The following is a 72089-nucleotide window of genomic DNA, read 5'->3' on the forward strand; positions in this document are numbered from 1 at the left end:
GTTCTAGTGTGAGGGTGCATATCAGCATCAGGACTTGGTAGTTTGTAATTTTTTGATGAAATAATGAATCATGCCGTTCCTTTAAATATTTTAAAAACCATTTTTAACTCTTAGCCAAAAATTTGGTTATTGGAAACAACTTTGTTTTTTTATCAAGATAACGAAAATGTGCACACGGTTTTCAACGTTTGCGTCTAGTACCTCGAAAATTATCTTAAAGTTTAGAAAATACCCCCTCAATCTCTAGATTTTAACTTAATGTAACGTATTTAGAGATATTTGGAGGCTAGATTACAAAAATACGACTTTAAAACGAAAATAGAGCTGGAGACAGTAAGACTCGAAGTGTGGTTTAACACTTACTAAGAAATTACGCAAAAAAAAGAAAGAAAAAGAATGAAATCTATTCCCAGACGTTTAAAAGGTGTTATGAATTACTGTATGATATTCTACTAAATTATAACTTAATCAAAAGTTAGATTATTCAATAATATATAGATATTTTATAAAGTGTACAAAGACTTTTGTGAGATAAAATTTCCGGCACTTTTTTGGTTTTTGATTTTTAAAAAATTAAGTTTTAATATTTTTTAAAAACTTTTCATGTAGTTTTGTTAAAAATGGATCATAGATCTTATAATTAAATACTTATTCCGAAATATTAATACTAACCAATGGAATGGGGCCTATTTCGTTGAAAGTCGTAGGTGTACGAAGACTTTTGGGAACCACTGTATAAGGCGATTACTTCTGACCTTTTTCTTGTTTAAAATCCATTAAATATTTAATAAGCACAAAGGAATTCCTAGTGCATACCAAATAAATAAGGAGTGAATTGGCTTAAAGTTTCGAACATTCCCCAGTCTCTACCAAAAAAGTAACTACAAAAATTTAATTATTTAAAATCTGGTAAAATCGGGGAAAAAATATCAATATATTATGAAAATAAAATATAAGTATGTATTGGGTAGCACATGCTAAAATAACTTTAAACTTTCAAGATAACTGAAATATTTTCAAGATGCAAAAGGATTGAAATCTGCTGCATTTTCTGCAAATAACGCGCTTCGTTGAACATGCAATGTGGAAAGCTTCCAAAAATTTTTTTTTACTACATGAGTTATTAATAGGAAAAATTCTTATTCCTTGACATTGGTTGACAAGAAAAGGAAGTCATGTATTGAGAAGGAAGTGAAATTTTTTAATGATTGACTGGAAAGACTGAAAAAACTGCAAAAACAGGAGAAAATCGTAAAAAGCGGGAAAATCGGGAGATGTAAGCAAAAAACGGGAGTCCTCCCGTTAAAAAACAGTAGAGTTGACAAGTATGCTAGTGGGAAAAGAAAAAGAAATCAGTCTGGTTATAATCTTACAAGCAGCAAACAAACAAAGCTGGCGTTATCATTTATCAGATTCATAAAAAAAAACCCTCCCGAAATTCAGTGGTCTTTTTCTTTAATTATTCTATTACACTATGCAGTCACAAATCATTACATAATTTCAAATCATGAATCGTACAAAATTAAAATATTATACAATATCAATAAAATTTGCAGCTACGAGATAATTCTGCGTTTCTAGAGCAATGCTTAATTTAGAAACTAATAAGCTGTGCGTGACATGGTGCAAGAAAAAGCATCGCATTTTATAACAATATCATTTAAGTGGTCTAAAATTACATGTTTTCGTTTATTATGACCTCTCATTTAAAACATTATCTTTATTTTTTTAGGAACCTGACGGCGCATTTTTACGCTATCTGGTATTTTGTAGAGTAAATCGGCGTTACGCATTCCGGTAAGTCATTTCATTTTTTTCAAGCTACGATATTTAAAAGAACTTTTCATTTAACTTTCTCAGCTATTAGCACAGTTTTAGCAAGTGATTACAGGCAAAAAGTTGACATTTTTCAGAAATTTGTTGCTGACTGTATGTTGTGGCCTGCACATTCTTAAAACGCTCTTGTTTCCTCTGCGATCTTTCTCAACTCTTATCCCATGAACCCTTTCGAACGCAATCTTTCCTTCAACGTAATCTCTACTCGCTTTACCTTACTTCGAGATTGTTTTTTTAAGCTTAGCATTAATATAATATTATTTATTCAAAGAAATTTTTGAAAGAAATAATTAGTATATTGATAAGGATGTGTGTTTATTGCATCGTTAGATCATTTATTTATTTTGTACTTCAGAACATGGCCTAATTTCTAATAAAAGACATGCGGAAATACTATAGTCCTTAGAACATATTTTAGAACGGTATTAGAACGCGACAACAGTCTGAATTTCGCACAAAAAGAAAAAAAAGCAGAACATTAAAAAGTAGCGCAGCAACTAAACTTCCCGAAGATCTTGCACAGATCCCATTGATCTTACTTCAGAACCAAATCACCAAGTTTTGTGAATTACGTTCATAATTACTTTTATGTAATTGTTTGAGAGATGTCGGGGTTTATTATTGTCTCTTTAGGCTTACACTACCGTGCTAAGCGCAAAGGTCATATATGCACCTTTTATCAAAACTGAGTTACGGTCACTATGCGGTTCTTTGTCACATATTTCACCCAACTACAATGTTTTATGGTCAATTGCCAATGGGAAATATTTTTCAAAAAAAAAAAAAAAAAATGAAAAAGTTGCATCTAAATCAAATACATGGAGACGCAAAACTTTAAACGGATATTTCTCATTTTACACTCTGTTGCAGATATGACTTTTGCACTTAACGCGGCAGCAGAGCCCCAGCAATATTCACAAAATATCTCATATTATCCCTACTCGTGGGAGGACCGCCCATGATGATGTTTCAGAATATTTTGGGTTTTTACTTTTATTTTTTTGCTTGTTGTGTTTTCTCGCTATCTATCTATCTATCTATCTATCTATCTATCTATCTATCTATATATATATATATATATATATATATATATATATATATATATAAGTTTTGTTAAGGACGTTAAAGAATAATTAATTCAAAAATGACTTAATTAATAATTAGTAATACTCAACGTTTCGGTTCACACTAATGTTCGGGATTGCGCGATTCCAGTTACATTTTCTAAAATTCCACTCAATAAAAAACTCATTTGCGATGCTGTCGAAGCTTATCACCGTTAGCGCACATTAAGTTAGAAAGACAGGAAAAGTCTCGGCTCGGATTTTCCTATTTTTTCATATATTTTTTTATGAAGATAGGAAATATAAATATAATAATAGTTTACAATAATTTTCAATTGCCATCCCTATTATGAATAAGCAAAAAAAACCGGAGATTTAGTCACAAAAAACAGGAATAAAAGCTTGAAAATAACTTTACTCTTTGGGTTTACTGAACGCTGAAACACCTCTTGAAATTTTGAGTCTATCTTCTGATATTAGTTGTATCACGCAAAACGTAATATTAACCCATTTTGCATCGAAGCTTCATCAAATTGCTTTCGTCCACAAAATCGAAATGTTTGGACTTTTTTTTTCCTTTTGAATCATGCATACATTTTTGTTACAATTAACATTATTTTAATAGCACACCATTGAGTAAATTATTAAACGAGTTGATGTGTGCATCGCATGACTTTCTTTCACTCCAATTTAATGTCATTTCCCCCATTATTGGCAATTTAAATGTGATTCAATAGTTTACTCTCTAAATATCACCAACAATGCGAAATTTAAACCATATTTTAAAAAAAAATCGCCAAATTTGTCACCAAGTTGGCGACAAAAGACTGGCGATATATTTCCAAGTGTCCACCAAATTATAGCACCACTTGAGTTTACATCCAAATTAACAATGATTTCCCCCTAAAAAGTGGCAATAGACCCTTTTAGAAAGACCCGAATGCAACCAAAAGGGGAGGTGCAAAAACTAGACCCTACCAGGAGTTTCACGTACCAAATTTTTACTTTCTAGGACTTTGCGTTCTTAAGTTATGCGACATACATACGCACATACGTCCATACAGACGTCACGAGAAATTTCGTTGTAATTAACTCGGAAATCGTCATTATGGCTATTTCGCGTGCCTATATGTTTTTAAGCACTTATCGACGTGTGGTCGAGTCGAAAAAAAATCAATATTCATTCGGGAGTGAGTAAAATAGAAATTAAGTTCGATTTTTGAGTGAAAATTTTTTTGCGAATACAATACTTCCTTTTTTTGTAAAAGAAAGTAAAAAAGTAATAGTTGAAATTACGTGATGTTTATATTATTTTTTTCAAAAACAAATTAGTCAATTTCTCCGAAATAATGAGGTGCACATTTATTCTAGCAAAAGGAACGGAACATTCTCTTTAAATGTTACGCTATGTTAGTTTAAAAAGTTTAGATCTACACGATATGCATATACAGTTGGCTCTTTGTTTAACGACTTTCAAGGGACCACGAAAAATCGTCCTTAAGTAGAAATCGTCCTTAAATAGAATGCTTTTAACACTATAGTGTACCATCTGGGACCGTGAAAAGCCGTCGTTAAATAGAGAAAGTCGTTAAATAGAGAAAGTCGTTAAATAGAGCGTCGTTAAACAGAGAGCCAACTGTACTTTGTTCAAAAAATTATTTATCTTTATTTTTCAAATAACAAAAATATATATCTGCTCCCAATTCAATTTTAAAAATCCCATTTAAAATTTTGGTCCCAGTGGGAGATCTTACCATACTTTTTTTCCCCTAATGTTAACTCTGCTAGGAAGTTTTTTTTTTTAAATATTTAATGTTTTATCGGTTGAGTGTCCATTACAAATTAGCTTTTTTAACATAAAAATGCTTTAATAAACAAAAATCAGTATTGAAGAATGTTTTTGAAAATCACGCTTCGAATGAGTATTCAAAACGTAATTGCTGCAATATTTCGAAGATCAAGAAACCGAAAGATCGACACTAATTACAAAATATATAATATTCGTTTCAGGCAATTTGTATTTTTGAAAGTAACAAGTAAAACCTTTTTACAGCGTACAGCTATTTTCAACAGTTATAGAGCATAAATTTCACCTTTTTTTTTTGTAACAGTATGCGCATGCTCTTTTAATAAGGTTAATACTAGAGTACAAAAGTAAAATTTAAAAAATAATAATAAAAAGGATTGCGATGCGTATAAAAGAACCTATACCTTATTAAAAATAATGAAAGCTTATTATATTAGGAGAAAGTCGAACTGCTCGGCAAAATAATATCCAATTAGTGAATTATTTTCGTGTCTCCGCTGAAGTGATTTTCTCGTTTGAAAGATCATGTTCAGGATTTTCTTTTTTTAAAGTTTTATTGAAGTTCTTTTCTTCAATTAATTCCATTCATTTTTTTCTTCCATTATTAAAAATGTGATCGCGTTTTTTTCATATGTTGTTCAAACTAGCTATTAGTAATGCATAATTTTTCTTTTTCGAAACAAAGTACAATAAGTTAATTATCAAAAATACTCTTTCAATTTATTGATCAAATATAAAAGATATACTTTTTTATGAAGGAAATCCTTTTATTATGCAACAGTCATAACAGTTTTGGTTCATTTTTAAACCGCAATTTTGTATGCAATACAAACGCATTTAATTAAAAGCATTTAATGAAAATAACTTTTATTTGATTGTTATTTCAAGAATCAAAATATTTCTGTAAACTCTGCAATTACTAACTGTAGTGCGGTATGAACTTGTTTTTTCTTGAAAATAATTGTAACATGGTTCTTTATATCTACACTAATATTATAAAGAGAAAGGATTGTGGATTTTTGTGTGTTTATTTGTTCGAGGTAATCTCCGGAACCATTGCAGCTATTTGAAAAATTCTATCACTATATGAAAGGTGCATTCGTACTGAGTGACATAGGCTATAAATTATGCATATATAAACTTATACTATTTTTTTAAACCAATGGTTTTTCTTCGCTACCCAGTTGATGTTTCGCACTGATCTATTGTTATATACGTAAACATAAGCGCAGCTTGACTCGCACTTGCATTGGTTAAATAGTTGAAGGTTCCCTATGAAATAAATGCTAAGGAATAGAAACAAGTGAAATAATTATAGCGATGATGGTTTAAAAACGCCATGACCTATACATGTCTTTGAAGCTGCAGAGGATAAGGTATGTAAAATTCTATTAGCCTTGGATATCGCGATACATAACGATGTATAATACGATAACATGTATACCATGATATTAAAAAAAAAAATCTGCAGAATATTTATTTAGGACAGATATTTTTTTCAACCCGAACAAGATCGAGACGGACCCCTAGTGTATATATATATATATATATATATATATATATATATATATATATATATATATATAATATATATATATATATATATATATATATATATATATATATACACTGGTGTGCAAAAATTAAGGACGAGACGGTTTTTTCAATATTACTTTGTACAAAAGTTTTCCAAATCAACACATTTAATACCGTAAGATCCCCAATACGTAAGGACATGTGTAATGTAAGCAACACTTACTAAAAGAGAAACCAGAGGGATAAAAAGAAGCTTTATTGAAAAAGTAGCATGGAGTGCAATGCGACTGAAGACCGAAACATCCCTCTGATGGGTGTCCAGCAAGAAACATCCGGTCTTTAGTAGAGGATATGATCTCCCTCGACTGCTAGGCAGGTTTCACAGCGTCTGCCCATGCTGAGAATGCGGGTGTCAATGAGTTGTTGAGGCATTGCTGCCCATTCGTCTTGCAGCGCCAATCGAAGCTCCCGAATCGTTACTGGTGGTAAGGTACGAGCTGCAAAGCGTCTGCCTAGAAAATCTCATACATGCTCTATGGGATTGAGATCCGGAGTTCGTGCCGGCCAATCCATACGTTCAATATCCTCACTCTCTAAGAGCTGTTCGGCAGCTACTGTGCGATGACATGGTGCATTGTCGTCCATGAAAAAGGAACTGCGGACCCATAGCGCCTCTAAAAAGACGCACATATGGAAGAAGAATCTCGTTACAATAACTGGTCCCATTGACTGAACATGCGTCGAAGATGTGAAGGTCTGTACGACTATCAAGCATGATGCCTCCCAAACGAGAACACCGCGACCTCCATACCTGTCCCTTTCAATGATGTTCGAGTGATGATTGCGGCTTCCCCGCTCTCTCCAGATGAGTATGCGATGAGAATCGCTACTCAGCCTGAATCTGCTCTCATCTGTAAAGAGTACTCGTCCCCATTCATTAACTATCCAATTCCGGTGTTCCCGGCACCACAGAGAACGCCTTCTCCGATGGGCAGGCGTTAGAGGTACACACCGTATAGGGAGTCGTGCAATCAGATCACCAACGTGCAGTCTTCTGGCCACGGTAAAACGCGATATCAGTCGTCCAGTCGCCTGTGTCGTGTGTCTAGCGATTTCTCCTGCTGTCTGCCGCCTATTTCTTCTGGCCTGTAAGACAATATACCGGTCATCTGCGGGTGTGGTTCTCCGTGGATGACCACTACTGAACCCCCGGATAACTGTTCCTGTAGTTTGAAATTGTGTCCAAAGTCGTGAAACGATGCTGTGAGCAATTCCGAACGCTGCAGTCACACTTGTCACACTGCGGCCTTCCTCCAACTTCCCAATGATTCAACCTCGGGTAAAAGCATCCAGATGTCGTCTAACAGATTGATTATTCGCCACTCTTTGCTGAGGCAGCAACTCGGTGTGATTTTAACTGCTATACGGCACGCAATCTCTTTGCCAGAAATACTGATCTTACACCGACAACATGCTTTATACTACTCAGACACTCCCCCATTAGTTTGCCTACATATCTGCGCATGTGCTACCGTACATCACCTTACTTAATCTCCTGATTGGTCTTTCTGTCCGCTCTGCCTCTTCGTTCAGCTGATATGCTAATTTTTGGACTTCGACTTTAATTTTTGCACACCAGTAGATATATATATATATATATATATATATATATATATATATATATATATATATATATATATATATATATATATATATATATATATATATATCGAGAACACAGAGTTCGATGGTGGAGGGGTAATTATTTTCTACAATTTCGCGCTTTTGAGATAGTATATGCAATTAAAATATAGCATAAAATGCTATGTTTTAAACCCGTCAGTCACAGCATTTTGGACAGAATCTGTAAAATTTTCATACACATTTAAAATATATTAGAACTACACTCAATTCATAAATGGACACCAAATTTAGTGTACGAATTAAAAATCAAAACGCTTCCCCCCCCCCCTTAAGAAAATGAACAAAGACTACCAGAGAGCGCTATTGAAATATACCATTATCAATCGCGTCAACCCTGAAAACGGGAATACTGCAAGATCTTAGATCCCTACGATACAGATTTTGCACCATCGATGTATTTAAAGAACATGCTTCAATTCAGGCAGTGAGAAGCAAAGGGATGTAAGTGACAAAATGAAAAAAATGGAGATAACCAGTACAAATGGGAGGTGGACCTCTCCTCTGTCTAGGGACAAGAGATAGAACTAGTAACCCTGGTAGTTGCTGCTTTACGGCATGATTTATAAAAAAAAAATCAATGAAAGTCTACCTAGGACGTTATCTTTGTACGCGTTTTACTCGAAACTTGAAAATGTCCACTTACATCCCTTTGCTTCTCACTGCCTCAATTGTTTTCTGTAAAAACAAACCTATACCACCTGATTGTAAGACTAAGTTATTACTTTAGAAAATACAAAACAAAATGCATTAAGAATTAATGGTTTTTAATAATGTTTATGACACAAAACTTTTTTAAGATTAAAAAAAAAATCACGACAATGGCATTTTTGCATTGAAAAAAAAAAAAAAAATAACAAACTTTATCTAATATCATCTTAAGAGTATTTTATATATAACTCAAACTGAAGTAGAAAATATTTTTAAAAAGAAAAAAAAATCATTGGGTTAAAAATTTAAAAAATAATAATAATAATAATGTAGTACTTTGCAGAGATATTCAGTTGCAAATCTTTTCGGAAATAAATATTCAAGTACTCACAAGTAGGAAAGTAAAAATATTTAGGTCCTGAGATTTTCTCTTTAGAATAGTAATCTGTAAATGTTCTAATATGATAATACTTTGGAACGACATGTTAAATCGTACGCGAAATAATTTTACAGCCCATAAAATATTGCAGTCAAATTGATGCACTGGCTCATTGTGCATTTTGTACGCACTAACTTACAAACTTAGGTTTTGAGGTCCGATTAACATGCTTGTTTTGTCGTAAAGGCAAATCTTTTGCTAGTATAAACTATACTTTAATATATATTTCACTTTTTTTTACTTCCTTTAACAAAAAAGAAAGTTTTGTATTCGCGAAAAAACTTTCAGTCAAAAATCGGCCATTTTGCTCAGTCCTGAATGTTTTTTTTTTTTTTTTTTTTTGTTTTCGACCCGACCACACGTGGATACATGCCTAGGAACGTACAAACACCCGAAATATCCATTTTGAAGATCCCCAAGTTTATTACGACGAGTTTTCCGTGACTTCTGTATGTACGTATGTATGTGCGTATGTGTGTATGTACGTATGTGCGTATGTATCTCGCCTAACTCAAAAACGGTATGTCCTAGAAAGTTGAAATTTTTTACGTAGACTCCTGGTTGGCTCTAGTTATGCACCTTCCCTTTTTTTGGATTCGGATGTTCGTAAGGGGGTCTTTTACACCTTTTTTTTTGGGGGGGATCATTGTTAATTTTAATGTTGACTCAAGTGGTGTTTTAATTTGGCAAACACTTGGCCATATCGCCAAGTTTTTGGCCGCCAAGTTTTGTCGCCAACTTGGCGGAAAATTTGGCAATTTTTTTTTCTTTAATTTTTAAATCTGGTTTTACTTCGGCCAATGTTGGTGATATTTAAAGAGTTAACCACTGAATTACATTAAAATTGACAATATTGTGGTAATCTGTGTAAAACTTTATTTAACAATCGCAGTCAGTTAAATCTTCAGTAATAATCGTAGGCATATAGCAAACGAGCTGATGTGTGCATCACATGATTTCCTTTTACTCCAATTTAATGATAATAGCTACTTGGAGTAAGAAAGGAAACAATAAATATTTTCATCCCTTGTTTCTCGGTTCGCAAGAAAAATCGTCTGAACATATCTTTATGTAGAAACATAAAGGACTTCGAGTTTATTCCACCGAAAACTGAATATATAAATTAAAACTTTAGCGTGAAAATAAAAATCATGTTGACAACAATTATTTTGCAGTTAAAATCATGGTTGCGGAGTCGGGGTCAATCTCATTTTGGGATACAAGAGTCAGATTCCGGAGCCGAAGGTATTTGATTCAAAGACTCGGAGTTGGAATTGGTCATTTCAATTCGAGTCCGCAAGTCTGCCAATGTTTGCAGAGTCGGAGTCGGACTTATTTTTAGATAAAGGAGTAGGAGTTGAATATCCAAGAACCGGAGTCAGTCATTTTTCCTCCGTGTAGAAATTTTTGCCAACGCTACAAAGTTAGAGTCGAAGTCGGTGAGTCGGAGTTCGATTAATTATCGGACACAGGAGTCGGAGTCAGGTGCTCGAAAATTATCGGAGTCGACGATGGGAGTTTGTCATCAAGAGCTATTTCCAGCAAAATTTGATTGAAGTAGTGATTGAAGCAAAATTTGATTCGCCTTCAAGCGCGAAATCATTGACCTTCACTTTCCTCGTAGGCGCAAATGTTAGGGGATTTGAACTGTTCTAAAATGAACGGAAAATTGTTCAAATCAAGAAAAATATTTTATATGCATGTTTTTCATCAAAAACTTTTTTCTACAAAGTTTGCTCGAAACAAATTCGCCTCTTAGTTCGGAATTGCCTTGAATTAAGATTTTTTGAACAGTTCAAAATTGAATGAAAAATAGTTCAAATCAAAAAGTGAAATATAGGAATGAGTTGACCTCGCCGATATCTTTCGAACAAAAAAAAAATTGCTCGAATTGAACTATTTACTCAAAAGTTATTAGAGGAGGGAGGCACACAGACAGACCGACGAACATTTTCCTCCATCTCAGTACCCTACTTTTCGGTTTTTAATTTTTCGATATTTATTTAATTATTACTATTTTATTCTTGACCTTTTTTTTCGTGAAATTTTCAAGATGCATTAAGCCTTCTTTCATGCTTTTTCTACTTTCTCTGACTTTTACTGTGAAAGTAGGCTAAAAACTGCTGGATTTTACTGTTCAAAATAATTTAGTCTATAATATCTTAAATGAAAAATGAATAAATCATTAAACATGTGTAGCAGCCAAAAACCGGGAATACCGAATTTCACATAGAATTTTTACTCCCGTGTTTTGCTCATTTGTCACAGGTCTTTTACAATATATCTTTCAAACTTTGTTACAGGAAATCGCAGTAAACAAAATCCATCTCTGTGACGTTGAATCATTTGTCTGTTTCCACACGCAGTTGCCCTCGAAGCAGAGATTGTATTTTGAGCAAAGTAAAATTTTGAAAGCAGAATAAATGTAGATCTAAGATACGAGTGATGCGTGGGAAGCACTCTTCAAGCAGAAACAATTTGAGGAAGAAAATATTTACGACCCACAAAACAATGGCCGGATTTAAAACTAAACAAATAAATTCTAAACCAGAGGATCATTTTTAAAAGTGGATTTGCGTTTTAAGTAATGGTCTTTTCGAATTATTTGAGCTTACGCTGTCCCATTATGCAGTTCGGAAAAAAAAAAAAACTTTTAATGCTTTTCTTTCTAAAGCCATTTGAATGGGATAGGTTTTACTTATAACGTCATTGTGAAAGTGGTTTACTGTAATTTTGAGTTGACAAATTGTTCGCTAATTAATCTTTTCAAATTTCGATTTTTTTCCCTTTTGCTGCGGATATTTCGTGATTGCAATTTATAGAAACAGCAAATTTTTTGATACATTCTAACTAGTTATTTCCACTTTCTTTTTTTTTTCCCAAAGGATTTATTCTAATCCTGATTGAACAATATGTCTCGGCAAGTTGAAGGGACATTAGTGCGCGGCAAAAATGGTCACAGTCACAAATCCAGTGGCATGCACAGAAATTTCGGGACTCGTCACAAATGACTTTTTTAGTCCCACCCCCATATTATTTACCCTTATCTCCCAACATATATTTCCCTCTCATTTTAAAAATCTTGGGCTTTCTCCTGGCTCTGTCGCGGGCCAACAGGTGTTCCTTCTCCCAACCCTGTGCACGTCACTGGTGACATCTAATATTACTTATACTGACAAAACTATTGCAATTGTCATGTAATTTCACTGAGCTGTTACTTTGACAACTCATTTGTGACGCTTTGTGACGTTACGATGACGTTACAGCAACGTCCATCCTATTGCGACGACTTCAAATAGCACTTGTAATGCCGTTGATTGATGCTCCCGTCTCCATGGCATTCCCACCACCACTGACACAGCGTCCTCTCCAAACAAAAGAGATCGAATATAGTAGAGGTCGATAGATCGTCAATGAAGTTATTATATGCAAGATGGATATTACCCACCCAGTATATAATATTTTTATTCACACATTTTTGGCCAAATTTTCTTTGAAAAATCTGCCATGAGCGTTTTTTTACCTAGCGTTGTATTACACGTCTGGACGGTCTAGCTTATTCAATAGCCGCCTTGAACTTCAGTGTATGTGATTTTGTAACTGATGAAATGTATTTTTTGTCACTTCCTGAATCCCTTCCTTAACTAAAATCCAAGAAACACTACTGCAATTAACTTGATCGCCGGAAACATGCCCACTTATCTGTGGCAAGAGTTGATTTGCCAATGGGACATGCAGATTAATGAAAGGAAGTCTTACTGAACAATGAACATTCATGTAGGATTTACAATGCGTTGTTCCATATATTCCATATATCTGTATAAATACAGATTGCTCAAAAAATACTTCGTCAAAGTTCAAATTTGGATAGGCTAAATATAAAAGCATTCACAGCATAATAAGAGTCTGGGTATGCCATTTGAAGGTGATACAGGATTCTCGAGATAAGCAGGACTTGGCCTCTGTGTTGTAATTATGATAATATACGCCATGCTATGCGACGTTGATACGATTCTTGTATTTCTACGCTGCAGAATGAGCAAGTAAAAAAATGGAGAGAGAAGGGAGAAGGTCATATAAGAATGTTCGGACATATAATTGGGTATAAGGTTCATCCGTGGTAAATTCTTCAAACCAATCTTCTAAAATATCGCAGTACTAGGATATCTTTTGTCATGATGAGGTTGGTCATGACCCGCATGAAAACACGCGTCATCTAAAGACGTCAGGTAGTGGAAAAAATTTTTTCCTTCTAACACTGAAAAAAATGTTTTTATAAAAGCAGGCGTTTTTTTTAGTACTCCGATTAAATATGAGTCGAGTATACATTATTTGCCAATCTCCCCCTCCCCCGCCCTCACAAAAAAATTCCATATGAATGGTCTGCACTTGACCCAACCCTAGATATCCGCTTCGCAGAATATTGCAGAAAAAAACTGCGAAGGACCGCATTGTCTCATTTCCTTGAAGAGCGCCGCTATACCCTCTTTCCATTAACTTTCAGGACACGCGATACACTGTATAGGTTTTTATATCTGTCCCCTCTTACCCACTTAAAAACTTGGTCAGGCGTTTCCCAGTTCTGCCGAGCATACATGTGCAGTAGAACCTCGATTATCCGAGGTTTCTGTTAACCGAGCCGATAATGAAGTTTATTTTTCAAAATGAATATTATTTTATTAAATGAAGAATTTTCAATTTGAAAATAAAAAACATTTTCTGGAGATGTGTGTGTGGTTTTAATGCATCTTTACATATTTAACTTGGAGTAGCTAAAAAAAATCGATTGACTTTTTAAAACGTACTACAAGTTATTTTCCATTTTAGTTTTTTAACTTTAAAACATTACTTTTAATCTGTCAGTATTTTATGAATATGCAATCGTATTTTTAATTAATACAATTTACGATCCTGACAAGTTTTTATATAAAGTTTCTTTTAACCGAGAATTCCGAAATCCGAGGCTCTAGCGATCCCAATTAACTCGGATAATCGAGGTTTTACTATATGTCAAAAATATGCATGCAAGCAAGGGTCGAATTTATTTTAAATTTCAGCACATGGCTAAGTCTACAGTCGGGAATTTGCAACTGTTGATTGTTAGTATTTTGTATTGAATATAGAAAAATAAAACAAAGTTATATTTAAAAAACATAAATTTATTCTTTTTTATAGCAATTTCCCCAAGTCATAAAATGTAAAAACGCGAATAAACTGTAAATGCGAAAGGTTACGAGTTATGTCTGAGTTACCAGTAATTAGAAAAATATTTAGACGTTTGCTTTCTTGTAATAATAAATCTCCGTAAAAAAAGGTCTAAAGATGTTTTTGTATCTTTGGAGAAAAAAAATCGCAGAATTTCTTCGCTCAAATTCAAAATTTTATGATTACGACACGTTTTTTTCGATGAGTTGTGTGGTATCATTCAAGCTACCAAAACCTCTAACTATGCGAGAGAAAAAAAAAACCTAGGTAAAAAAATGAGTTTGAGTTAAAATAAGGCACTAATTGAGTTGAACTTTTTTCGCTTTTATAAGTAAAAATGCGATTTTTTACAATGTTTTTAAAAATATTTCATGTTTCTTTTGATAAACATTTTTTTACAGATTGCCAAATAAAATGCTCTCTTTTATTTTTATCTTCCATCTTTCATGATACTTGTTGAAAAAACAGTAAAAAGCAAAGACAAGTAAAAAGAAAGGGAATATAATTATCTTCCAGGGAATTAGTTGTATTGAACCTATTTTTACTTTCAAAAGAACAAACACTCGCTTGTTGATTTCGAAGACTTTTTTTTTCATCAAAGCAGTGAAAGATTTTTTTTCATTTCTCAAACATGTGTAGTATTCATACAAAATATGTAATTGAAAATGCTTTCTACGCGCGCGTGTGTGTGTGGGAGCGTGTATGTGTTTTTATCTTTTCAGCTTAAAAAAAATAGTAATAAATTTTAAAAAATGTTTATCTTTAACACTTTAATCAAAGCAGTGAGAAGCAAAGGAATGTAAGTGCCATAATTACAAATTTTAAGGTAACCAGTCGGTAAACATCTCTGTTTTAGGGCAAAACATAATACTTGTAGCCTTGGTAGATGCTGCTATTTAGCACTATTTAGAAAAAAAATAATTAGGGCTTGCCTAGAAAATACAGGTAGTTATCAAACTAATGGGAACACCTGTGAATAAAAGCGAAATTTTTGAATGTGCTTCGTACGCAATAAAGAATAAAACTACACATCTGGTTTTTTTATAAATAGCAATGTACATATTCTGGTTGTATATGGTGGATTAACTGAAGTTCTGGCCGTCTTGGATTTTTTTCAAGCGCGTGATATATCGGACCTCTCAAATTTTAAACGAGGCCAAATTGTTGGAGCACGTCTAGCTGAAACAAGTGTCACTGAAACATCAACGTTTTGGCGTTTCTAGAGTCACAGTATCTGAAGTCATAACAGTATACACGCAGCGCGGTAAGACAAGCTCGGCAAAGCAAAATAGTGGACTCAAAGAGAAGCTTAGTGAAAGAAACCGACGGTATCGAAGAGGATTGTAACGTCTGAAAAGCGAACAATGTCAGCAAAAATGACCAGAGAACTGAATCACCATCTGGATTCATTAGTGTGAGTGATTAGATTCAAAAGGCAACTTTATCAATAGAACATTTATGGCAGAGTAGCGATTCCCAACACACTTGTCACAGAGTATTTCCATTATTTTGATAACTAGCTGTATATGTTCTAGCGCCTTCCTATCTTTGAACGCGGTTTATTCGAAACTGGAATGTGTCCACTTACATCCCTTTGCTTCTAACTGCCACAATTATGTTCTTAATCTTCAGCACAGAATATCTAACAGTTTGTGACATATTCACGAAATATATTTGTTGCAAAGATTAAAATGTGTCGGAAAAATAAGACTTAATACTACACCTATATTTTTACATTCATAAGAGTCAAAATGAAGGTTAAATCTGTGTGGGCTAGTTTTGGAACATTTGTATGTTGGTAAAACTGTGAAGTAGTTCGTATAAAGTATGCTAAAGAACTCCGAAATAAAATTCACTTTTTTTTTTAAATTAGTGATGTTGATCTTTGTGTTCGTTTGCAATGTAGAAACAATAGCTTTTATGTGATAACAAATGATCAATGCTCTATAAACGTATCTTTGTTTTTAACTGCGAGATACTGATCCAAATGTTATGTTTTGGAAGAAACTAAAAAAAAAAAAAAACTATTTTCTGGATTTAATGCACATCTAATTAAAAATTGATAAAGTGTATTGAAGTAGGGGAACATGGGGCAAAGTGAAATAGCGGGGCAAAGTGAAATATTTTAGTATTTACTCTGCTTTTAGCTCCACCTATCAGGTATTATTTTAAATATGTAGTACCATATGCAGTCTCTTCCAGGTAAAAAATACCGCCGAAGATTAAAACATTTGGCAATATAGGCAAATAAAAAAAATTGGTACTCATTTTGTAATATTTTGTTGTAAGTGAAAAATTATTTTTGTTACTAAAAAATTATAAAGTTCTTGTTATTAAACATTTTAAATATTAATTGAGACCTCCTAATACTCAATGCAGTATTAATTTAGTTAATATTAAGCTTATTTGGATTTTAACTAAATTGCACTATTAATGAAGTACATGCGGGGCAAAGTGGATGGGGCAAAGTGAAATAGTTTGATTCAATTACTCACTCAATCATTTAATATAAATCACTTACGTTTTCATTTATTAATTAATTCATTTACATTCATTCATTTAGTAATTCACCTATTTATTCATTCATTCACATATATTTTCAAAATCATTCATTCTTTTACTGGCTCATTCATTTTTCTTCATATGTTAATGGATGCATTAATTTAATTAATCGTTTATTTTCATTATATTTTCTTTTATTCATTCAATCTTTTATTTACTGATTTTTTTCGATCAAAAATATGCTTTATGATCAAATAGGAAATATTTCATTAGAAAAATATTTTATTTTTCTCTTTGCCATAAAAAAAAAATGAAAATTTTCCACTTTTTTTTTGAAGATTCAAATTTATTGCCAAAAAAAAAAAAAAAAAACAGTGTTTCAACGCAAGTTTTATTATAAAATACAATGTTCTCTCTTTATGCACTGTTATTTTCAAAACAAATTTCTGATTTCTTCATTTTGAAAACACTCAGTCATCTTAATCGTTTCATTTTGCCCCACATTTCTTTACTATATAATTTTCACTATTTTAAATAAGTTACAATATCTTGTTTAACTGGTATGAATTAAGTAATCTTAGCTATGTTTTTTATTCAAATACATTTCTTTACAATATTATAGTCTTCATTTTGAGTTATTGTCCAATTTAAATTTTCATTACTTTTAGAAACATTTTATTCAATCTAACAATCATCCATCCTAAAATACACACGTATAAGAAGAATGTTGCTTTACATTCTTGGATTTTGAAACACTAGGAGATTTACTTGAAAAGCAATACGGTATTTTTTGCTTCAAAATTCTTTTGGGCATTTTTCTTTTCTTTTTTTGTTTCTTCCAATCCTATTTGGAAAATGTTGCCTGATTTTAATCTTAATATATTTTTTAAAAATATATATTGAGTTCGATAAAAATTCCTTTTCGTCGAAACGAAGAAATTGAGTTTTTCAACAAAAAAAAATGTTCTTTGGTTTTTTTACTGCATTGAAGAATGCAGTTCTTAATTTTAAAAATTATAAATTTCAAAAACCTTCTTCCTTTGTTGACTTTAACAGTCGAGCAAAGATCGGATCTACAGCACTGTAAGTATTTCTTTAATACTTTATTTGTAAATTAACTAGTTGTTTAATGTGGACGCTTTCATTTTTACTTCCTTTTACAAAAAAGCAAGTATTGTATTCGCGAAAAGATTTTCACTCAAAAATCGACCTTAATTCCCATTTTGCTCCCCCCCCAATGAATGTTTTGTTGTTGTTTTTTGACTCAACCACACGTGGATAAGTGCCTACGAACGTATGGACACGGGAAATATCCATTTTCACGATTCCCGAGTTAACTACAACGAGTTTTCTCCTGACGTCTGCATATACGTATGTATGTCGCATAACTCAGGAACAGTATGTGCTAGGAAGTTTAAATTTGGTACGTAGACTCCTAGTAGGTTCTAGTTGTGCACCTCCCTTTTTGGTTGCATTCAGATGTTCCAAAGAGGTCTTTTACACCTTATGTGGGGGGGGGGAATCATTGTTAAAACTTGGACGGTTTATCTTTACTTTTTTGTATATTTTTAAAAAATTTTCTTTGCTTATTACAAGACACTATTAGTATTAAATAGGTGTAAATGGATCACATATCAGCTCGTTTAATTATTTATAATGCCTGATGCAGAGAGAATATTGAAGTTCAGGGAACAGCTTTGGATGTTTCGAAGAATATGGACACTTTGTCAATTAAAAGCTATATACTATGACGTCTAATTATGCAATTCTATTTATTATATTCGAACAAAGGTATAATAGGGTATATATCTTGTTCGTTTATTTATTTTTTTTTACATTCCATAACACAAAAAAATAAATAAAGCTGTCACTATCATTTTATCTTTAAAATTCGTCAACAGTTTTTCTGTATTCGATTAAAAGTCGCTCTAAAACAATCATATTGGGTTATGGTCACTTGAGCCGACTAACAACGATAACGTAAATGATTTAGTGTTCATTACTTAAACGTTGAAGAAGTGCATAAAACTATCAACTGTTTTTTTTTTCTTTAATATATCGTACGAACAAAATCATAAAATAGCTTTCTGAAAAAAAAAAAGCATGCAATAGTATTTTATTTCAGATCACATTATGAAAATACAAAGCTGAATGAATGAAAAAAGCAAATAGGGTGAAGTATCAAGTGTTATGTAGTAAGTTACCGCCCTAAAGCCTGGGATTTTGCCTCCAGCTCATGTGATTCCTATTCCGGGCTGATGAGTGCTAAAAAGCACGAAACTGCAGTCCTCGGATGGAATAACTGAGCTGGCGGTGTATTTTAAAAATCAAGTGTTAGTTAAATTTAAAGTTCGAAAAATAATACACAATCTAATTACATACGAGGTACTTAAAAACAAAGCAAGCTTGACCTAGAAGAAAAATATTTTAACTTATAACAAAAATGTAAAACTCAAACTCTCTCCAACTAGTTATTTGAATTTGAGAAAAATGAGTTCACGTAGAAATGAGAAATACGGAAGAATTTTAAATAAATCGCTCTTCGAACAAAAGCGACATTTTCTTTCTAAATGACTATAAAAATGAATTGCTCTGTCCAATTTAGAATAAAAATTTCATTCTTAAAGATTGAAACAAATTCAGCACACCTGGGACCATTGTCTCAATCTTCAAACTGAAAGCACGAAACTGCACTCTTTGTAAGAAAAAGACTTGTTGAATGAAAAGCTATAACGTATTATATACTAACTTATAAACCATTCTTAGAAACACAGTATAAGACAACATCCCTTAGTGAGGCAGAAATAACTCTCATATTTGAAATGTGAATAACAAAGTAATAACAAAAACCTAGTTGAAAAATTAAGGGTTTTTAAGAATACCTGTTTACAGTTTTATGTTTTATAACCTTACTCAATTTGTTCTGCGAACTTATGACCATGAAGTTCAGCATTTCCGATGCCTTCGTAGTAAATTCAGGTAATATATATGCGATTTCTTGATTAATGGCAGCTTTCTAATCCTGTGACTGCCTTTCTTTACTTTAGTAGAATTTAGCTTTTAAAAGAAAACCTATAGCTTGTTAAGTAGTAGACCCTCGTTTTACGCGGGGGTCACGTTCCACGGAATAGCCGCGTAAATCGAAACCTAATACTAGTGTTAAAATAAGGGTTTGGTTCCATAGATAAACAAGATCTTTCATTCTAGTGATGACTAATTGTATAATAAGTTTAATGTGTACTTATATCGACTTTTATGCACAACATGCATAAAGAAAACATAAATTAATTTCGTATTCTGTTTATAAAGAGGAGCTGGGAATGATAGTCTTTTGGCAGTCATTAAGAATTTTTCTCTGTAGTTCTTTACAGGTCATTAACGCATCCATGATCACTTGTGTCATTTCCATGGTAGAATCTTCCTTCACTAACAAATCAGAAAGATTATTTCTATTGTCTAGGAAAAGGCTCACAATTTTCAATGTGAACGTTTTTGGCTGTGCGTCAACGACGTCCGTATCCTTGTTGGTTTTGGCTGCCTTTGTCACTTCTAAAAGTTCTTCTTCCAGTGAGTTCTGAACTGTGTGAGTTTAATAACTTTACTTCTGGAAGGAACTCTGGAACTCAATAGCATGAAATGTCCCCAGGAGCTCAAGTTCGGTTATTAGCACAGCAAAATGCAGTTGATTACGCGCAATCTGCAATCTTTCGGAGTTTCAATTTTGAAAGAGGGGAAAATTTCACCTGTTTGCATTGCCGCATCCGCGTAAAAACGAAACTCATCCGCGTAAAATAAAATCAAATCTTAAACCGTGTAAAATAAACCCGCGTAAAACGAGGGTCTACTGTATTAGAACATCCAGTTTACAATCATTTATGTTAGATGTTGTGGAAAACTAAGAGACGAAACGCAAGGTACATTAAATGTAAAGTATTTAAATGGCCAAGATTTTATAACTAACTTTCAGCTCACTGCTAAATAATAAAGCAAGAAATAAAAAAAAAAGAATTAGTTGTAACTACCATGAATGACGGATTGCGCGCTTCTTATAAACTAACCTTTTAAATATTAATTTTGTTAATTATTTATTTTTGTGTGCGATATAAATTTACGGAAAATGAGCTTCACTAAGCAAATTATTGATATGTAAAGAACACACGAAAGGTATGGAAATTTATATATTTAATAAAGCACACATCATCTAAGCCAGTGTTTCCAACATACTGCCCGTGGGCCACATCCGGTTCGCAAAGCTGATCGTTGTGGCTAGTTTTTCAGTTCAATTGCTACAAATCGAAAAGCGCGCTCAATGGTTACGTTACAAATTTGGAGCCAAATATTCAGAAATTAATTTCTTAAAAACAGATGCAATTAATAAGTAAAGCATCAAGAAATGATAGCAATTATTTGTTTTTAACTTTCTTTTATTTTTCCATATATTCCCATGTTTAGAAAATTTCAAAATAGTATAAAGTTTATGTGTTCTGATTCGCGAAAATAATATTTTGATATGAAGTGAAAAGGTTGTGCATCCCTGATCTCAAATAACGTCAACCCCTTCATTTGGCAGGTAACCCTTGGATGCCAGAGTTACTCGCGTTAGTTCAAGGATTAACAAAAGAAAAGAAAACTTTGTTTTCAATACACTTTATAAGTCGAAAAAATAAAATAAATTTTTAGTTTTACACTTTAACGCTTACTATTGCTTTATATGAAGATAACAGTTTTTTTGTGGTCAAGCATCCATCTTGACAATATTACTTATGATATAGTTTAGTCATGACAAATATATGTGCGACTGCTCATTGACTTTGTTTTGTTTTATTGTTAACTCATTTAGTATTTTTTAAGATTTTTTTTTCAACTTTAAATATAACTTAAACCATTTAAAAACTTGCTTTTATCGTAGAATGCTTTTTTTTCAACTAAACTCCTGCCGGTTATTTTGTTGCAAGATGCTTCACGATGTTAACGTTGCCATTGTTTTTCTGTGATTATGTTTAGTGTGTCAAAATAACAGTTATTTACTATTACTCTATTTTGCTTTAAGATGCTTCACGATGTTTACATTGATAATTTTTTTCTGTGATTATATTTAGTGTGTCAAAATAACACAGTTCATTTAATATTACTCTACTTTATTTTGCCGAACGATGCTTCATGATGTTGACGTTGCTATTGTTTTTCTGTGATTATATTTAGTGTGTCAGAATAACACAGTTCATTTACTATCCATGCCGACGATACGCATACAATTTAAAAAAAAAACTCCTTTGAATTAGAAAATTTATGATGCTTTGTATTTCGCGAGTAAAATTCACTCGCAGTTTCGTAATTGTGACAAAACTAGCGGATTTTTTGAACAATACAGCAGGGAACCGAAATCTTATCACTCAATAACCCGGTTAAATTCAGAAAGCTCGACCAAATTCTACCAAGACTAAGAATCCCCACGCAAAAAAGAAAAACCCTATTGCGTGCGTGTTTCCCGATATGATTTTCAAAAACTCGGCCACTTTGCCTAGTTTTCGCAACTCTAATGTAATACGAAACTTATGAATAAATTAATAAAACAAAATGGATTACAGATTCGTCTATTTAATAGCGGAAAAAATGGCAATAAATGTAACAAAATATTACACAACCATTTTTCTAATTTATTTTTTACGTAATTCCGTAACTAGGATTTTTATTTTGGCAAAACTCCGAATATGAACTATCGCATAATTGAATGTTTAATTAAAGCTAATACAGATATTTTCCTTCATTACCTGAATTGGTCCAATTAATATGAGTAAATATTTGCTCAACTTGAAAAGTTTGCATAGAAACTACATTAATTATGAAGATTAATATAGATTTGAATTATTTAAAAAGAAAAAAGGGTTATTATAGACAGTCAATTAAATGTGCAAGCATGCAAAGATATTTTATGAAAATTTAACTTTACATCGCCTTTTCAACTTGATGAAAAATGCTATACCTAAAGGTAATACAACGAAACGCAATTTAAACATTTTTAATTACCGATGATGTCCCTTGAGATATTGAAGCATACCAATTTGGTCTGAAATAAGTCAATGAAAAGAACGAATATTAAATTGCACACAACCTTATTTAAGAGAGACTATTTTGTAAATTAGTGCAAGCGCAAATCTGATGTCAATGAAATATTTCTCATTATTGGAATTTTTCGAAGATTTAAGCTTAAAAGAACTAAGAATGTTAACACGAGAAAAAAAAAAAAAACAAGAACCCGTAAACAGTTTATAAATATAATATTAAAAAGTTCTGTACGTTAAAACTATGAAAAGTTAACATTGAAGAAATGTACACATATATGAATGTGCGCATACGTATGCATGTCAGTATCAGATGAGGAGGAAATGTGGGTTAAATCCAGTTTCTTTTAGAAAAAAGTCTTTTTAGAAAGAGATTTTTAATAAAACTTTTTGTCAGGCGCGCACACGAGCAGTTGGACGAGACCGGGGGGAGGGGGGGGGGTAGAAAGTTCATGATGCAGACTACACCTGTGAAATTTTTAGGAGAAAGACGCTGTAATTTGAGGATTTTGATATCATCTCCTTCTTAGGAAGGATGTCTGTGTTCCGTGACATTTGAAGGGGTGTGTCATCACACCCCACTTGAGAAACATTCAACCTACCGTCTAGATTGTTCATATATTGCTTAATTTCTAAAGGAAGTAAACACTCCCCCCCCCCCCTCTATTAGCTAAATAGTTCAGTTAATAAGTTCGTTTTACCAGCTTCGTTCCATGGTCCCTATAAGAAAAGCTGTTTCTCTTTCCTGGCATTAAAATCACTACATTTTTTAAATCACTACATCTTCAAATTTATCTAAAATCAAAGGTTGCTGTGCAATCTAAACTTTTTTTTATCACGTGAGCCACGTGTTTTACAATAAACGCTCCAGTCAACTTCTACGCAACTGAACAGCAAAGCGTACGCAATTAAATACTGATAGGCTGATACACTTGAAATTATTGGTTCAACCCTCGACCCTTCCCCCCTCCTCCTCCTCATTTCTTCGGGATGTACTTTCCCTTCTTCGGAATGCAAATTCGTTCATGTAAACCTGTATTAATATGTCCGATATACCATATTTTAATGAAAGTGAACCGTTAGTAAGTTTTTTTCCTTCCTTTTTTGGTTCAAAACAGTACCTTGGAAAATTTACAGGGAAGTGCTGTAATATTCACAGCACTGATCACAAACAGCATCCTGCAAAATTAACAGATAGTTGATGTCAGTCATAGTAGATTCAGCAATTCTTGCTGTAAAATACAGATTGGTCTAAAAGTGAGCGTACCCCCCTCCCCCTTCTTCATTTTCAGCATGTCGTTAGTTATGGATGAATATTTGTTGTGCATAGTTACCTTGAAGACTTAAAAAGTCAAACATGGGTAGGACATCAATTGTGTTGGTACACGGGTAAATTTTGTGACATGTTTTCGCAGATGTTTTTTGGAGTGTTGGGGATTCGGAGATGTTTTGCCACAAAACATACAATAACATGGCAGATCTCACCTCATTTACGATATAATTGGTGTTTTGTTGAAGTTTGTGACTCTCAAAAATTGAAGGTACTTGTATATGCATTTACACATAACTATCATAATGTTGAAAATAATGAAGTGAGTACGCCGACTTTTGGAACATTCTATAGATGGATTTAGTTGTACAGTGCACAAAGCCTTTTTTACGATTTTTACTTCAAAAGAACGTTAAAGCAGGGCTTTTAAAATTATAAAAGCGCCAGCATATAAACTACAATATTGCAAACTGCTGAGAGTGTATTTTTAAAATAAATTCTTGCTGATAGAAAAGCTTATTTTTCACTAAAACGTCAAAAGAAGAGCAGAAAGCTGATATTCCGCTTCATCAATAAAACTACTCGAGTGCATTAAAGCAAGAATAAGGTCCGTCTTTTACGACCTTAAAAGATTTCACATTTCAAGAATAAAACCAATTCTTCCGGAGAAATATTATGTTTTACAAAGAACTTGTTATTTTTAGAGGTAGTAGGAGACATAAAAAATGAAAACCTGATTCTTTGAACTAGAACGAAACCTGCCTTAAAACATTGCTATAAAATAAACTACCGGAGCCAGATTGGAGCTTTCTCCTAGGTATTTAAAGAGAAGTAAAGGTGAGGGCAGAGCAGCTGGGACATAACCTGAGGACTTTGAAATCAAGAACACCAAGAGAAAATTGCATCTTGTGGGAAAGTCGAAATTGATTTTTTGGCAAATAAAATGGATCTACCGCAAAAAGTTTCTTTTTTTTTTTAAATAAAATTCGCTCATGTGAAAGCGGACAGATAGTTCTGTTTCGGTTATAAATGTTACGGTAAAAGTCAGAAATATGGTAAATGTCGACATTCGATGGGGAATATCAGCATTCACATACAAAAGATATCGGGGAAAGGCATTTTTCCAGCTAAACACCGGTGAAAGTCGACATTATACGATTTTGTTACTTCACGGTTGCATGCACACACATTAGTTGTTGTAAAATAAATATGGGTGGCTGCATTAATGCATTAAATCAGTTCTCGTTTACTAAAATGATTTGACACTGATTGCAGCATATTTTGTATCTTGTCACTTTTACTATATTTAAAGTCTTTTTTTTTTTTTGCAAATTGCCTACGCATTCACTAATATGCTTCCTTAAAATTAAAAAAAAATGAATTTTGACATCTTGAATTCAAATTATGTTTTTCGCAATCACGAGTGTGTGTTTTGTATATGTGCGCGTGTGTGTATCTGTGTGCGTGTGTGTGTGTGCGCGTGTGTGTGCATGTGTATGTGAGTATAGGTGTGTGTATGTGTTTTTCGCTATAGGAGCAGCATCGTGAGGCGACCGGCCGACGATGGTTCTACAGAGGGAAGCGGGGGGAAAATAATATCATAGGTGACATCAAAATTGTCAAGTGAGAGCAATAAGCAATCGTGATTGCTCAAAAAAAGGGCAAAATACAAAGCAGGTTACTAAGGTATTTTGTAGCTATTGCAGTGTGAAATTGATCTAAACCACGAAACATTTACATACTGAAACCAATGATCTCCACCACCCTTTCGTTTCACAGATGACATGGAATATCATTCAAAATTTATCCATTATCTGAAAAACCTTTGCTTATCCAATCTCTGCCTGTTCCAAAATACTAAACAGAAATTCTGCTTTTACCCCACTATACATGATTTGTTTGCGTTTTAAAGAATCTTTTTTCTACTACAAAAATAGAAAACAATAAAATAAAAACTTTTTTCTCCCTTTTAGGAAAGATGCTGCTTTTACGGAAATGTCGTAATAATGTATAGGAGTAATTAAGGTGAAGAACACAATGTCCCTCTTAAGTCACCGTCCGTACAGTCATTTAGATAATGATGACGACAGATTTTTATACAGAAGACACAGGAAAGTACACAGGAAGAAACTGCACAGGTACGTGCTTTGTTACATGCACATATATATTTTGTACATAATTAGTTTGTTTGTAAAACAAAAATATCGCAACAGAGTAGCACATTTGTACGATTATTAACTCGCGGACTACTCATTCATATATATTTACACCCTCTCAATATGGAAAAAAAAGTATTTTTTCAAAACTTCAAAATATATTAAGTGGCACTCTTACGGCAACAGTAGTGTATATTTTAATTATTAGTAAAGGGTCTAAACCGTTTACAATGATTAGGCGCTGAAATCGCTACAATTTTTTTCATCGATACTACAGTCAAATCGACCCATCAAAAGCAAAAAAAAAAAAAAAAACTTTGCTAAGCAATTTTTAAAGCAGCTAACGGCAAAAGTACAATTGTGCCTACCATTACTCCAGTATTCATGACTACACTGACCATTGGTTCCAGACAGGATGTGTCTCTGATTCGTGATTAGGTATAGATTACATGAAATGCCGTAGTTAGACATGTACCATAAAGATATCAGCAATTTCATTGACATTTTCATTAACGTTCCTCACTTTTTACCAAAAACAACGTAAAGTTGCTACACTCAATTCTCCCGTGAATGAAATGCGTTATCTTTAACATTGTTTTTTCGAACACACAAGAATATATATTAAACATCGTTAAACTAGCGAATGCATCAAAAGTCAAAGCTGAAAGGTTGCGCAAATGCATGTTTGAATCCCCTCTGTCATACATTTGCATTTGCTGATACTTCTGTAAATTGCACCTTATGCTACTTACTGTTAATTTTGAGGACGGCTAAATATCCTCCTTTTGAGTCAAGTCCCATTATTCCGAAATAGCATTTGTCCTGGCATTTGATCTCTTCTGGAAGCTCAGCGGTTGATTGATATCATTTAAGTAGAACGGTTTTTTGCAAAATCAGTCGTTATCTGCTAAAAAAACAATGTGCAAACAAATCACACGATTTGTTCTGTTATGAAGTAAGAAGAGAGAAAAATGCAAAAATTAAAAAAAAAAAAAAAAACAGTTAGAATTGACAGTTTTGCATCAGGAGTAAATCTGAAACCTCTTTAAACTTTTTTCATATACTTAATATAACTGCAATGAGGACAAAGCCATTTTAAAAATATCTCTTTAACAGAGACGTACGATTTCGACAGTAAGAACTAAAGTTTTTAGTTTAAGTTTGTTTCATATACTTTTGCATAAATTAGGTTGAGATATGTTCAGCAGGTCAGAATGCTTAACGCTAAAATGGTAAAAACCTAACCTGTCTGCTTTGTAATGCTGTGATTAAGATCTGCGTAGCCTTCACAATCCTTCCAAGTTAGGCGTACAGCAGCTATAGAGGAACAGGATATTAATTTTCTTAAGAATTAGCTTTGATAACTACTTATCAATTGTTGCAAATAGTTTTTTTAAACAATAACAAATGCTTTAATGTTTCAGATGTCTCCTGGGTACGGTAGTTGTTCTAAGCTTATTACTAGCAGCAGTGGTAGTGGCAGCCATCCAGATAGCTGTAGTCAATCCTCGAAGTCACACAAACGATGCATCACCAGTTATAAGGAGGGAGTCATCAGCTGCTTTCGAAGACGCGCTCGTGGTCAGAACGAACTGTGGAGAATATATTGGAACGATTGAAGATGGTGCATTCGTTTTTAAGGTACAGTAAAACCTGTAAAGTTGACCAACCTTATAAGTTAACCACTTTTTTCAGGTACCAATTTTGCCCTTATCATATAAATCAACCTCTGTAAGTTGACCACCTGTTTATGTTGACCACTAAAGCAGTGCACCAAAGGTGGTCAACTTACACAGGTTTCACTGTATGCGGGGTATTTAATTTCTTTTCTGTTATGTTGTATTGCTGATTCACAAGGATTCATTTGCAAAGCATCTTATTTCTTTGATTTGATGCAGAGTATGAAACAAATATAGTTTGACAAGTGTTGTTAAAAAAAATCATTTGTTAGTAAAATGAACATGAATTTATTAGTAAAACGAAACTACATTCTATCAATGTATACTGAATCACACAAAAATCGTAGTTATGTTTAAGACATAAGTTTATTTATGTTAGAAATAATCCAGTTATTGGCATACCCAAATACATTGGAGCATGTCTATGAAGTACAACATTGAGTGGCATAGTCTTGCCATCATGAGTGCTAAGAAACAAATTTTAAATTTTAACTTCTCTAAGGGCAACAAAAATTAGATACCTCAAAAATATCAACATCCTTACATCATTCTATTTACTTTGGTCACACATAGAACATTTTTCTGCTGCAATATATAAATGAAAATTCTTTTAGCTTGAATCTGTTAAGAAAATTTTAACTAATAAATTTAGGAATTTTGACTGATAACAGCTCCATGTGATTTCGGAAATTTTAAACTATAGAATACAGTACAAAGTGCGTCCCTAACGAAACGAAACTACTTTAAAGGTGCTCAGTGACGAAATTATAGTTTAGAAATTATCGCACATTGTGTGTACAATATCGGTTTGGGCGAATAAAAATTAGGTGAAAATTTAGCCGCCAGATGATGTTTTTCATAAAACACATTATTCACTGAAAATAAAACCTCGATCCATGTGTCTTTTACATTTGGAGGCATTTGAAACATATCGTAAATCGTGAGAATCTAGGCATTTACCTGATCTCTTAAATACAGCATATCACGACGCGTTTGTAGCATTTCGTGGAGCATACTACGGAGCATACTGCGGTCTACTGTAGAACGTGTTATTTTACGGTTCCAAAAGATAACGAAAATGACAGCCGTCATATTGAAAATGTTCTAATGAAAGATTTGTTTTGAAACTATCGTCAAACTACAGGAAATTAGAATTCAATAAAAACAGCTCCACTGGTGGGGAAAATTGAGAGATTTTTTTTTTCATTCGCTCAAACAAATTCCCATTCCTTCATTATGCTCTACACAAAACTTCGTTCATTTCTGAGCAACACTTTCGCCACTGAACGACTTTAAAGTAGGGTATTTAAATTACGGGCAATCTCTATTTTTTGGGCTTTAGATAACGTATTTGCTTGCAATTATATACGAGTAGATGGTACTCATATGATACATGCTTGTATTTCATAAATTCGACTTATAGTTAGTTTATTTTCCTGAAAATTTTAACGTTGGTCTGATTGCAGTTAAAGTATGGTAAAATCGAAAGTAAAAAAAATCCAGAAATATATAGTAATATACATTTTAAAAATTATACATAAATAATAAATCATTTAAAACTTAAATCACAACTTAGCGAGAGAAAAAAAATGGCACTATGGATACACAATTTGTTTTTGTTTTTTTTCAACCTCAAGTAGTCGTGTATGTATGGATGGATGAGTCTCACTATCATGCTTTAATTTTTTGAGTCCTAAATCATGCTTTACTTTAATGAGTCTTACTATCATAATTTGACAAACTAGTAAGGATGATACTAATGTATTATAACACTGTGTTACTAAGTAAGTAAAAGTATACGTGTTTTTGGTAAGGCATAGAAACTGAAAATAGGAACCATATAAAACCAATGACTTCACAGTCGTCGCAATTATCATGTTTTCTTATAATTTTCTGGAAATCGCAGTCACACACATTATATATATAATATGCGCACACCTTTTGATAAATCGTATCTGCACAAAGTATGCTACTTATATTTGACAACGCACAACCACAATCTGCCCTTTAAAAATATATCCGCTCGTGAGTAATACCCTTATGGAATGAAAAGTGGACTTTATTGGCGTATTTTCAATCCAATTTAAGATGAGATATTTAACTATGTATCGATTACTCCATTTTACGTCAATGGAGGATAATGAATTTATGACTGAGTTTCACAGAAGATGATTTAAATATCTTTGATTTAAGCACTTTCGCTACATTTTGTTTAAACGTAATAGCGCCATTTTAGATAAATCATTCGACTTGCCTCTGACTCGAATCGGAACTAAAGAAGAGATTTTTCTAATGATTGCTTCAATTCTTGATAACATATATATTGTAAAAACTATTTAAAATAAGAAGCCCATTACAGTGCTATTATTTATTTTATTTTATATTTTAAAAATCTCATAAGATTTCTCTTTTTCTCATATTAGTTGAAATAAACTCAGTACAAATAGCAGATACTGCTAGCAGGCCGAGGAATCCCCTTGTTGCCCGGCTCTTCCTGCCCCGCCCCCCCCCCCAAAAAAAAGGAAAAAGGAAAGAAAAGGGGGGAAATCAAAACGGCTTACTAGAAAATAATTAACTTTATTAAGTGCCGCAACAGTAAATACCAAAAGAGTAAACTTCACTTAACCTTTACATTTTCTCTTATTTGGAGTCCCCCCTCCCCTCTTTTCTTTCCTTTTTTTGCGGCAGTGTCGCCACCCCTCCCCCCCCCCCCCAAGGCCTGGCCTCTAATTTCTGACTATGTTAACCTGGCCTCTCGTCGAACCTGACTGCTAGTAAAACAATTGTGATGAACCTCTGAATCCACGAAAGTTTAAAGTATTCGTCAATTTGTATACTGGCTTCATGGTGATATTCAAACAAAAATCTATTTTATGCAATGTGCAGTCTTGAAGACGATATTGCTTTTTAAACTCAGAAAGTTAAACAAGTCACGTGGTTTAAAATGAAGTTTTAAAGTATAATATGCTTCGAGTTGTATTCCTGATTTATTCTAATATTTTTTCTCAAAAACAGTTCTGCATACACTAATTGCGTTTATGTTTATTTAATTAGTACTCCAAACTTTAATCACCGTCGAATTCCTAATTTGAAATTCCAAAATATTTCAGAAATTTCTAAAACTTGCATTCATGGTGCGTCAATTTCTTACTTCTCAGAGGCTCTTTGGGAGCTTACATGTCGAAAATCATTAACATTTTGAAATGGAACGGATTACTGTTACGTTCTGCCATCTTTAGAATGGAATAATTTTCCTTCATAGTTAATTAGGCTAGCTTATCAATCACTGCAGAAAATTTTGCTAGTTTTGAAAACGTTTGCATTGAATTAGATTAGTCTAAGAGTAAATATAAATTTTATGTAGCGCTATTACGTGGAATAGTAAAGTATGCATTCAAAAATATACGAAATACACGAATGAAAGTCAAATTTTTTAAATCTTAAAACTTGTTTCTCAGAGAAAATTTTAAAATGCTACTAACAATAGTATTCTTCTTCATTAAGAAATTCCTTGGGCTTTTTTCAGTAACTAGTTACATCATTATAAGTGTTGTATAGTCAGAAATAAATTAAGAATACTCGAATAAATGACACGGACTAATTATTTGGTATATAGAATTATGTAAGATGTGGCGTATTTGTGCCAGATTGTGCTATAAAACCGGGCTGTAATAAATTGGGCCAAAAATGGGAGTTATTTTTTAGTTAATTCAGCAAGATTCACTCATAATTTTTGGGATCAATACTAGTGTTGACGGGTTTTCATAAATATCTGTATACCGGTAAGACACTTTTACACTCGGTCAAAAATGAAGAAGTACTTTCAGAACTAGTATAGTGAGTGATTAGTATACTGTAGTTTGCAGGTAAACGGCAGTATCTGCAGAAATGAGTTTTTGAGATATTTGAAGAAATGTGTGGTGGATTCAATACTGACAACAGGAAAATGTTGGAAAAAGACTTTTTTCCCCCCCGATTCTTTTTTTTTTTTTTTTTAGCGGAAACCAAATAAGCGAACTTGTACAATAAAAAAAACGTACAATAGATCACAAAAATACAACAAAATGAAAAAGTTACAGTTACTGCCATTTACCTGCACACGTCAGTATATTGTACTAAAACCACAAAATTGAATATTTTTTTACCGGTTTTTTTCCTGTACATCCATGTTCCTTCCAGGGTATGCCATACGCCAAAGCACCAGTTGGGCACTTACGGTGGAAAAAACCTATTTCCTGGTGGTCAGACGGGGAATGGTGCGGAAGAAAAGAACGGAGGAGAGCTCACAAATACGCCAAACCTTGCTTCCACCTGGATCCAGAAACGAAGAAGTTTAGAGGAACAGAAGACTGTCTTTATCTCAATGTCTGGTCTCCAAGACTAGACACTTCAGTAAGTACTTCAATCTGTTAATTATAAAAGCACAAAAAAAAAAAAAAAAAAAGTTAACGCAATCCGCCCTGTGGCACTAAACCAGTTTTTAATCTTATTCTATATTGATTTCATAATAATTGACACTGATGAAGATTGACCATGAATGATGGCGTGTGAACTGGAAGTCAAAACGAAGCCCTTCATTTTGTAATCGGTAGAATCAACGAGAACGCGCGAGTAGTCAAGTTTCGCGTTAAGCCATATCCTATCCATTATAAAATGAAATGGCCCGTTTTCGCATCGACTTCTCGCCCTATCTCTCAGTCGTCAAAGCTTTAACTTTCTTTTGTATTTTTGCATACTAGTTTATTATTTTTTATTTAATTTTGTTTGAGTTAGTTCAAAGCAAATAAAATTCACTAAAGTTTTTAATTTATGGTTTTAAAATTTTGCATGATTTGTTCTTGCCGACTAAATTTATCCGCTTGATGGATGCTCCTTCTGACTGTTTGACCCTTTTTGGCTAACAGCGGCTATCAAGTCGCATAAAAGTTTACTATTATAGTCACTCCAATGTGAGCGTTATTCCTTTTTTGAGCAATATGACTTCAGTGTTGCATTATAGCTGTTTTACATTAAGGATGTCGGTAGTGTCACATTTTTTTTTTAATGTAAAAAGTTTGGAAAAGAAAAATCTACCTTAAATGTGTTAAATACATTAATACATATAAGTCTTCAACATTCTGCATATATAAATTTCTTTTATGAAGGAAATAATAATTTTGCTATTAGAGAATAAAATTAATTAATAGAAACATTAACCGCCCTAATTTTTTAATGCCATAATCATTACGTTGTGTTACTGTGAAATCTCGCTACAACGAATACTAATACAACAAAATTTCCATTTCAGTGAAATAATCTTTCAGCCTCTATTATTTTTAATCTTGAATTCTGTTAGAACTAAATTTCTGCTTGAACGAACTAATTTTGCAGTAGAATAACGTTGTAACGGGATTTCACAGTATCTACTACTCTTACATATGTGTAAACTTTATTATCAGTCTGGGAACTGCACTTGCTTTAAGTGATTACATGTTTGTTAGGAAAAGTAAAAGATTCCAATTATATAAATAACCTTGAAATACAAAGTGCATGATAATTTTACTTCTTTGCTTACATATGGAGTTCATGTATCCAAAAGCATCTTCAACTATCTACTAAAACAACTATTTTTGTCGTTTACCCATTATTTGTTGAAATATGTTGATGTATAAGAGCGGTTGTGCAAAAACGAGGAATTTATCTCAAAAAATAGACTATTTTCTCTATTCCCTATTGGGATTTGACGGCGTATTTTATCTTGGCAGATCAGAAACTTATTTCTGTCAGGATGCAAAACAGAAAAAGGAATCGATTTTGCTTTCATTTCATTTCTGCGTTCTTGTTTCTTTGCAAAGGATTCTAAATCTGGCAAAGACAAATATGCGCATCCAAACTGGAATATACGATTGTTCTGTCGGAAATGATTTATTACACTCGGCTAGTTGATCCCGAAAAGCATGAAAGTTTAAAACTTTCGGGATCTATCTAGTAGCAGAGGAAAATAGACGATATTTATTCGTATATTATAAAGCGTTCATTTTAAAGTTTAAAGTCATTTTGAGTTTGAACTTTGAGGAAAGTTTCGATTTTCCATTCAAACTGCCTGCGAAATAAATGCGTTTGATATTTATAGCATCATTTATTTTATTGAGTGCTCTTTCGCTTTCAAATAAAATTGAAGCACAAAACCAATTACTTTCATTTTCTTCTTCAAACCACGGTGCTGAATGTATTTGAACTAGCTCTTTAAAAGTAATAAAAAATTTTGGAATAAAAAATAGAACCGACTTCAAAATTGCTCTAAAAAGGGAAAAATAGTTTTATTCTTTAAACACCATCGATAATACTTTTAAACAAAATTTTTGAAGTTGGCGCAAAAACAAAACGTAAAAAAATCCAGTACAGCCATGCTTCGTTCATATTTTTTCAGAAAATCATCTAAAGTTAGGAACGAAACATTTATATTGTTACTGTAATATGCTGTTATCATTGCATAATGTATGTGGTAGTGAAGAAAGTGGACCTGGTTAAATTTATAGTTGTAGTCTAGTTGAGTTATGGCTGTGAATGATTTTATCCATCGTTTTTGCGCCAACTTCAAAAATTATGTTTAAAAGTATTATCGATGGTGTTTAAAGAATAAAATTATTTTTCCCTTTTTAGAGCAATTTTGAAGTCGGTTCAATTTTTTATTCCAAAATGTTTTATTTCATTCTTTTTAGTGTAAATGTATTTCAGAAATAGTAAGAAGTTACCATCACGAAACTTCACCTTATTTTTTCCATAAAAATGCCCCATACTAAAATAAACTATAAATACGCCATAAAATTTTAAAGATTGGCACTAAAAATTTATCTTTGTTAATCTCTGGAATTCATTTGTGTGTTAATTTTACGTTTTTAGCCATTTAAATACTACGTTTTCCCTAACTAAGTTACATTTCACAGCATACAAGTTGCTTGTGATGCAATCCTGTATCTCCTTACTTAGCCCAGATCATCTGTTATTCAGTAAGTTACACCCTATAGCCAGGGCTAAGGCAGAAATACATGAAATACACCGCCAGCTCAGTCAATTCCAGCCGAGGACAGCAGTTTAAAACTGTTGTTCTCGGCTGGAATTGACTGAGCTGGCGGTTTATTTCATGTACATCTGTTATTGGCATATGATAATGATAAAAATACTACTATAGTTGAGACAAACCTAATCTGGTAGCATTGTGAAGGCCTAAGCAGATTTTAATCACTGCATTATCTCGCTTCCAGGTTAGGTTTACCTCCGCTATAAAGCAATGACACTGAAGAAACTCGATACTTGCTTCAGAGAAACCTTCATTCCAAATTATCACCACAATTACTATTAATATTACTGTTGTATGGCACCAAACTTTTATAACAATGGGTTTTATATTTAATCATTTAATAGGGAAATTGCATGAAATTTAATTTTTTTTGCCAATAACTTTTTTTTCTAAAGAACAAATATCGTCAAACAAAGTAATGGGACCTAAGTTGAACCATCTTCTATCCATTAAAAAAAGAATCATCAAAATCGGTTCACTAGGTGAGACGCTGTGAGTGGACAAACAAACAAAAAAAAAAACATACATACGGTATGAACTGATAACCGCCTCCTTTTTGAAGTCGGTTAAAAAATGGTTTTTTGTACTGTATATTTTAACGTTTTCTTTTTATTTTATCATAAAGCGAAGTCCTCAGCATACAGACATTATCAATTTCAATGTAAATATTATGTTACCAAACATTTATTTTAGAGCTAGGATTAAGATTCTGACGTATTACAGATAGTTCAAGTAACTTTATTACGATTTTGCCCTTTAATTACTTTGGGAACAAAAGGTCAGCATTCCGTGCATACGGAAGTACTAATTTTATCCCCATTTAATTAACCATTCGGATTGTACTTTCATTTCTCAAGGAAAATAGAATTTATTAATTTCAACTATAGGTACCCCATGGAGTCGTAAGATTAACGTGTTCGTTTTGTTTCTACATTTCTCTCAAGGCTACTTTAGCATCGCAACCGTTATATATATAAACAAACGAAACTATCTAAAATCCACTGAATAGGTGTGCAAAAAATGCAGAAAAATAAAGTAAACCGTGTCAGATACCAGTGATCTTTAAAACGGAAACACGATGTATTTTCCATCTAAAGGGTTAGTTAAATTTCTGCAGTGGTATTAAAATCATTTTTCTTGCTCCATTCACATGGTATCTAGTTTAAATGCAATGATATGTTAAAGCTAATTCAATTCATGTGCGTTAAAATACTGACGGTCATTTTTAATACCAAACCAATCTGGTATCTTTATTAGGCACAATTGCAGGTTTGTCCAAACACAAAAAAGGATGTGCAACTTCCCTGAAATCTTTGACTGCAGGGTTTAATCGTGACTGCTGATAACAACAGGAAGCGACTACAGTTTTTCAAGAAGACACGAGTACATCTAGGATATTTTTCTTGCAAAAACCTCGGCTATAATCTGTTTTTTTTTTTTTTTTTTTTTTGACGTTGATCGTTAAAGTGTCAGTTAACAAACGAAAGTACCTGAGAAAAAAAAATTCCAATGGGAGGGTTTAAATAATACCTTTTTATTTCAGGCAGGCCTTGAAGTAATGGTATGGATCCATGGTGGATTTTTGCAATGGGGAAGTGGACATGAGCCCGGTGTTTGCCCGTCGGGGAGAGTGGCAAAGAGACTGAATGCTGTTTTTGTGTCCTTCAACTACCGACTGGGAGCTCTGGGTTTCATGGCTTTAGACATCTTGTCCCAAAACCCTCAAGATGCCAAAGGAAACTACGGATTGTGGGACCAGGTAGTCGCGCTGCAGTGGGTCAAGCAAAACATCCGAGCCTTCGGGGGAGATCCAGAAAAGGTATGATCCCACCGTCTTCTTTATTTAAAAAACAACTCGTAACAGGGGATGTGAAAAAGGGGACGCGAGGTCTCAGAGATCGATCTATTTGGAATTTTTTAAAAATTCGTGTGATAATGATATATTCCTCTAATATTCAATTGATGTTCTTGGACCTTTTATTCGAAAGGAAAAAAATATTTTTGTATTTTTAATCGAAATATACCTTTTCCGAGGAAATTTTGCTAGAGTCTTAAGATTTTTCGAGAAAATCATATGCTGTAGCAAATAACAATATAATTGTAATAAAAACGGATTTATTATTTATTAATTATTTCATTTTAGGGGTTTTAATATATACAGAACATTTTAATACCAGAAAACTGGTTATATCAAGTTACGGGAAATTTTTGACATCCCTTTAACTGTTAGTAATTCGCGTCGTATTTCAAAAAAAAAAAAAATGCTTTCATTGTCCCTAGAACATCATTGCGTAACGTTTGTGAACATTTTAAACAACTCTCAACCTCATCTAGAATACTTTGCATCTCTTCCACATAACGCGGATAAGATTAAATGAACCTATATCCGCGGTTTCTAACGTTGTAAGAGTCATGTCTACTACAGCCGAAAATTGTAACGCACTGAAACGCAGGTGCAGTCTCACTGACCGCTTCTAAGAATGCAATGAAATTTAAACCAGAGGCACTTGCCTAAAGATACTGATAAGCAAGGGCAAGGGGGTCAAGGTCACAAAACAAAAAGCTATTGGGAAAAACCATTCAATAGGACTGAAAATGAAATAGGGGTGATCGGACGAACTTTTGAGCGGTCTGTGAGACCGCACATCCTCTGTTAAGGGTTAACATCTTGTAATACAAATGAAATCACTTACATTTTTAATAATTTTAAAATAACTTCAACGCATTCAAATTTAATGATACCTGGTAGAAATAGTCATATTATATAATGTTTATGTAATGTTTATGTCATATTATATAATGTCGAAACGTTATACATTTTAAGTGTCAGTGTTAAACCTCGTTTTAAAGAAGTCAATAATTTCATACTAAATTGCACGTTGTTTGACGCCTGAAAGTCGCTTTAAGTTAAAATAATGTTTCACGTTTGCGTAAAAGCACTTATAAATGCAAAATTATTTGAGATATTTTGTTTATACTAGGCTTCTATGATAGACATAAATCAAAATTAAAATTAAAGAACGAATTATTAGAATTACTTTTTTAAAAATTTCATACTGAAATTATGCGTCCCTGAAAATATTAAATTTTAACTTTATGCACTTCTATTAAAGAGGCAAAAACTGGAAAAAGAACAGAAATTGATGAGAAATAAGATGCCAGTACCTTAAGAGTCTTTCTAAAAAAAAAAAAGCTTTCCGATTTTTTCATTTTATTTGAAATGCACTGCAGTTAACTTGGTTTCGTTACGTTCATTCGTAATAACTTAAAAGAACGAGTGTGATGCTAAAGAAAAAAAGTAAACTTTGTGTAGAAGTTGAATGTATGAAACGCAAACATGTGGCACACATGTATTACAAAGTAAAGTAACTTGAATACACAGGTTTCAAAATTACTAATCGCTCTTGAATCAAAGCAAAAGACGAGCATTTGTATAACTTACATCTTAAAACTTACTACTTGTACATACTGTAAAAGGTTTCTTACTGACCATAAGCATGGACGAGGATGTAATTTATTTATTCTAATTCATCATATTGTCGATATAATTTAGGAAGGGATATTTTTTTTCTTTTAGGTAACAGTTTTTGGTGCGGATTCCGGAGCTGCGTCAATTTTAGCACTTCAATCTTCCGAAATTGCTAAGGATCTCTTCCGCTCAGCCTGGCTTTTGGGTCCATCCTTCACGTTCAATCGCACCTTTGAAGATCTTTCTCAGCACCATCGCGCCTTTTTCCTCGCAAGAAGTAGTTGTACAAATGCCACCTGCCTTCGTCACCTACCAGCACACACGATAGCGGAAACTTATCTGTGGAAAGACGAACCATCCTTTAGAATACGGGATCAGAACGATCTTCCTATTCCAGGAATTTATCCGGAGCAAATGATAGTACTAGACGGTAAGTTGACTGCGGCTAGCTTCACGTAGTTTTTCTATTCAATTTCTTTAATGAGACGTCATAGATTCATTAAAGACTAGACGTACTAATATATATATATTATATATATATTAGTTATATATAATATATATATTAGTACGTCTAGTCTTTCATTATTAGTTCGTATTATTAGTTCGTATAATTTAACAGACTAGACGTACGTAGCCAAAGTGGTCTGCAAAGTAAGTTGAATAAGCTACTTATTCAGATTAAGGATTTGAACAAGCTAAAAAACGGAAGATCGACTAGTGTGGCCACTGCAGATTATAATAGTACTGTATGGTACGTCGGCACTGTCATTTATTTACTTGATTTTATTATTCGATTCTTCGAAGAGAAGTCGTAGGTTCGTGTATAATGCCAAATTCGGTGACAAAGTGATTTGAACAAAATGATGAAACTCTTATGTTTCATATGAAATACCCAGACCCATTTCTGCCAATTTCAATCTATTAAATTAAGTTTAAAATAAAAACAAAAAGAAGTGAAATTTGCTGGTCTCTTGAATACAGATACTGAAAACCATTCAAGAAAAAAAGAATTTTTTTTTTTTTTTTGCAAATTTAAATAGGCTTTATCCAGAATGCACTATGTTACATTAAATAGAACAACCTTGCAGTTTTAACCTCTTTGATCAGATTAGATACCTGGACTGATCTGGATTAGATACCTGAAATGCTTTCTTGAAACTAACTTGCTCTATAAATAGGACAAGCCAGCTTCGGGAAGGCTGCGCTGATCCTAGTTTCAGTACTGTGATGCTGCCAGATTAGATTTGCCCAAACTATGGAATGGCTTTAAATAATAACGTTTACTTTTCTTAGTCTCACAAAGGAAATGATGAGGAAAAGATTAGTTACGTGACGTAACACTACCGCGCACAGAAAACAAACAAAGAAAAAGAGCCTCAGGAGAAAAATACGATTTAGGCGATCGTTTTAGTAGATTGCTTCATATACAAATCATAAAATAGCCCATCCAAACTTGATTGTTAAAAAAGAATTTTGGAAAACTGCAAGCAAAAATAAGTGAGAAAAAATTTAAAACATTTTGAAATACTTAAATGCGATGTTTGATAAAAGGTCATAATGTGAAACCTGTGTAAGTTGACCACTTGCGAAGCACTAATTTAGTGGTCAACTTAAACAGATGGTCAACTTATAAAGGTTTGATTTATATGATATAGGTCTAATTCAACACGAAAAACAACGGTCAACTTAGACAGGTGATCAACTTGCAAAAGTGGCTAACTTTACTGGTTTTTAGCAGAGGCCGTTTTCTGACAATGGGTTCACAAACTTTGAAATTCTATTTTTTTTGCAAGTTTTTCCTTAATTGTATCGCTGATCAAAAAGAAAAAAAAAACAGATAAGCATTACTGTTTTCTCAAAATGTGTCTCAGAGGAGCCGACGAAGATCTTATGCAAAAAAAAAGAAAAAAAAAACACTTAAATCTATAAAACATACAATTAAAAATAAACTGGTTATTACATTAATTAAAGCTACGTTTTTGCACGACTTGTGTTTTTAGTACTCAGGGATTTATTCATATTATTTTCTTTAAATATGAGTACTAGTTACGGCGACTTTATCATCAAATTTAGTGACTAAAGTTGTAAAAAATGTATCTTCTTTATTTTTTTTTCCATCGCAAAGCTTATGATTGAAAGATGGCAAGTCAAAGTCAACAATTGACGGAAGGCAACATTTGATCACGCCGAGTTTGTTTTCAAACTAAATAAAATACAAAAATTTAACTAATTCACTAACTTCCTGAAAATAAAAAATTAAATCTTATATACTATACTGAAAATGAACACCTTAGGAAGGACAAGAAAAGCAAAATTGGAATTATATCTCTGTCGAAAATCTTAGAATTCTTTTCATGATACCAGATTTTAAAATAACGCACAGAAAGATATAGCATATAGTTTATGGAATCAGGACAAATCTAATCCTTAACAAAATACAGAAGACAATTCCGAAATATAGTTTGTAAAAGGTTGAGAACCACCAAAAAAGCTAATATGTATTGAATGTACCTCAGAAAATATAAGTATAACATACATATTAAATTTTGTAGAACTTTGGCATTTCCAAACATTCACGTTTCTTATCGTAACGTGCAATAGTTAGTAGGGTGATGCCAAACATGAAAAAAGAAACTTTGGTAATAAAGTTGATTCTGTCTGCAAGCAAATGAAATTGACTGAGCACTGAAGTTAGGGTACTTTCAGAAACAGACACCGATTGCACTGGTGTTACCGCAAGCAATTGAAACGGTAGTCTCTATATGAAAACGTGCAGAAACTCCACAACAAGCGCTTCCAAACGCTTGTGGATGTATTGATGCGACCGGTGTCTGTTTACAAAAGTACCCTAGTAAGTGTTTTTACAATATTATATTAAAAGAAAGTTTTAAATTGTGTGACTCTCGATTGAAAGATAGTTTAAAACAACCTAATTGAAAATTCTACATTGATTTATGCTTGAATGCAATGTTCTAACGTAACACACTGGTGTGCAAAAATTAAGGACGAGACGGTTTTTTCAATATAACTTTGTACAAAAGTTTTCCAAATCAACATATTTAATTCTATAAGATCTCCAATACGTAAGGACATGTGTAATGTAAGCAACACTTACTAAAAGAGAAATTAGAGGGATAAAAAGAAGCTTTATTGAAGAAGTAGCATGGAGCGCAATGCGACTGAAGGCCGAAACATCCCTGTGATGGGTGTCCAGCAAGAAACATCCGGTCTTTAGTAGGGGATATGATCTCCCCCGACTGCTAGGCAGGTTTCACAGCGTCTGCCCATGCTGAGAATGAGGATGTCAATGAGTTGTTGAGGCATTGCTGCCCATTCGTCTTGCAGCGCCAATCAAAGCTCCCGAATCGTTACTCGGGGTAAGGTACGAGCTGCTAAGCGTCTGCCTAGAAAATCCCATACATGCTCGATGGGATTGAGATCCGGAGATCGTGCCGTCCAATCCATACGTTCAATATCCTCACTCTCTAAGAGCTGTTCGGCAGCCTCTGTGCGATGACATGGTGCATTGTCGTCCATGAAAAGGAACTGCGGACCCATAGCGCCTCTAAAAAGATTTACATATGGAAGAAGAATCTCGTTACAATAATGGGTCCCGTTGACTGAACCTGCGTCGAAGATGTGAAGGTCTGTACGACTACCATGCATGATGCCTCCCCAAACGAGAACACCGCGACCTCCATACCTGTCCCTTTCAATGATGTTCGAGGGATGATTGCGGCTTCCCGGTCTCTCCAGATGAGTATGCGATGAGAATCGCTACTCAGACTGAATCTGCTCTCATGTGTGAAGAGTACTCGTCCCCATTCATTGTGTCTCCAATTCCGGTGTTCCCGGAACCACAGAGAACGCCTTCTCCGATGGGCAGGCGTTAGAGGTACACACCGTATAGGGCGTCGTGCAAACAGACCGCCACCGTGCAGTCTTCTGGCCACGGTAAAACGCGATATCGATCGTCCAGTCGCCTGTGTCGAGTGTCTAGCGATTTCTCCCGCTGTCTGTCGCCTGTTTCTTCTGGCCTGTAAGACAATATACCGGTCCTCTGCGGGTGTGGTTCCTCGTGGACGACCACTACTGAACTCCCGGATAGCTGTTCCGGTAGTTTGAAATTGTCTCCAAAGTCGTGAAACGATGCTGTGAGCAATTCCGAACTCTGCAGCCACACTTGTCACACTGCGGCCTTCCTCCAACTTCCCAATGATTCGACCTCGGGTAGAAGCATCCAGATGTCGTCTTACAGATTGATCATTCGCCATTTCTCGCTGAGGCAGCAACTCGGTGTGAATTTAACTGCTCTACGGCGTACACTCTTTGCCAGAAATACTGATCTTACACCGACAACATGCTTTATACTACTCAGACACTCCCCCATTACGTCTGCCTGCATATCTGCGCATGTGCTACCGTACATCACCTTACTTAATCTCCTAATTGGTCTTTCTGTCCGCTCTGCCTCTTCGTTCAGCTGATATGCTAATTTTTCGACTTCGTCCTTAATTGTTGCACACCAGTGTAACTAGTTTCAACATATGACCATTTAAGAAGGTAAACATAAGAAATAACAACGTATATTAGCACAAAGGTGCAGATTATTGCTGACGCGTGTTTCAGGGTCACAAGGTAACCCTTTTTTCAGTTAAAAACAAGTAAACGTATTTCTTATTTTTATATTTAGAGCACAAAGGTGATCTGAATTCATTTTGATTAAATCAGAATTTACACGATGTGATTGCTCCAAAAATTGCTTGCGCGCAGTAAGCGAATTTGCGGTTTCTACTCCTGCCTCTGTCTCTGATGTTATTTCCTTCTCTGTATGATGTTAATTTCATTCTGATTTTTACTATCGGTGCCGAGTAAAACTCGATATGGACCACGGTGAAATGTCTGTAATAATAAGAATTACTATTGCGCTCAACCCCAAGCTCGCTGTCACCGAAAATAAGCCTTTTTTTCCCCCGTTGGCAACGATCAGCGCTTGCTTTGCCACCGGTCGGTTGATCACATGACAGCTTATGACGTTAGTGGTTATTCACCAGTTGTTCTCCAACCGATGCTTCATCGAACGCTTTCGGTTGTCCCCCGGTTACTTGCGCAGACGAATAAGGAGCAGGTGAAAAATACTTATTATTGGTCAAAAATATCACGTATTAAACAATCAACCAGCTTAAATTGCGATCGACCGGTGAAGCTAAAGAACGACTTTGTAAACAACCAGTTAACCATTGTAAAAGAGTTTTTATTCAACTAGTTAACCAGTACCTCTATTAAAAGGAATCGATTAGTCATTGGTCGACCGGTAGCGGTATGCGAACGCAACCTTACTTCTAAGCGTCCGTCGTATTTTGGCTTTCCGTTGGCCATTGTGCTTCGGCTAATCCGTTGTTCATGTTTTGCTCACTAGGTGTTTGATTCTAGAATGAGTGTTTTTAGGGTACTTGAATATAATTTTCGAGGAAGAAAACTACAGGCTACGGACTCTATAGATGAAAGATCTGAACTCGGATTGGTCCGAAATGTAGGCATGCTATGTACGCTAAGAAATACATTGCAAATAGAGTAAATTTCCAAATAGAAGCTACTACGAAATGATGACTCAAATTTGTGATTTTTTGTCATGCACTACGACTGGAGAAAGGATTTCACTACTGGAGAAAAGAGTTGACTACTGGAGAAAGGAGTTGAACTCTAGTAATAAATACACAAAATTTACCTTAGCATCCTAATGCTGTTACGATGGTAAAGTACGCTTTCCAAGCATGTGGGAAATTCCCGATCTATTAAAGGAACGAGTTGCATGTGAAAGTAATTGTCCCCTTGAAATGTATGAAAATCGAAAGTGCTTCTTATAAGATTCATAAAATAATAATAATAATACTAATAATAACACTATGCGTTTTTAATACATATAGATCAAGAATTATATTTTAGTCACAAGTGAGAAAGCGTAACAAGCTCGGATCGCAAAGCGATCCGAAGGAACTGGGTAAATAGTTCAGGGTGTTGGCCAGCGTAAGCAAGTAGTGGGCGAGAGCCCCCTGGTTTAAGTATTATTTTAAAATGCAAAAATATAAGTTTTATATCAAACGCATTTGGTTTATAGGTGAACTTCTGCAGCAGACGCCCATTGAAGCCATAGCGTCTGGAAATGGTGAACAAATACCGACTCTGGTAGGTGAGTATTTAATCGCATTTTAAAAACGTCGAAGTAAATTATAAAATGCTTATTTTTTTCTGTTATGCATGCATTTGTACAAATTAAATTGGTTTGTTATTCGGTAAAATATAAAAGAAAGCGTAACATGCTTGAGAAATATGTTTAAAACTGGTGTGACGTCTTTTATGCATAGGATCTTTATGTAAAATGCGATAAGACAGCGACCGTAGACAGCGCTCATGAATAGCAGTACAGTACCTCCGTGCATTGTCATGTATTTTCCACTTTTGTATCAGTATTGCACATATTGTATTGCTCTGTCCACTTTTTCCAATTTGTAACAAAACTTAACGTTTATCTGATAAACTATTTCAAGTTGAAAAAAGTTTTTTTCGTGCCCGGTGTTCAGATGCAAATGAAAGCAGCAGTTTCCTGCGCTCATTGCTTATGTCTGATTTGTCTTTAGTCATTCCGTACTACTATTTATTTCTTTTCTTTTTTTTTCACGTTGCTTTTACGCCTTCTTCTACTCAACGAAACTTTTAGACACGACACAGCTTGAGGACTCCTGGACCAAGCAATAAACTCTTACAGGGTTTGTCCGGAAAGTAATAGGACTGAGTCGATTAAAAATGTAGAATATGTAGAATGTTCATTCCCTTATAATATTTCTTGTAAAATGTATATTACTAAAAGAAAAACAAGTTGCTACTAAAATGTATTTAACTTCAATGTTAATAGAAAAAACAATAAAAATATAATTATGTTTAAAAGTAAGTTTAAAAAAAAAACTTTTCAAAAATTTAGGTTATTGGTGAGACATTCGAAAATAATTTTGACCCCCAGCTTTCTAATTTTTCTCTAATATGAGGTAGTGAGAAGCGAAGGGATGTAACTGAAAATTTTCAAGGTTTGAGTTTGTCTTCCTAGGTAGGCTTTTGCTGCATTATTTTTTCCTAAATCATGATGTACAGCAACACCTACCAGGGCTCCTAGCACTATCTCTTGCCCGAAGACAGAGGAGAGGATTACCTACCATTTGTACTGGTTTTCTAAAAAAATTTAATTTTGCCACTTACACATCTTTGCTTCTCACTGTCTCATATGTAAACGGACATACGAACCAAAAGCCGCTCGTATTTTTTTGTATAATTGCTCACTATGATAAGCTGCTAAATATAGTCCCTGAGAAAAGTAAGAAAAAAACAACGTCAAAAAAGCACAAATTGCAGATTACTGTTGACACGTGTTTCGGCGTTACGGGGAACGCCTTTTTCAATGCAAAAAGTAATGAGCTTATGAATGAAAAGACATCCGACAAAATCCAGACAAAAGCCTTTTCATCCATAAGCTCATTACTTTTTGCATTGTAAAACTCGTTCCCTGTAACGCCGAAACAAGTGTCTGCAGTAATCTGTAATTTGTACTTTTTTGACGCTGTTTTTTCTTACTTTTCTGTTCAGCACAAAGGTATTTTTTTATCTTATAGTCCCTGAGAGTTTCTCTACGGAGTTAGGATAAGGATAAGCAGTCAAACTATTTCAAAATTTCAATAAGGCAGGTTCGAAACCATTGCTTATTACTTTTTGCTGAAATTATAACATACTCTAGTTGGTACGCAGTTTAGTCCAGAAATTAAAAGTACATGTAATGCTTAAGCTAAATTAAAAATAAATAAAAAAAACATCTATGCTAATTATTATCAGCGTGTCAGCTTCATTCATGTTTGAAGCAATTTTTCTACTTCTATGATAAACCTGTTTTTTTTGGGAAAAACCATTAAAATAGACATAGAGGCAAAAAGTATATTGTGTAATATTTGTATGAATTTGACATTATTTATCAACAAAAAGCCATCCATGATAAACCTTTTTGTCAATTCATGCGTTATAATAATTTGTAGCACTTTTCTACTAAAGTCATAAACAAAGTTTTATGTTAAGAAAACCATAAAAATTGACATATACTAAAAGCATATCTTGTGCTAATGTTCTTAATGTAAAAGATGGTAAGAACTGCAGACGAAACTACAATTTATGCTTAGATAATAATTTCCAAAATTAAAATTCCCATGGGTGCGTTTTAAAAATGAAGAGTAATATTTGAACACGCACATTTGTAACCTTTTAGCAGAAGGTTGCGTGCTTGAATAATGCTTTTAACTGAAGGTTGGTAATGCTAAATGATGCGTGATTGAACTTTTCTGTAAAACGAATTTTACGTTGACTTATATTAGGATATATCTGTTCTTTGATAATCGATAAGTACGTACATGTATATGCATGTGAATTCCTTAACTAAATTTTTATTATTTTCTTAGATATACTCTCTAATAGATACCTCGTTGCAAGCGAGATAACTTTAAAGTCTAATCAAAGTCTTGATAGTTTTCAAGTTATAAAATAATTTTGTAACCATTTCGATGTGCATTATTTTCTTGGTTTTATCTTAACATTTAGTAATCATGTGTACTGATAGCTTAAACATGACACAAAATATTTGTTTGATTTACTTCCGTCGCTGCAAGTAGTTTGAAAGTTAAAGAAAAAAAAAAGCTATTTACTGAAGTGTAAAGTGATACTTCTAAAAAATTTATTGACGAACCCTGTTTTTTCAGAACTTCAATCTCTAATTTTATATTAAACCCCACTTTCAATATTTTTATCCTAGGTCATCAAAAGTTTGGCATTTTTTATTAAGGGTGATACTAGTGATACTAGTAGTTGTTTATACTGTCAGCTTCACCCAATCGGATACCCTATTGTCCGTTTTTCAGAAGAATGCACTTGATTCCTCAGTCGTCACGTGGTATCCGATGATTCTATTTCGGAAGAAGGTATATTCGGATCATAGCATTTTGTTGTAAAAGCAGCGATTTTAAAAATGTAAGAGTAATTAAAATGCCAACAGACAAGTGAAGCAAGTGATGTAAAGGACACGAAGACTTTTTTGCACATTAAAATGCACGCTCAAGTTAAGGCTGTCTGGTTGTCTCCTTAAGAAGCGCGTGGAATGCGTGTTGATCACCCCCGCGTAAAATGGAACTCTGCGTTCAAGGGGGCGCGACGAAGTGCCTTCTCGTGAAAATCGGACAACAATTCCCCGCTAATAAGAACAAAACCTATCGTAACCGGACATTTCCCCAAAGACGTAATGTTAACGTTTTCCGTTTATTCTAAAATCTTCCCTTGTTAATCGAATAAGATGTTTTTTTCAAAAAAAAAAAATAAATAAATAAATAAATGAAATGAAATGAAATGAAATAAAATAAAATAAAATAAAATAAAATAAATAAATAAAATAAATGACATAAAATGGAGAAATTCCTAGAAAACTCCAGAGCCAAAATGAACCCCTAAACAGGGAATAAACAAACTTTGAAAATTTAAGCGCAGATTTTTTTTTTTTTTTTTTTTTTTTTTTACGTTTTCGAAAAGAAGATACAAAAACGCTCCCAAAAAACTTTGCGCAAACAGGAATAGAATTTTTTACAAATTAATGGCGGAAAAGTAGCGCCAAAGCAAAAATCTCTTAATCTAAATTCGTAAATTACATCTTTTAATTTTTTGCATGTAATTAACTTAACTATTATATTTTTCGCTGTTTATTAGGCTTGTTTCAAAAATATTTTACCCCTAACATTCATTACTTCTTTCAACAAGCTACTGGTTGATTATTAAATGTTTTTAGTTTGGTAAGGCTAAAAACATTTCTTCAAATAATCAAATACTCCGCTTTTTCAAATACGATTTGTTACAAATTACGATACTCATTAAAGGGTTCAACTTTAAATGGGGAATAAAAGAAGTAAATACAGTGAAATGTAAAATTAAAAAAAATAAACTTTGAAAAATATGGATTAACAAATTGTAAAACTCAACTGAGCAGGTTATATGATGGATTGTAAAAAATAGTATAATTCATATTTTTGCAAATGTTTACTGTTTCAGTTGTATAAAATTTGTCCAAACAAGGGATAGTTTCATTCAAAAAGTATTCAATATTATTGTTACGTTATTTTTTCTAAAAGAGAGTATTGTTACATTTAAAGTTAGATGCGTTAGTATTCGTTTTATGATACGTTATAATAATGCGTGTAATTAGCGATATGTGTTCAAATTTCTGAAGCATGCTTATGAGTCATAAATATGAGTTATTTTCTTTTTCTTTTTAAGAACAATTTCCCCTTTCTACTTGTTCGAAAAAAAAAGAAAACATCCTAGTACATAACAACGATGGTACATAACTGATGATTCGTTCTAAAATATAAATAGAGCCTTTAACTATAAATTGTCACTTCCTTTTTTAAAATTTAATCTTTAAAAACTTTCATGCAACAGAAATTTAAATCTCTAAGCTTGGAATAAATAGAAAAATAAAATAAAGAGGTTAAACTACTAAGTTAAAAAAAAAAAAAAAAAACTTTCAGTGTGTGTTTCACCAGAAAAAACTACTGAACTAGAGTACTTAACGTGATTTTCAGGACTTAAAGGAACAAACTGAACATTTCAGCGAAATCGGCCGGGTAATTCTCGAGTTTTGCGAGTTTTAACACACAGACGCGTTTTGGAGACTTCATTCTATACTATGCAGAGATTAAAGAATAAAGTCAGGAAATAGTAAAAGTAAACGTATTTTGAAATAAACAGCCGTTCAAAACATATAAACATTAAAAACATTTAAACAATTACATTACATTAGTTAAATACGTTAAGAAAAAAGGGATGACACAATATCTTGAAAAATTAAAAAGAAAAGGACAAAATGGCATAATGACGATACAAACACTAAATTAAAAACGAGAAACCAATCTCATGGAGTATGGAGTACAAATATGCAATGAGGTTTGTCCCCCAGCAACTCCTTGAAAGATGGATTAAAATTATTTGGTCAGTAAGAGCTGGTTAAAGAATCGTCCTAATTGATTTCAGTTCTTCCCATAGGTTTTGGAAAACCCTCGGTTTTAAGGAAGTTTCTGTACTTAATAAATGTCGTAATTTATAAAATGCCGCTTACTTGTTCAAACATTTAAGGGCCGACTCTTTGTTCAAGCAATATTTTAGTTTTTGCCAAGAAAAGCAGGAAATTCGAAAATGATAAATTTTTCATTAGTTACTGCGCGACATTTTACAAAATTATAGGTTATGTTACGTTAGTATTTTTCAAGAAAGTAATTTAATTGTGTTATTTATTCTGTTCAATAATTAATATTTAAAAAAAATTTTCTAATCCTTTCTTATTAGTGTTTCTCAAGTGATTTGTTTATAAAAATCTTTAGTGCAATGACTCTTTAAATAGGTTTTGAAAAACGAAATGTGAACGATTCTTAATTGTTCTCAATTGAATGCTTATGAAAAAAAATCGAAGAACATGAACAATTTTTCTTTCAAATTTATTTTTGTTAAGCTGAAATGCGCTTTAAATATTTAAAGTCCACGGGGAATTGTTTTTATTCTGTTTTAATTTAGTTTGTGTGAAACGCTTCCTTAAATCATTTTTCAGCTATTTAAGCAACAGTAAGAAAGAGCTTATTAAAAAATAAGAAAGGTAATTTAGAACACGAAATCTTTCTTTCAAAAATATTCAAAAAACGATTATTGCTTGTTGTAATGAAACTAAGCACTTCTATACCTAAAGACTAAATTACTGTCGAAAATCTTTGCTACCAAACTTCTAAATTCTCATGACAAAAGATTTTTGTAAGACGTTTAACGTTTTTTCTTGTAAGATTATCCTTGTTAGTTTCTTAAAAACAGTGCCAAAGCCTTCATGTTTTTTCGATATTAATCTTTGGTGGAGTAAATCAGTTGTAATAAACAAATAATTAAAAAAGAACAGAAATTTAACTTGTTTTTCAGCTCATTTTTTAGTACAATTGATCTTTTTTTTGCCTTGATTAATCCCTAATTAAGTCACGAAATTTCTAATAAGCATGAATATGCGAAAAGGTAAAATAATTTCTCATTCAACAAACTACAACATAATTTTCCAGTTTTTTATTGTCTTCCCAGCACTAATTATTATGAAAATATGTTTTTAAGCCTTAAATATTGTAGAACAATTTCAAACGCTAATTCATTAGTTATTGTTATTTCGCTTTAGCTTCTACGTCTTGAAAAAGAAAAAAAAAGAAAAAAAAAGGAAAAAAAAAACGGATTTAATGCAATTTTTTCGCTTTAATGAATAAATGAACAGAAATTAAGATTAATTTTGCGATTTCTGTTCACGCTAACAATTGGTGTGTTGGAAGACAATACTTGTGTCAATAGGGAACTCTGTATTTTAAACTACCAAGGTAGAGGATCACACATTTGAATTGAAAACGGCGTTCCTTGAAACCGCAAAATACGTGTATTCTGTATTCTGTATATTTGCTTTATATATCGTTGGATATATCCTGTTATTCTTCGACACAAACGTGATTATTTATTGCTTACTAAGATGGAGTTGCAAAATAAATAAATAAATAAATAAAACTAAAGTCTTACGCAACGCATAACATATGTCAAGGTCGCTCGAAATGAACTTATCTTTTAGTGGCATCATTTTGATAACACTCACTTGTGTATTTAAGTACTGATACTCCGCACGATAGTACAATGCATCTTAAAAGTAGATGTTATACATACATTAGTAAAAGTTTAAGTTTAAACTAAAACGTTTTCATCAACATAGCAGAAAAAGGAACTAGTCTTTAAAATAATGCGTTTTATTATGCTTTTTTCAAATAGTGCTTAGTGAGATTAGCAGAAATTCAGACTTCAGAAGGGTTATTTACCGTAGCTTATAGCTGTGTAGTACATCAGAAAATATGTGATAGTCCCAATATAACAATTTTTATTAGGTAAAGTTTTTTAAAACTTGATAAGTATTGTTACAAATTCTGTAAATAGAAATTATTTTTGTGATTAATTTGTTGTAATCTAGCTAAATTTGGCGTTTATTTCATTATCTTTCATCTAAAATTATCTTAGTAACGTAACCTGTAAATAGCTTCTTGTAATGTACATACAACCACCTAACATTCAACTGAGGTATAATGTCCCCCCATTTCTGAACGATAAGACTTGTGAATGAAGTAAAAAGAAAATATGAGAAATTTGTAGGATTTTCTAGGTATTTCTTCGCTCGGCATAAAACGCCGGACGTCTTGTGAATGGAAGAGTCAGTTAGTTTGTTTTCTAACTGCGGAGTCTCGTTTTTAGCGTTCCGCTGAAAGTGTGTATTAGCCTTTGCGCTGTGTTTTTGCGTATTTTGATGTGAATACGTGTGTGAGCGTTGAGTTTGCAGTGTTAATTGATATTTGCCTAACTGCTATGGTTAATTTAGCAGTTGCTAAGGATATTTCTTGTACATAGTTGTAAATAAATCTCCTGCGTTTTCTCAAGAACTGTGTCGTCATTTAAGGAATTTCTTGATGTGGCTGAACTCGTAACAGTATTATAACTGAAAGGCACAAACAATGAGTTTTGTAATGCATTATCCTTCACAAGTGTATTAGCAAAATAGACAAGGGGAACATTCTGAATAAGACATTATTATTATTATTATTTATTTATTTATTTATTTTTTTTTTTTGAGCATTCACATATTGCTTATTAAGGTCACCTGCCCAAAGTTGATGTTCCTTCGATTTTTAAAATTTCCATGATGACGAGAATAAGGCTACTCGTTTTTTTCAATATTTATTTAGCGATATAAACTGCCTTCGTCAAGGTTATAAATCATTTGCCGATTGCATTCATTCTTTTTTTTTTTTTTTCAGGGCTCAACTCAAGCAGATTTTACATTAAAAAACGGAGTTTTTTTCAGTGAAAACTCATTTTTTTCGGAAAAATTTCTACATAGATGAAATTTGACAGTAAAATATCACCGAAAGATAAAATTTTCAGATTACTAATATCCGTCATTTAAGAGTGATAAGAAATAAAAATACTATAAGCTCTAAATATGATCTTTCTGAGAAGTGCACATATGCAAATTTACCTGAATAACCATTTAATTTAACAATCGCATCCTTTACATCTTTGAAGATAAGCCTGCTATTACCTAATCTATAAAATCACCAATAATAATATGACGGGCGCAAATTTATTCTCTACTGCCATTCCATTCAATTGTAAGAAAAGATACCCATCGAGTAAGGTCCTATCGCAATTCGGGAGAGCGAAAGGCATAATTTGAATTTAAGATGTAGAAATTCAAATGAATGACAGGAGCTGAATGCTTACTTTATTCTTTTTTTAAACTCTTTTTACTTATTTTTATTTTCTTGAAGAATATTTTGCTAATATTTCAGGGGGTTCATATAAACGTAAGTTTAAAAAAAAAAACATTTTGGACAATGTATTTTATTGCTACGCCTGATATTACCTTTTTTTATTTTGAAAGAGAATATTTCATTGCAAAATAATTTTAAGTAGTAAACACTGACAAGAATTCAGTGAGGACTTAAAAGGATCCCATAAGTTATGCAAAATATTTTGATGACAGTGCCTCCACTATGCACATAACATAAACCATTTAGCTTTGAAAAAATCACATTAGTACGATCTTATATCGAGATTCTATCCATATTTTTAGATGTGATATTTATGAAACGTTGTTCTTTACGGGTTACAATTCTGTCACGAATATAACTGCAATTACTACTTTTTAAGGTACAACTGCTCAAGCAATAAATATATGGCCCGGACCTGATGACTTATTCAAGTGGAAGTGGAGTCAACTTTCAAAGTATGTGGTTACCAGCTTAGACAGTTTTGGACCAGGAATAAGCCATGAAGCATTAGAGTTGTATAACACTTCTCTGAACGGGGGTAAGAATTTAAGTTTAGATTCTTATCCTTAACACTTCTTGTTAAGCTTTATTATTTTATGAAAATTTTACCATCATATGTTTGGCCTTTGGTATTATATTTGACACACTGTTAAAAAAAATCTGAAATTTTACAATAGAAATTACTGGCAATCACGTAGCTCGAACTTTTACCGTAAAATCGTATTTTACTGTAAAATTTTACGGTAGACAAAACGAAAGTTAAAAGACGCAAAATAAGAATATTAAGTTTGATCTCGGGACTTTCGGATTGGAATGGGGCTTTGCTGCCCATCATACGAGTTGGGACACATCACGTGAGGGTAAATACGATATTACATGCTTCGCGCTCTAAGTCACATGGTGTACCAATTGGCGCTGTAATCGTTAATTTTTTCGTTGATTTACAATAATTATTTCTGTACTGTAAACACTCTATTTTACAGTAATATTTACCATAAAAATATCCCGAACTTTAAACTGTGTATGCGAAGGTAAACTCAGTGAAGTTCAGCTAAGTTCCCATTTATTTCTAGTCAGTGTTCCCTTTTTCCTAAGATACTTCATATTTTTCATGAAACAGAAAAATAAGTTATTTTTCAACTTTTTTTTTCTTTTTTTGCCTTATAATAGACGGCTGTACTGTTTATCATACAGAAATTGCGGATTTATCTATCTGAAGTGACGTCACAGCGCAGTCAATTATCACTTTTGGTCAAAATTAGCTTTCAATGAGGAAGTAACAAATACGAATAAGTCAGCAGTTAAAAGCACTCGTACAGTAGACCCTCGTTTTACGCGGGGGTTACGTTCCACGGAAATGCCGCGTAAATCGAAATCGCGTAAATTGAGACCTAATATTAGTGCTAAAATAGGGGTTTGGTTCCGTAGATAACAAAATACTTCATTGTAGTGATGACTAATTGTATAATAAATTTAATTTATACTTATATCGACTTTTATGCACAACATGCATAAAGAAAACATAAATTAATTTCGTGTCCTGTTTACAAAAAGGAGTTCGATATGATAGTCTTTTGGCAGTCATTAATAATTTTGCTCTGTAATTATTTGCAGAGCATTAATGCATCCCTGATCACTTGCGTCATTTCCATGATAGAATCTTCCTTCAGTAACAAATCAAAAGGATCATTTCTATTGTCTAGGAATGGCTCAAAATTTTCAATGTGAACGTTTTTGGTTGTGCGTCAACAACGTCGGTATCCTCGTTGCTTTTGTCATCCTTTGCCACTCCTAAAAGCTCTTCTTCCAGTGAGATCTGTGAGTTTTAATAACTTTATTTATGAAAAGAGCTCTTGAACCAATCGCATAAAATGTCTCCAATGGCCCAAGCTCGATTATTAGCACGCCAAAATACAGTTGATCTGCAATGTTTTGGAATTTGAATTTTTAAAGAGGGGAAATTTTTATCTGTTTGCAATGCCGCATCCGCGTAAAACTGAAACTCATCCGCATAAAATAAAATAAAGGTGTCAAATCTTAAACCTCGTATAATCGAAACCGCGTAAAATAAACCCGCGTAAAACGAGAGTCTACTGTATGCGTAAGCAAAATTATGTATTGCCAACGATCTGCAGGGAAAACCAAACTGCAGAGTAGCTCACTTCTCTGTTGTAATGAGTTGAATCTACTATTAGCTATGTGTTCACTCAAGTAAAAGATGCCTTAGCGAACGCTACTCAAACGAGGCTTATTACTTGTGAAACTGCGTTAGTTGGAAATTGTTAATACGAAAACGCAGTAAAAATCTTTAGTTATTGATCAGAATGCAGTTATTTACATAGTTGTAATGTCACACTTTCCTTAAATTATACAATCTTTCAATTTTTTCTTTGTATATGGTATGCGGTTACGGTTTTGTAAAAGTTAGATTAGATTATGAAACATTCTCAAAATGTGTAATTTCACATGTTCCCAGAAAACTAGATGCAATAACAAAGGTTCTACAATTGGTTAGAAGCAGTAACATATAGAATTTTAACAAACGTTTATCAAAAATTTTGAAAAGTGTACGCCCCCCCTACTTGCGACATATTTGGCGAAACTTTGGTGTCAAGAAACGTTGTCCTTACTCGTAGCACTCAATAAGTAGGTGCAAAACTACGGCAATTTAACATTTGACATCGGACTTGGCAATCATTTGTAAACATTTGGCGATGTCTCTCAAAAAATATCGCTGACTTCTTTGAAAATCCATTAAAGACTCGGTTGTCAAGACAGAAGTTATACATGAAGAGTAATGTATCAAGTTGAATTTTAATGAAAAGTCTTTTTGTTAATATCACCGATAGTTTAAAAACTAAAGTGATGAAACTGAAAGGAATGTATTTCACAGAGTATTCAGATTATTTCTAGTTCACTCCATATGTCTTGAACTTGGAGAATTACACATTTTGGAGGCGATATCAGACATACACGCAAGGAGTCAAATAGTCAAAGAGTACCAGCAGACAAATCACCTACATTTACAAAACGCTGTTTCTGAAGCAGAATGAAATTCCCTATTTACTCTTCTTGATATAATAGTTACATTTTAAGGGACAGTGAAAGAAGTTAAGTAAAACTGACTTTTTCTGAATATAGCCTGTAATATATCAGTATGACAATTGTCAAACCGAGAAATCTTCTAATTAATATTAACGTTTTGTCGTACAATTTTATTTTCAGATATACAGTCACCGGAAGAGGTTTACAGTACTATGGTGAGTGATCTGAGACAGACTTGTCCTATCGATCACATGATTCATTTTATTGCCAATGCATCCACAGTACCACTGTACAGATACGTCATCACCTCTACTCCATCCATACCGGTAAGTATATATTAAACTGAATGGCAAAAGCTTACTGAACCTTAAAATAAAAGTTGAAATAAAATCGCGTAAACAATAAAGTTACGCGCAGAATGTACTCGTACTTGTTTTAAAACATAAGTAACGATAGATAATTTAGACAACACATTAGTTAATACAAAGATAACAGGATGATTTTATTGCAGTGCTTCCCCAGTTTTGAACTAATGGTCATCAAATATAGCTATTTTTTTTTCTTATTTTACTTGTTGAAACATCATAAGCGTTGAAGTACGTAACGGGCAATAGCAGGCGATATAAACGGAAGTGATAAATCTTTGTTAAATGGCGCTTAGTTTAAAATAAGTTTTAAAATAAATTTTTAAAATAAAAAAAATGTAATCAATACTCTTCTAATGATGACTTATATTTTCCAGATAAAAATCCTGGGATATCCATCATCATATGCTTTTCATCAGTGGGACGTAGTAGCTTTCTTTGATCATATGGAGCATTATTTGGATGCACCAACATCAACTGATTTCACCTTTCGAGACGAACTTCATCGGATGGTGAGAGCTTTTATTCGTTCCGGAGGTATGCGCGACCCCATTCCAGGGTGGAACATGTACCCTCTGAATATGGCTCAAATCTCTAGAGACAATGTCACAATCATCAAGAGTTACCACGAAGACAAATGCAATTTCTGGAAGAGTAAAGGTTTCGAAGATTTTGCTTGGGTCAGTTAGATGCTGTTCAAGAAGGATTTCGAAGATGCCTCTAAACGCGGCACGAACTTTGCCTATACTTTGGACAAACATTTTAAAAACAAATAACTGAAATGTTTGTGTGTTCAGAAGCTAAAGACAGTTCGGTCAACACTTTTTCCATGATATTGTATAAATGTAAATAACAAACTTTGTGGTACACGTAAGCGATGATAGCTTAGCTGAAATTTGTACAATCATGTCTGAAAGTCAAGCTGATAGAAATTTACTATTTACCAAGTGATAAAAATATATAGAATAAAAATCAGTGAAACAAGTTTATTTAAAAAATTACGACAAGAATGAACGTAGGGACGGTAAAAATGTTATTAACATTTACAATTCTGTAGCTTTTTTGAAGACAAAAGTGACGTCAGTGAAATATATGAGTCATTTTTTCATAGAAATAATAAGAAAGTTAACATATTTTATCTGATTACAAATGTGGGTGAAAAACAAAATTTTCCAATCATATAATTCTTCGTTACGCATATTTAGGATTTCGAAATTCGTATTGATGTATCCTCTAGTTTCAGAATTTCAGTTGGTTCAACTCCACTTCATTGTCAAATTTAAAATTTATATAATATTTTGTTGATTGTTACTGACCATCAGTTTTTTTTCTTTTCTTTTTTTAAGGTAACAAAATAACTTTACCCCCAAAAGGGAGTGTGGAATTATAAAACACTTTTTAAAGCATAACACTATTTTTAACTTTAGAAAGAAAAACCGAAATTACTGTTTTGCCCTGCTGTCAAGAAAATACGGTGTTTACTACAGTATTGTTAAATTAAATTGCTTCAAAAAATTATTGAAACAAATAAAACTATAATTTAGAGGAATGGCTTTGTTGTGAACTAGGGGGGTTATTGCGATTGGTAACTACTAATTTCATAGTTGGTGACACTCTACCACTATATATCCCACCTAGTGTTGCCAAAGTAATTGGTAAACACTATAAGAAAACTTATAAACGAAACGCGTGACAGCACATTATTGATTTCCGTGAAAACGTAAGATAATCCAAAAATAAGTAAATATCTTTTAAAAGCAGTAAAATGCATTCAAATGTAAAATGAAAGCATGATCAACAAGCACGACACTACCGAAGCAATATGTAAAAATTGGTTAGAGCCTACGAACCCCTTTTCTACATTATTAGAACTATAAAAAAAATCCGATATCGAAACCCAAAATAAATTTATATTTTTCCAAAATTTCACCTAAATTGAGTTAAAAGATCTTTTACTTTAATTTATTTAAATAATCTATGGTAAAAAAATGTGGCAGAGTTTAAAAGTATTTTAATCATTGTGAGATCATGTGTTCATGTTTTCTTTGAATAATTTGTCATTAAAAAAAGGTTATTATTATTTTTTTAATTGTTGTGCATATCTAAAACTGTATTAAAACAACTTTCACAAAGTAATCGACTAAAAAATGTATTAACTTTATTCAAAGACTTCACCGTTTTTTATGAAACAAATGTTTATCGTACCTGTTTGATTACTAATGTGAAAACAAAGTGAGCTCAATTCAGTGCCAAAAGCGATTTACAATTTTTTAGACTACTTAAAGCAATAAATCCTTTTCTTCAACATATATTCTAGGTTTCTTACGTAAGCACATTAAAAAAAAAAAAAACTTAATTTGTTGCAGTTAATGAGTTAATTTTTTTAATGAAAATATATAAACGTATTTACTTTTTTTTTGTTGCTTGATTAAAAGATTTACTTTAAAAAACGTAAACTATTTCTGAAACATGTTGAAATTATTAAATTCAGCACAGAAATTTTAATGTGTAGTGAAAGAAATACGTAAAAATGCACGCAAAAGTAAAAAATAAATAAATAAATAAAAATAAACAGCGCGGAATGTTTGAAGTGTCGACTTTCTTGTAAGATTCTTTACATTTAAAAGTGTCTCAATTAAAATTTTACATACATGTCAAGTTTTACGTTAGTATTATTTTTATATATCATTCACTAAAGTATGTGTTTTATTTGTCAGTTATGCAGTGTAAATTACTTCAAGTCAGCGAGCATTTTTTAATTGCATTGCAGCATTTTACTGTATAAAGATATAATAAAATTATTGTTTATGTATTTTCATGTCTGGGTCGAATTTAATTATGCTGGATTTAATATTTCCATTTGATTCTTTAGAATTTTCCATTTAGCTACTAAGTAACACACATGTTTTGTAAATGTTATATTTTATTGTTCCATGTCCCGTTTATTATTACATTTGATTCAAAATTAGATAAACGCTTAAGTTTTGTCTAAAATGTTTCTAGGCTGCAGCACGTATTTTTCAGATAAGCAGTAGAGTTACTACGAATCGTCAGGGCTAATATTTTTTTACCCGGTAATAAATAATTCTTTGAAAATGTTCGAAAGACCTTCACAAAAATATTATTTTCTATTTATTTTTTTCTGTCACACTGCGTAATAGCAACTTGCCATTTTGCAGATTTAGTGCATTTTTCAGAATAGACATTCGTTTTTTTTTTCATTTGGCAAAGTTTTAATGGAAAAGAAAAAAATGGATTGGCAAAGCTATATGCTAGTTGCCATTACTGTTTAAGAATTTTGACGCTCCGTTTGCCACCATAAAAGGCACAAGGATAATAATTTAATTTTTATTGAGAGTACTCAAGCCAATTAAATACTCAAATGACTCTAAATCATAAAAATCCAGCAATTCAAGGAATGGTTTGAACATAATTTGAAACGAGTGCGATATGAACGATAAACCTTTAAGCCATTCGGTGGTCTTTTTTTTTTCCTTCTTTTTATAAAGAAGATTGCATTAAGCGTTGAAAAATAAGAAGATGAACACAGTGATAATTTCAGAAAAAGTTTAAAGTATAACAGAATAGAGGATTCAGTATTTAAGCCACTGAAATTTGAATAAAAGACTTAACACCCTGACTTTTGGTTAAAGTATCCGACTCGCTCGAAGACATTTTTTTGAAGAACAGCTTGGACATTTTTTTAAATGTTATTTTTCAACTACATTTGTTTCAAAACCATGGATAAGTGTAAAAACAAGCTTTCAAAATATTATTTAAAAAAAATGGATACATTTAAAGAAAAATAGCGAAAAACCGCGTCTTACGCTAACAGCAATGGACAGTATTTTGTTCTAATCACGCGTAGATCCTTGTAGTAATTATTTTGTATGACTCTTTGGTGTGTTTTGCTTTAAAAGATTTCTTATTTTTCAAAAAAGGTCTGAGTTCCTATACCGGTATTTTTTTTTTTTTTGTAAACAAATCTTTTGTTTAAACTTAACCACTTAAATATATTTCTTATTTCTTAAATTCAGTTTAGCTTTTAGAGGAAAATATCAAGCATATTACAGAGAACTATCTCAGAAAATTTCACATTAATTCTTCAATAACTTTTTTGAGATAACATTGTTAAAGTAGACAGCTTTCCTCAAAAATATCATTCTTCAGAAAACGCATTTAAATGCAACTCCCGATGTGGAGTTTAGTGTACGACTCTGTCATAATGCAGTTATAACTCCAATGAAATTGATTTACATAGAGTAAAAACTAAGACAGTTTTGGAAAATTAATAAATCCGGCTACAAAACGGAATCATTAAAAATTGGTATATTTCATTGAAAATGTAGCTTTTAAAGCAGTCGGATACCTTAATGAAAATTAAAATATACCTCGAAATTTACGAAACTAAACAAGTGTTAACGAATAAATACCTTTGTGCTGAAAATTCAAAAAATCAGTAATCCAACGTCAGAAAGCACAAATATTGCAAAATATTACAGACACGTGTTTCGGTGTTACAAGGAACACCTTTTTCAATGCAAAGAAATGTGAGCTTCTGGATGAAAAGTCATCCGAGAAAAGCTTTTCCTTTTCTCGGATGACTTTTCATCCAGAAGCTCACATTTCTTTGCATTGAAAAAGGTGTTCCTTGTAACACCGAAACACGTGTCTGCAATATTTTGCAATATTTGTGCTTTCTGACGTTGGATTACTGATTTTTTAAACAAGTGTTATTTATTTCTTTAGTGTAAATTTTAGTTTTTTTATTCTCAAAATCAAACATAAAGGAAAGCACACTTAATGGAAATTCTGAAGACTACGAATATTTAGACGCGAATGTTTGCTGCATTATAGATATAGAGCAAATGAACATGAATTATTGATGAGAGAAGATGTTTGGACTTTCAGTTGCGTAAACAGAAACAGTTACGTAAGATGAAAAATATTTCTGATATTCGACTTACATATTTTTTTCTGTTTTTTCTTTATATTTTTTTTAAGAGAGCAATACATTGGGTAAGATGAAAGGAATTCATTAAACGTTATTAATGAAATCTTATTATTTTGAGTATTGCTGATTATTTTTTGAACATGATACAACCAACATGTAACAAAAATTACTAGAATTAGTTTTTAGCTCTTATTAATATTCAGGACTCATTTCTACATCATTTTTAAAGGAAATGAAAAAGAGAAAATAAACTCATTTTTTAAACAAAAATTTGTAATGACAACTCTGAACTTTTGGCTTGCTGTTTTTTTTACAGTATTAATTACTTTCTTAACAAAAGAAAAAAGCTTATGTTATGATTTGTTTTTAAAATTTTTAAGAGTTTATTTTTCATTTTTTTAAAGTGGAAATAATAAAATTTAAGTTTGCAACGTTTATGTGCAGTTTAATTTTTACAAGTTTACTAGGTCTACTGATACTTTATCTGTACTTAGGAAGAAACTTTGAGTAAAATTTTATCTAAAGAAACCAGAAAAAAAAATACATCTTTTAAAATAAGTACGTTGACTACTACTATCAACAGTAGTAAACACAAACTGTAATTTGCTGACATGGCCTTTCTCGGATGATTTTTCATTCAAAAGCTCATACTTTTTTGCAGTGAAAACAAGGTTCCTTGAAACCCGGAAAGAGGCTTCTGTAATTTGTAGCTCAGTTGTGACGCATAAATGTGGTGTTTATTGTTGTTAATTTGTTATTTATTCATTTCGTATTATTAGCAGTTGTATACACAGAGACTCTAACTTTTGAAAACTAATGAGGAAAAAACCCAAAACACTAAGCAGATTAAATTTTCTCGATATTTAACTACATACGATGTAATAACAACTAATAATAAAAACAAAAGCATTCCTATTTACAGTAACATTTAAAGGTCTGAATTATATATGAATATTCCTCAAAAGCTTTCATTTGGCCCACTATGAGATAACAACACAATATCAAACATGATTTAAAGCCTCTACGACATATTTCGGGAACAACACAATGTTTGATTTGCAATCATGTTACAACAAATAAACACAACAAACAAATAAACACAGGTTAAAGATACACTTTTTATACAAATACAAATGTGACGACCAACAACAGGCTCTTGGCCCTGCTAGGCTGGTCCTAGTCAATTTATTAGTCCTCAATGCAGATCAATGGCCTTCTTAAAGCTATCCACCCCCTAGCTCATTACCACCTCTTTCGGTAAGCTGTTCCGAGCGCCCACACAACCCTACTAAAGTAGTAGTTTTTCTTATTTCCAGGTTAGCCTGAGATTTGAATAGCTTAAAACAATGACTCCTAGTCCTGCTTTCGGTGCAAAAATTTAATCCATTAGCATCATTCATTTTGATGAATTTGAACAACTGAACCATGTCCCCTCTGAGCCTCCTTTGCTCCAGGCTATACATATTAAGCCTATTATGTCTGGTATCATAATCTAAATCTGAAAGTCTCCTTATTAGTCTAGTTGCCCTTCTTCGAACCCTTTCTAATACACAAATATCTTTCCTCAGATAAGGTGGCCAAAACGGCACAGCATACTCAAATTGAGATATTACTAAAATCCTATATAAAGGCAGAAGAACCTCCTTAGATTTGTTTGAAATAGATGTATTGATAAACCCAAGCATTTCTGCGGGCTTTGTTACTTGCAATGTTGTACTGTTGACTAAACTTGAAGACCTGATTTATTAAGATACCCAGATCAATAACATTTTCTGCCTGACTAATGACTGAACCTTGTAAAAGATAACTCGTACGCTTATTTCCATGACCTAAGTGTAGCACTTGACATTTCCCTACATTAACTGCTATACCCCACCTATTCGTCTAGTTGGTAATATAATCTAAATCCGCTTGAAGCTGTTTTACCTATTCTACATTTTCTACTGACCCCATAACTTTTACATCATCAGCAAAACAATTCAAGCTTCCAGAAATATTCTCATTGATGTCATTTATAAATATAATAAGCAAGAGAAGCCCTAAAACTGAACATTGAGGAACACCGCTTAAAACATCACTCCATTTAGAATGATTTCCCCTCACAACTATTTTTTGTTTTCTTCCAGTCAGCCAATTTCTAACCCAAAGTAAAGTTTTTCCTTCTATTCCTATATCAGCTGATATCATTGTTATCTATAAATGTAATCTATTCTATGTAATCTATCACTGTAATCTATCATTGTTGGAATTTGGGAAATAATTTTTACACTGTTCAACTTTTTCCTGAAATTTTACGGTAAAAATTCCTGGCATCTATGTTGCATGTACTTTTTAACGTAAAATCCTATTATGATGTAAAATTTTACGGTACAAAAAACGAAAATGCAGTGGCTATTTGAAATGACTAAAAAGAACGACACACATGCAGTCGGGTCCGAACCTGCGTCGTCGTGATTCGAGATTACTTTGCTATCCACCTTGCAAGTGGGACGCGAAAGGTAAACTGTGATGGAGAAATATATGCCTTGCACTATAAGTCACGTGGTGTACAAATTGGTGCTGCTATCGCTTCCTTTTTCCCGTACAATTTACGATCAATTTTTTCTGTACTGCAAATACTCCGTTTTACCGTAATTGTAAGCTGATAATTTTCCTTAATTTGTAACAGTGTAGTCAGTGATAACACGCCTCGTTCTAAGATGAGTACTGTTTTCTATGTATTAAGACATCATATATATATATATATATATATAATATTCATCAACTACGTTTTTGATTTAAGAAGAGCGTTTCTTTCTCTCAGGACAAACTTGTATGATAAGTAAAAATCAGTTTTTTTGTTTAAAAAATCTTCAAATACAGCACATTTTTTATTGTATGTCTTGCATTTAGTAGCTAGCAAAAAAAGCTGTTCCAATACTTAGAAAAACAAGATTGCTAACAAAACATTGTAGAGAATTTGCATAAAGTGCTGGACCGTAAAAATTAAGAGATCTCTCTGCTATTGCAAAAAACTAATTAATTTTATTTAATTTGCTTTATACGCCCACAGTTCTAATTCGATGAATTTAAAAGGAGAGGTCTAACACCCGGCTTTGAAAAGCGTTATACCATGATTAAAAGCCCGATTGTTCTTTGAATTTAAACAAAAAACAACACGTTTACATTATTGCTTGCAATTTATCCAAAAAAGAAAAAAAAAAAAAACACATATATTTTACGAAAGTACGTTATAAGAATTAGCTTTAAAATATATATGTGGTTAGTAAAATTTTCTACTTATCAATAAATAACGTTTTTCATGATTTTTTAAATTTCTCTCTGTTAATTTTTTAATTTTCCTACATTTATTTGAAAGTTCTAATATGCTCCAATAAACTAGTAGAAGAAATATATATATATATATATATATATATATATATATATATATATATATATATATATATATATATATATATATATATATATATATATTAGGGTGGTCCTTATTTTTGAAGTTGTAGATATTTTACATGACGCCCCCTCAATTTGTTTCATTATACGAATAAATGATCCATGCAAAATTTTAAGTCAATCCATGAATATTAACACGTGCCCCTAGGGCACCCTTTTTTGAGTTTTAAAGAAAAAATTGCGGATTTTCTCATTTTTATGTAAAAATATTCCTAGGTTTCATATTTAAAGTAATTTTGAACCTCAATGGATGTTGCTACTTCCAGACTAACCATTCTCTCACTTTCATTCTGTAAAATTTTACATATAATATAGGGTACATGTACACCAATGGCCTTGGGACAGGCATACCGCTATTCGCGTACGTTTCAAACCAAGAGGCAGGGGAATATTTCTTTCCACCAAGATGGACACAAGGGATTCTAAAGGCCATTAATGAATGGCCTACGCCATTAATAAATGATGTTTGACAGCAACAAATTGCCTCCTCCAGGCTTTGGGGGTGTTAATTTAGAAAATTTTCTGTGTATGTAATAGATATGGCAAATAGGGTCACTAGGTTTCCATGCTATAAATATAAGTAATGTAAATTTTATTTTAATTCGCTGTTCTTTAGTTATATACTTAAATGTTTATGCATTCTTATTATTTAAATTTTGAAAAATCCTCGATTTCCCTCCCATAAAAATAAATTCTATTTTCCATATCTAAAATATAAATTTTAAAAAATTCCAGATCGGAATAATGTGAAAATCTATACTTTTAACTGTCTTCTAATACAGTGCATAGTCCTTTATAGTCATCAAATTCCTCTTGCAATTCACAAGATTTAGAAACCGAAATGGGTATCTATCCTAACCTGTTGAACCTTTTTTCCATAACTGGTTTACCACAACGCAAAAAAGCTTGACAACTATTGAGATCTGCTCGCATTTCATCAATGTTAGACAAATGCCGTATTAGGGACAAAGATGCTGCTCATTTATTAACAGTCTATGTAGATGCAGTAAATTTAAATCCAAATAACCTTATGATCAATCGTACATCTCTTAAGAGAGCAAGAGAAAATCTTCGAGAGGTAAAATCAGATTTCATGAATTTAAATTTAGATTTTTTAGTTATTCCCTGGGATACAAAGCTATACATCCAGATGTAACTGGAAAAAAAAAACGTCGATAGGCTTACCATGATAGCTTCAGGTTCCAATGTTAAACAGCTACTCAGAATTTCTGAGATATTTCTTCAGTTGCATATGATATCTTAGATGATTGTTCTTTATTGCTAACTGTTCAATCTGTAGTGATTTATACAGCGGCTTACAGTACTGGCCGTATAAATTGTGCATGTAATTTTTTAGAGCAAAAGCTGAACGGTGATATATTGCATTTGTATTGCCATCATCATGCACTTGAAATCGTACTGCAGAGTGTCTTTAAAGAAGTTCTTGCCTTTCTTAGTTCCAGACTCGTTATTCCATTATTTAAGCGCTTCAAAATTCAAGAATTACACATACCACTTAAATTCTAAAAGAAGAATTTGATGACATATTATTGTTCAAAGAAAGCGGAATTAAGAAATATTACAGCGAATTCTCATAACGTGTAATAATATTTCTTGGTGAAGTCCTCCCTCCTACAGGGATATGTTTTCGCAACCTGGAGCTTATCTGTGAGCCAGATGGGTGGCAAAAGGAATTTATTGTTTGAACATTTATATATTTAGGAAACAATTTAAATTGACCTTACATGAAGAGATTGCCCGTAAATGCTGTTTTACAGTTAAATGTTGTATGAAGATATAGTTTTTCGCAGCAACCCATTCTAGGCCTTTTAAATTAATATAAATGCTAGTGTCTAAAAAACCTGCCAAAATGATGACAAACATGCAGCAGAAGCAGTGATTGAAAAATTCATAAATCACTTATGGTACCTAGGGGGATGAACTTAGCTTTGTCCGTATTGGATGAAGGAATTAACTTTGACGATGGGAAAAGACTACTTCAAAAAAGTGCTTGCTGAATAGGAAGACGTGTCTGATGACTGTATAAAAAATTTCAAATAACAGTAGATGATTTGGAATACTTTTATAGTAAAGATCTTCTTCTTTATAGAATCAATTACAAGTCAATAAAACTCTTTGAGAAGTTACAAACACCAAAATATGTTTTCCTATTTGATCCTAATTCATGGCAAAATGAAGGAAGCTATTTAAAGGGAAGAGATATCGTTAAAATCCTGAACGTTGTGAATGATACAACTGAAAGAGGAGCACAATTAATCGAAGAATTTCGCAATCAATTTAGCAAATATGAGTCACAAAAGCAATTTAGTATTTTACAGACACTCCAAGACTATCGGAAAAAAAAAATGCACACGATTGAGATACATTGAGACTAGCGTACTATTAAGGTAAAGTTTCTAAAGCAATATTTCATTTTTATTCAATTTAAAATCTTTAGACCATATGAAGTAATTAAGAAGATTAATTTTTGTGCTTCCTCGCTGTAAAAATATTTTGCAAACATAGAAGAAACGATGTACCGGGTCTGAAGTAAAAACTCGAAGATTTGTGAGAAAATTATCAAAAGTGTTAAAGTTCAGCGTCCTAGGGGCACGTGCTATTATTGACCGATCGAGTTCAAATTTTGCACCGATTACTTTTTATTATAGTGTCACAAAACTAGGGGGCGTCACTTGTTGAATTCCGAATTTTTTTTCCCATATAAATAAGGACCACCCTAATATATATATATATATATATATATATATATATATATATATATATATATATATATATATACATGAAAGTCCAGTAATGGGACTAATTTATTATAATAACATTTCAGTATTGTCTTTATTAAAACTTATTTCCTTGAGGAGTCACACAACTCTGATAACGGTGTTCTTAAATTCATTAAAGTACCGCTGGAAATATGTACAGGAATGGCATCTAGCTAGAGTGTTAAAATGATCTCTATGCCTCAATCTCAAGTAGCGAAAACACGTTCTAAGGTCTGTAAGCATAGTCAGGAGACACAGGAAGGAGCCATTCTCTTCCTTCTGAGAACAGTCTCTGTAGACTTATTGAAGAGTTTCAAAAGTTTTCACCTCACAGTGTCGAAGTATGAACTAAATCCTGACATATGAAGAGATAACACTTCCGGGCTTATTAGGCGTGGTGTAAAGGAAAAAGAAAATCCATACGTTTCGTCAAGCGATCGGAAGCCTATTCAGGCACGTCCTGACGACCATATATTTCCAGTGGAACTCAAAATTCTACGAGCAAAAGGATGGAGTCGCCATGGGAAAGTCTTTAAGTCCAGTCCTCACTAATTTTTACATGGAGTTTTTCGAACAAAAAGCCCTTATCTCCGCCGCAAAGAAGTCCGGAGTTTGATTTTGTTACGTTTATGACACTTTTGTAGTGTGGAGCCATGGTGAAGAAGACCTTCAATTGTCTCTTCAACATCTGAACAGCAATCATTCCAACATACAGTTCACCATGCAGAAAGAAAGCAATAATCAGCTACCTTTCCTCGACGTTCTTTTGACACAAAAGGAAAACGGGACACTCGGTCACCAGGTTTACCAAAAACCCACACACACAGACCATTATCTTCAAAAGAGCTCAAACGATCATCCGAGACAGAAGAAGGCGGTCATCAAGACCCTTACTCACCGAGTGGAAATAATCTGCGAATCCCTACATTTTAAGGAGCTGAAACATCTTGAGCAAGCATTTCTACCGAATGGACTAACTATACGGAATATTAAAAGAGCCCTTCATCCTAGGAGGTTCCAAAAAAACGAACCGGTGACTACCCCAACTGAACAATTTGGGAAAGTGTTATTACACTTATGTAGACAGAATTACAGACAGAATAAGAAAACTTCTCTAAAAACACAACATTAAGCCCACGACTCAACTAAGGAATTGTTATCGCCCTGTGAAAGATCTCCGTGACCCTTCTCTACCACAGGAGTGTACCAAATTCCGTGTTCTTGTGGATCAGTCTACGTTGGAACCACCAAGCGCAGCATCAAGACTCGCCTCTCGCAGCATGAACGTCATTTCCGATTAGGACACTACGAGAAATATTCAGCATGAGCTGAACACAGCCTACAAGAAGGAGTCCATAACATCAAATTTAAAGACACTGAAATCCTGGCCACAACATCCCATTACTATGCCTGCCTTCATCGTGAAGCTATTGTAACCAAACATTCATTAAATTTCAACAGAAAAGAAGATAAATTTAATTTACCAAAAACATGGCATCCTGCCTTTAGATCTGCTTGCCACGACGGTTCAAAACAGACTGACGTCCGCTCCCATTTCGAATCTGAAGCCACTTCCACTTTCCATCAGTTCACCAATTAGAGGAGACCGCCATCCAAGAAAAGAACGCCATCCGATCAGGAACCGACATCCACTAGCAGTTTGGGAACGCCATCCGATCAGGAACCGACATCCACTAGCAGTTTCGGAACGCCATCCGATAAGGAACCGGCACCCAGCAGCGGCAGCGGTTTTACTTAAATATCTGAGCTACTGGTGCAGCCCATCAGTCACATCGAACCCTTCCACTGATGATGTCAGCCACAGAGCTTGACGAAATGTTTGGATTTTCTTTTCTCTTTTGGCCACAGACAATCAGCTCGGAAATGTTATCTCTTCATATTGACGCCGGCCGTGAAAGCTTTAAGCAGTTTTTAAATCCAGACAGCATACCGTTTCTCAAAGTTAAAGATACTTCATTTTTTAACGCACTAAAAAAACTAGTTTCGAAAACAATCGCAAACAAATTACTTTCGCAATTTAAACTCGAACTGAAGGTAAATACATGTTAACCTGCCGCCGTTCCAAGCCCCGTAATATTGCCACATCGGGATCTAGATTTTTTATAGTTCATATATACTCCTACCTATGTTCTTTTGTGCACTTGCATATCAGGCACACAAAGATCAAATACATATATGTTTGCTCCTAAGCATTATTGCAAAATCAATTTATAGTACAAAAATATGTTCATATTATACACAAATTTGGTCCAAGCCATGAAAAGTTGTTTTTTGCTTCACAACACAACATTTTCAAGTGAAGCTCGAAAAATTAAAGATTCATTTATTCTAAGGCGCTTTTAAAAAACTTTTATTAAAAGCAGTCAAGCGCTTTGAAGTTCACAGAGCAACGTCAAGAAAAGTTATTGTCATTCCCATTTTGCACCAGCATGAATGTGACCCCTCGGTCTTAAATTCAAAAGCGGTAATATTTTAGCAAATAAAATTTTGGAACTTCTAGCATCTTTATAATATGTTTTGAATTAGACTGCCTAACACTTTCTACCGTCAATGTTTCTATTTTTTTTTCACTTTTAATTGCGCAGTACTTCCACATTTTTGCTATAATTACAATTTTATAGTGATGCAAATTTGTATTGTTCATTAAGCTAAAATACGCGAAAAAATTTAACTGAACATATTAAATGCAGTTGGATGTCAAAGCAAACTATGCTTGAATAATTTCAGTATTTTTGGTGAAGCCATTTCTAATTTTTGGGGGAAAGAAGGGAGAATACGATTTTTACGTGCAATTAGTAAAGTTTAGAACTAGATAAGGCATGAAGCATTTAATTCTTACGCTAGCTAGAATGGTAATTTGGAGTGATTTGCTTTACTTTTCCAACTGTGCTGTAATTTGGTATGATGACCTACTTCCATAGTGCACACAGGTCATAACTATCCATTTATACTGTAGGAAACTATTCGCAGCACAATAAGACATACACGCTTAAAAGAACTAGATAAGGTACATCTGCGTCCGACCCGGAATTTCCTCATTTGCAGTTAGACTTCTCTGACCACTAGACGAGGCAGTCGACCCCCAAAAGGGTAACTGGTGCTTTTAAAAAGTTACTGATATAAAAATTGATTCTTTACATATACAGGGTGTTCCGTTTTAACCTTAGACATTTATTTTCGTAACCGTTAGTCCTAGATTTACACTTCCAATTGCAGAAATGTTCAAAATCAGATGCATGGCGAAGATATTGAAAGTTTGAAGTGAAAATAAAAAATAGTCAAAATATACAAAGTTTGACTTTTTATACCGGCCCCAGGTTCCCTAACTTATATTTAGGAAAATAATCTCCAGTGAAAAATAATTCTAACAGGATAAGTTGGACGTTAGTATGACCAATATTCACCGAGATAGGAAACGCAGCGTTTTGTGACTTACACCATTTTTCACTCGCCGCCAATAACATCTTTGGAGGGAAAATATAGTGGTTAACAAGTGTTTTTAAAATTACATGTGCGTATAGAGTGGGGATTTTCAAATTATACGAGGTTTCGTAGTGTATTTTTGCGTACCACGGTATTACATTTACATTTATTTTTCAATAACAATGAAAAATATACATAACTTCTTTTTCTTAATTTGACGACCTGTCATTCTTCAGAAAGAGGGATAAGTTCTTCCAATCTCATCTTCTGCATGGTGCCTTGAAAATTCAAACTGGAATATCTCCTGGAGTTTTGGCAGCGCAAATGTCAAGTTTTTTGTGTTAGTAGTAGTTTTCAGTGGAGATTATTTTTCTAAATAGTAGTTAGGGGACCTAGGGCCCGCATAAAAAGTTAAATTTCGTATTTTTTGACTCATTTTTATTTTGCTTCAAACTTTAAATATCTCAACTCAGCGTCTGATTTTGAACATTTTTGCAATTGGAAGTATGCATCTACCACTAACGGCTGCGAAAATAAAAGATCTTGCAGGTTAAAACGGAACACAGTGTATATTACTACTGTTCACAAGGATGAATGTGCTTACATAAAAATATACTATCAAAGATAGTGTGAATTTCAAGATTTGTTGAACAGCGAAAACAGTATTTTCAGCAAAGTTAATACAAAGGCGCTTTAAAAGGACAGGGCAAGTGTTAAAAAAAAAAAAAAAGGGAATTCGTAACAGCTTGAAAGCAAGTTTCTTTTTTTACTTCCTTTTACAAAAAAGGAAGTATTGTATTAGCGAAAAAATTTTCACTCAAAAATCGACCTTAATTTCCATTTTACTCACCCATGAATATTGAGTTTTTTTCCACTCGACCACACGTGGATAAGTGCCTAAGAACGTTATAGACACGCGAAATATCCATAATGATGATTCCCGAGTTAATTACAACGAATTTTCTCGTGACGTCTGTATGTGCGGATTTGCGTATGTGCGAATTTATGTCCCATAACTCAAGAGCGGTAAGTTCTAGAAAGTTGAAATTTGGTATGTAGACTCCTAGTGAGGTCTAGTTGTGCACCTGCAATTTTGGTTGCATTCGGATGTTCCTAAGGGGGTCTTTTGCTCCTTTTTTGGGGGAAATCATTGTTAAT

The 72089-nt window shown here is 33.0% G+C and overlaps 1 protein-coding gene across 1 annotated transcript; it reads left to right on the plus strand.

The window, feature by feature from the left end:
• Window positions 1-1728: 1728 nt before the first annotated feature.
• LOC129217601 (carboxylesterase-like) lies at window positions 1729-59112 on the plus strand. The gene is made up of 10 exons (XM_054851927.1): window positions 1729-1797; window positions 26047-26211; window positions 27654-27870; window positions 32088-32300; window positions 36512-36787; window positions 38546-38867; window positions 44556-44627; window positions 53270-53428; window positions 56116-56261; window positions 56678-59112. Exons 2-10 carry the CDS (start codon window positions 26111-26113, stop codon window positions 56987-56989), a joined length of 1818 nt encoding a protein of 605 aa, XP_054707902.1. The 5' UTR covers window positions 1729-1797; window positions 26047-26110; the 3' UTR covers window positions 56990-59112.
• Window positions 59113-72089: the final 12977 nt, after the last annotated feature.

The sequence above is a fragment of the Uloborus diversus genome, chromosome 2 (assembly GCF_026930045.1).
Source record: "Uloborus diversus isolate 005 chromosome 2, Udiv.v.3.1, whole genome shotgun sequence".
Taxonomy (NCBI): Eukaryota; Metazoa; Arthropoda; class Arachnida; order Araneae; family Uloboridae; genus Uloborus; species Uloborus diversus.

Bases quoted from the DNA above. Each gene is read 5' to 3' on its own strand.
- LOC129217601 (XM_054851927.1), top strand. From the start codon at position 26,111: ATGTCCCTCTTAAGTCACCGTCCGTACAGTCATTTAGATAATGATGAC. The intron at 27,871-32,087 runs GTACAGTAAAAC...TGTTCCTTCCAG, and splicing joins ATGGTGCATTCGTTTTTAAG to GGTATGCCATACGCCAAAGC. The intron at 32,301-36,511 runs GTAAGTACTTCA...TTTTTATTTCAG, and splicing joins CTCCAAGACTAGACACTTCA to GCAGGCCTTGAAGTAATGGT.